Here is a 67,383-nt window from a genome sequence, read left to right as displayed (position 1 = left end):
CCAATATATTGCACCCTAATAAGCTTATCTGGCTCAGAGAACAGAACAGCCACTAGAGGGACTTAGAGGCCAGAAAATGGTGGCACATACACCTTTTTTTTTCTTCTTTTCTTTCTGTTTTCTTTTTGGTCTGGAAAGTGACAGAGGAGAAAAGAATGTGGCCTCACAGGGCAGAGCTGGTATGTCCTAACCTGAGGCCTGTTTTCAGTTCTGCCCTCCCCCTTTCTTTTCCCCTCACATTAGGTGACATAGCAACATCACAGATCTAGGCATCCTTGCCAGCCAGGGCTGGGAGCCCGGGGACCCATGCTTTGAGAGGAATGTGGAGGAGAGGCAACTAGATTCCTGGCTCAAGAGCACAGAGACCCTATACCCCAGGGCTGGAGAAGAACCTGAGATGTGCATTTTGGTTTCCTCAAGCCTGCAGAGAGACTCTAGCTGAATAGCCAAGGCCAGGCCCAGGAGGGCGCCCTGTACCCACACAGAAGTCTCACAGGCTGGGCAGAAGGCTCTGCTTCTGTTTGAGGGTGCCCAAGCCTGGCAGCTGCTCACACACAAAGCAGCAAACATGTCACCAAGCTCCAGGACACTTCTCAACTAGGCACATACACCTTTAATCCTCACATTCTGGAGGCAGAGATCCATCCAAATCTCTATGAGTTCAATGTCACACTGGAAACAGCCAGGCGTGGTGACACATGCCTTTAATCCCAGGAAGTGATGGCAGCAAGCAAAAAGGTACAAAAGGCATGAAAAACAGGGATGAGAGTCTGTTATGCTTTTAGGGTTTTGAGCAGCAGTGCAGCTGAGATCCATATGGATGAGGACTCAGAGGCTTGCAGTCTGAGGAAACAGGATCAGCTGAAGAATTGGTGAGGTGAGGTGGCTGTGGCTTATTCTGCTTCTCTGATCATCCAGCGTTCAACCCCAATACCTGGCTTCAGGTCTGATTTTATTTTATTTTTTTAAGATTTATTTATTTATTATGTATACAATGTTCTGTCTGCACATATCCCTGCAAGCCAGAAGAGGGCACCAGATCTCATTATAGATGGCTGTGAGCCACCATGTGGTTGCTGGGAGTTGAACTCAGGATCTTAGGAAGAACAAGCAGTTCTTCCCTCTCTCTAGCCCCCAGGTTTGATTTTATTAATAAGCCCTTTTAAGATTCATGCAACACAGGAGGTTAAAAAACACTTTACTTTTTTATGTTCTTTCTTTTCACTTTTGAAATATTTACTTTAAAGTTGGAAATGCATGCCAACTTTCATATTTACCAATATTCATAACTTTTTTCTTACTAAGAGGAATGAATACTTAAGTATCATTTGAAAAAGATAAATGGTTACTTACTTAACTACATAATCTTTAAGAAATATGCATTATACTTTTCCGGCATATATAAACAGATATAACGATTATTCTTTTTCTCTACAGTATATATTTTTTGGTATAGGAGCTGGAATGGAGGACAATGTAAAGAGTGGGAAAGAAAATTAAGGGGTATTTGAGGGATAGTATGAGTATGGAAATTTAATACACTAAAAAGTCCCATACACACACACACACACACACACACACACACACACACACACACACACGCATATGTAGGTGATCTAAAGGTAGTTGTCATATAAAGGGAAGTGAGTCCCAACTGACCATCTCTTGTCCCAAATGAAGATTGCAGAATAGGATTGGGCTATATCTAATTGGATTCTTGGTCCAAGTGGTGCTCTGGGAATCCCCAAACAATCCAGGCAATGGCCAAGACAAGTTTCTTCTTACACTGATAACAAGGTCTCATTCCTGAAGACAATATCTATACAACTCATGGAGCATTAAGATGACAAACTGGGCGACAGTGGTGGTGCATGTCTTTAATCCCAGCACTCAGGAGGCAGAGGCAGGAGTATCTCTGTGAGTTTGAGGCCAGCCTTGTCTACAGAGTGAGTTTTAGGAAAGGCACAAAGCTGTACAGAAAAACCCTGTCTCAGAAAACCAAAAAAAAAAAAAGATGTTAAACTGGTGGCTATGAAGAATATTTACCCTTACTTTCTAGCATCTTTTGTACAGAAACTTACTCTGCATTCTGCCAAAAGAGAAATGTAAACAAGTTAGCCATATACCCTATATCAGTAATGGTTTACTGCCTGTAAGATATATTAGGGTAATGAAGGCTCAATGCTTGTGGGAGTCACCATCTTTTAAGAGATTTGACTTAAAGCCCACTCCCCAATATAAAATCGATATCCAACACTGACTGGGTGACCAAGAACCTGAGATTAGATTGCCTAGGGATCTATAGTAAAAGCAAATAATAATGGCTTAATAAAAATATGTATTTTGTCTTTTATTATACAATATATAGTATTAATTAGATAAAATAAAAAATAATCATACAAAATTTTCTATAATTTTTTTACATTATATATAGGTATTTATAGATATGAAGAATATATATATATAGTGATAAAATAGCTCTTAGTGATACTCTGTTATACTCATAGACAGGGCCTTATTCAGCTATCATTAAAGAAGCTTCATCCTCCTGCAGACTGGAAAAAATATCAATATGATCCCTTTATATTAGGCAAAGACTGAGAGACACTGTAACACTCAGCCCCAAATGGATTGTCTCCCTCAAATTCCACCCCTCAGAGCTCAGGTAACCACATGTATGAGAAGGAAGAAAGCAAGTAATACCCAGTGAGGATTGAGGAGAAAAAATTATATCTGTAAATATACATGAACAAAGCTCATATGAACTCACAGCTACTAAACCAGTATACACAGGGCTTGCACAGGTCTGCTTCAGGTCTCCTTGCTTGTGTTGTAGCTTACATTGAGTGTTTTTATTAGATTTCTAAGTTTGGAAACTAGTGGATTTCTGATTTTTGTGCCATCTCTGGGGCACTTTTTCTTTTTAGTTTGTCTTCTTCAACTTTGATGTGACAGTTTTGTTTAATCTCATTATGTTTTATATTGTTTTATTTAAAGGGATGGATGAGGGAATGAATGAACGAATGAATGAGTGAATTAATTAATTAATGAATGAAAACCTTTCCAGTAACATAAACATTAAACTTTGAACTCCTTTTTAACTTATTGTGATTGGGAAATGCAATTTTCTTCTATGGAGTGACAGTATGTATATCAACAACCATAGGGTAGGCCTCATGCTCAGGAGTTGTTGGTCAATATTATGGACTCCACAGTTCTTTGTGATGGTGATTTTTATTTGGTTATAGTTTGGTGGTGCTTTACTCTTTGTTAGTGTTTTATTTTCTTCTCTTGGTGGGATATTTTATTTGTGCTGAAATGTGGTGATATTTTATTTGTATGTTAATAAATAAAGTTTGCCTGGAGATCAGAGGAAATAACAAGCCATTAACACAAGTCAGGCAGGGGTAGCACATGCCCTTAGTCTGATAACTTGGCAGACAGGGTCTCTCTGTGTTCGAGGACACACTAGTTTTAGGGAAAAGCGGCTGGCTAAAGAAACCCACCCTGACCCTGAAGCCCAGAATTAGGAAAAGATGGCTCAAAAAAGGCCAGTGAAAGAAACACAATTTGGCTCAGATCAGAACCATCTCTGCCCCTGGCCAACTGACTTGTGAAACCAACCAATCACAGAGTAGGATAGTAGAATCCTGGCCCCAGAGCACAGGACCAGGGAAAAAAACAGCCTGCATTTGGGACCTGAGCCAGAGAAATGAACATTTTATCCCTAAACCCAGAACCAAGGAAATGTGCCCTGATGCTGAAACTAGTGACAAAATAAAACTCTTGAACCCTAGAATCAGAGTCAGTGAAAGAAATGTGTCCTGGCCTTAGAGACAGTGTCAGAAAACCAAGAAAGGACAGTGAAAGAAATATAATTTGGCCCTGAAATCAGGGCCATCTCTCTCCCTAGCCCACAAAACTGCCCATTCCTGGGCTGAAAAAAACTAACCAATCACAAGTTGACCCCGCCCCCAGGACTTCCAATATAAACCACCCTCCCTGGTAAGTTGTGAGCTGTTCTCTCCACCCTGGTAGAGGCAGCTACTCTCCTGGACTTCCTTCCCAAATAAATGTCTTTCTCAAAAGAATTTTGAGTGTGAAGACCTTCATTCACTGGTGCACAGAAGAACCTTTCTGTGATGTCCCATAGTGGATTGAGCAAGGGGGAGCTGAACAGAAGATCAGTACTGAGACATCCCTCAGTGGACAGGGCAAGAGAGAGCTGAAAAGTAATACTTTTCTCCTGAGAAGCAGAGCTCTGCTAGGAAGCTCTTAAGTGGGGGCTGAGCAAAGCTCAGCTGTAGTGGCTCTTTAGAAGAGGAGCAGGATTGCTATATTCTGCTGGGAAACCATCCCCCATCACACCAGGTGTACTCTAACTTTCCCCAAAACAGTCAGGGTAACTTGACTTTCCTGAATAGTCAGGATACCATTCCTTGCTGAAGCAATTCCAGGCCTGACTTTCCTGAGAAGTCAGAAAACTTCCCGCCAGAGCTAAATTGCCTCCTAGCAGTTCCAGCTACCAGAGCTGTGCTAAACAGCTCCAGGTGTCTGGGACACCTTCAGGGCAGAGCTGTTGTTCTGAGCAGCTCGAGGTGTCTGGGATACCTGGCAGTTCAGCCATCAGACCTGTCCTAAGAAGCTCAAGGTGTTGCCTGACTCCCATGTAGTAAGGACATCTTTCCCAAAGTTGCAAAACTCATGTTTTGGTGCCAAAATCCAGGACCAAACCCAGAGTTGTTGCAACCAGTTTACTTACAATAGGAAACAGCCAAGCATAGTGACACATGCCTTTAATCACAATACCAACCATAGAGATGTAGAGGTCTGTACAGACATGCAGTGACAAGGAAGTGGGTAGCAGGGCTAAGAACCAAAGACAGGGCAGAACAGCAAGGCAATAGAGGCATGGGTAGACAGGAAGTAGCTCACTTTTGGTAGTTTCAGAGATGGTGAGGTAAGGTAGTTGGTGATTATCACAATTTCCTTGATCTCTAAGGCTTCCACCCCTATGTTTGGCTCTGTGTTTTATATTTTATTAGACTGTTTAGAAATTTGTCTACAATTGGTGGCAAGAATTCATTAAATAACCATTGGTGGCCTTAAAGGTAATGGGTTATAAGCCCCTGGCTTGTTTGGAGCTTACAAGACCCCAGGTTTGGCCAGAGCTACAAGCAATCCAGGTTACATATAGCCAGAGTTAAACTCAACTGTAGGTGCAAGCAGCCTTAGCTACAAGCATCCAAACAGCTTATGGGGATACAGAAACCCTGGCTCAGGCCCTGAACAGCTCAGGCCCTGCACAGCTCAGGCCAGAACACATGACTGGACTTTCTTAAGCTTTTTTTTCTCCTGGTGGCTAGTAGGCTCTGTCTCTCTGTCTCTGTCTCTCTGTCTCTCTCTTTTTTTCCCTCTCTCTCTTGATTCACATTTTAGACTGCTACCACACTAGATTGCTGCTTTGAAATTTCCTTGGACTTATACTGTTCTACACAGACTTGGTAAGTCAATTAAGATAACTTAAAGGGAGAAAATGCTTGAAGGAGAATTTTTTTCTGCATTAAAAAAGGGGAAATACTTTTTACAATGGAAGGAATTGGTCTTTGTTTGATAATACATTAGACAGTCTAAAAATGGAACAATTGAATGAGAGGATAATTAATGTTGATTGGATGTATGTAACATCAATTATGAATATTATTTGTTTAATTATCCTTATTTTAGTATTAAAAAGGTTGGTCAATTTAAGTGCCAAGTTAAAAGCTTTAGAAAAACCTGTTAAAATGAATTATAGAGAAATTCAGAACCAGACAAATGAATTGAAAGGTGAAATTATTTTAGGATTGAATTATATGGATACAGAGAGACAGCCTGTTTTCAAACAAACAAACTTAATTTATCTGATAGCCTTACATGAACTACCTGCTCAAGACCATGTACTTGCTAATTGGACACCAGTTAAAATATTAGATTTAAGGAGGTTTAAGGAAGTCATAGTATCATGTGGCATGCATTCTCTATTTGTAAAGCAAATGTTAAACTTGTGGTCAACTTGTAGTAGAATTATTCCTCAGGACTGGAAAGGTTTGGAAACATCTGTCCTGGAGTCTGGACTACAATTATAGTGGCAAACATGGCTTAAGTAAGAGGCTAAGAAAATAGAACACCAATGGAGAACTAGAGGTGTGAAAATTTCCCAGCAACAGCGTCTTGGTGAATGTCAATACTCTGATATACAAAGACAATGTTTATATGATAACCAAACCTTAATTCTATGCCCCATGGCAGCCATGAATGCATGGAACAGAAATGAGGAATTAGGAAAAAAGTTTGAATCATTCACAAAAGTTATACAGGGACCCAGAGAAACCTTTAAGGTTTGCTTACAAAGGCTGTCTTCAGCAGTAAATGGAATGATACCAAATTCACAAGCTAGACAGGTAACAACTGAATCTTTGGTTTTTGAGAATGTGAATGCAGCATGTAAAGGAATAATCTTGCCATTAAAGGCAAGGTCAGTAAGTACCCTTGGGGGATTGGATCAAGGACACAATTAACATTGAGTCTCATGACTATGATGATATGTGGATAGAAGAGTTAATTTCAAAAGATTTGAGTTAAAATGTCAGATGTTTTGGTTATGGTAAACAAGGCCATTTGAAAAGGAACTATAAACAGGGCATTCCTAGAAAGGATGCTTATTCAGGGAACAATGACAACACAATGCCCCTCCCTTCTGGATTATGCAGAAGGTGTTGTAAAGGTAAACAATGGACCAACTAATATAGATATAAAATACAAGCCATTAACACAAATCAGGAAAGGGTAGCACACATCCTTAATCTGAACACTTGGCTGGCAGTGTCTCTGTGTGGTCAAAGACAAACTAGGGAACAACCAAGCATGGTGACACATGCCTTTAATCTAAGTAGCAAGCAGAGAGATTTGGAGGTCTGTATAGACAGGCAGTGACAAGGAAGTGAAGTAGCTCTGCTAAGAATCAATGAGAGGGTAGAACAGTAAGGTAATAAAGGCATGGGTAGACAGGAAGTAGCTCAATTTTGGAAGTTGCAGAGCTGATGAGGTAAGGTAGCTGGTGACTATTCCTACTTTCCTGAAATCTAAGGCTTTCACCCCTATATTTGGCTCCATGATGTTTATTTTATAAGACTATTTAGAAATTTGTCTACATCTTGGGTTTTGGGTGTTTTCTCTTACTGATCTTGTTTGTTTTCTGAGATGGAATATTAATTTGGAGGATAGGGAGAAGGAGAAAGTCTGGAAGAACTTGTGAGAGTTGAAGAATATGAATGACATATATTTGAATTAAAATATCTTTACATTATAAAAATATATCAATGAATTAAAATAACATGAAAAACTTTCACTATGCTCAATATTACTCTTTTTTTCTTTCATCTCTATGTCTTTGTATGTCTGTCTGTCTGTCTCTCTCCCCCTCTCTCTCTCTCTCTCTCTTTCTCTCTCTCTCTCTCTCCTTCTGTGTGTGTCTCTCTCTCCATTCATTTGCATTACATCTAACAAAAGATATTGGTGACAAGTACTTCTCTGACACTGCAATGATGTTTGAGTTCTCAGACTATAAACATATTAAGTAAATTCTCATCTTTAATGTTTATATCTGCAGTTCAAGCATTTCATTATTGCAGAAGAATTTTGCAAATACATCAGTGCATGGATCCAAAGAAAGAAAGGTATGTCCAGCAGAAAACAACTGTTAGGTATTTGCTTTATCTACTTCTGTCTTTATGAGAGTTTATGGGGTATGTAACTTATAAAAACACACAGTACTATTTATTTCTTTGTTTTAGAGAGGTCTTAGACCATCATATGAATGAACAAATAGTAGTAGGTCTGGTGAGTGAACTAATAAGAACTTATAATATCCACTACTTACACAGTAGAGGATGAGGGTACAAGAAATGCGTTGTGTTATTCTGGATTCTATAAAGTAAGACAACATAGAGAATGAGTACATATATGTGTATATTTATAGGATTTATGAGATAAGTTTCCATGTTCTGTTCTAGGCTGGTCAGGAATGGAAATAGATATCTCACACTGGAGAGACTGAAAATACAGTAGTTCAATTCAAGAGACTAGATGTCTCAGCAGTCCAAATCTGGTGTTGTAGTCCGTAAAGATTCCTGGAAAGATGCTGATTGTCATTTTGTCTTGAAATTATAAAGATTCTGGAACTAATATCAGTGAACTAATTCCAGAGCAGCAGTAAAGATTGACTTGGTAGATGAGTGAGGACATGTCTCTGAAAATTGTATTTTTTTTTGTCCTATACACTTTGTGTGGTCTGTTATCAGAAAATGATGCCCATGTCTATGGTAGGTCCTTCTGCTTTGAGTAATCTCATTAAGAAAATATGTTACAGGCTTTCCTAATAGCTTGTTAGATTATTTCTGAAGCAATACAGTTGTAAACAGAGCTTAACCAATCAAAATCCATCCTACATTAACATGGCACACAAAAAATCTCTTTCTGTCATGTTTTATTCCTTATGAAAACAATAACCAGGTCACATGTTTCAACTAATATGATACAACAATCATAAATACAACGTCAAATTGATTATACACTTAAAAGTAGACGGTGATGTCCCTTGAGGAATACTTAGTCTTTTTACCCCATAACTTTAGTAACCATGAATAAATATATCAATCACTCTCTTCACCCATAAGAAATATTGAATTAAATTGTAAATACTGATATATATGCTTGTTTATACACAAAAATTTGTTTTTAACCAAAAAAATCCTTATTTCCATAGCTGTTCATGTAAACTTAGCTGTTGTTACTGAAATTACGCTACTACTTCTTGTTATTTATTTCCCCACACAATAGCCAAGCAACTTTGAAGGTCTTGATAATTTCCCTGAATGTGTGATCTCTAACTTCATTCTGAAATTCATGGACTCTGTATCATCCTACATGGATTAGTTCTAGTTTCGGATTCTCACTAGCATTAATCACAGGACATAGTAATACAGACCAAAGTCCTAAAGATTCTGCTGTAATCCAGACATAACCTTCTACTCCTTCATTGTAGAAAAACAACCAAGTTTTCCTTCACTAGTGGGGACTAATCACATCTCCTAGCTCTGTTATTCTTTAGTAACACATTCACATCAGAGCATTGAAAGCTCAAGTTGGCCAGGGTGAAATATCAGGTTCTAATTGGAAGAAATATTTATTGTGTCTTCATATAGTAGTTCTCCAGCTCCTGAAAGCACTTTTCTAGGAGAGCAAACCATAAAGTCACTGCAGCAGTAAGCATTTTTTCCCCTGGGTCATGAGAGGTAATGTTGAGTGGAAATATTCCAATTTCCACACTAGAATTCCTTGACTCATAACTGATGGCTAAGAAAGACAGGTACAATATACTGCATCCTGATTCAAGGAATTTACCACCTTCTGGAAAGTGCTGTCACAGTACTTTATGAAAACACCAAATAAATGATATCTTACCTTGGAAAAGCTATGTTACCACTATACCATGCTTGTTGATAAAGGATGGTAGAGGACATATTAGATTAGTGGTTTCCATGAATATGGGCCTAATGTTGTAATTCTCTTCCTGTGAAGACAGTTTCTTTGTAACAAATAATGCTCTGTTAGTGTCCTAGTCCCTCCACTGAAAGATGTGTCTTGTTGCTGAAGGTGACTGGTTTAGTCTCCATATCCTGTATTGCTAAGAGACTTGGCTAGGGTCACCCTCATCTATTCCTGGGAGATTCCAGGGCTCTAGGTTTCTAGCTTATTGAAGAAATGCCCCCAGATTCTAATTATCTCTCCAACATGGGACTGACCTTAACTCTGTATATATATATATATATGTTACAGTGGTATAACTTAGTCTTCTTGTGTGAATCCTAACAGTGAGATGAGGGGCTGTGTCTGACTCTGTTACCTGGTTCCTCCTTCTGATTGCCTCTTCTATTATTGATAGAAGAGGGAGTGCCCAGTCTTACTGAAACTGTATATACCATGGCTGACTGATATCCATGGGAGGCTCCTATGTATCTGGAGAGAAACAGGGAAGGAGATGTGGATGGGTCTGCTGGGTGAATAGGGACAAGAGGAGGCCTTGTGAATAGGGGAGGGAGGGAAAACTGATTGGGATTTAAAAAGAAAAATGAAACAAATAAACACACACACACACACACACACACACACACACACATAAATACACACAAAGAAACAATGCTGTCTGTAATGCCATGATGATGTGTAAGATAATAATGCACTCAATGTTAGCTTTGACATGTGCATTATGCTCTGGATAAGCAAAGACATAACAAGTATAAGTAACTAGTCCATTAAAGTGAAAGCATTTTGCTTTCTTGTTTTTAATTTTCTTCCTTTTATTCAAAACAGATTGTTTTCTCATACAATATCCTGATCAATTTTCCTTCCCTCTACTCATACCAGTCCCTCCTACTCTTCCATCATATCGAGATCCACTTGATTTCTGTCTCTCATTTAAAAAGAATGAGCTTCTAATGTAACAACAAAATATAAAATAAGATATAATATGCTGAAACAAAAACCAGCGTATCATAGGATCTAAGTGACAAAGTCCAAATAGTGTTGTGCATAATTAGCAATCCCTTAGAAGACATTCACACAACATCTGGATATCCTGTTTGGTTAATTCAGTTCTTCCTGCTTTCTTTCTTCCTGATGTGAAGCACAAGTGATGGAGGAATTTACTAATTTCACTGCCAACTGGATTATTTTGATGTTTCAGTTTGTCTTCTAATGCACAAGACATAAAAAGAAATAATAATGTTTATCAATCTTCAGACAATTGTCTGTGGGTTTTTTAATCACTCCACTCTTCTATCCTTTCTTTAGGGAACTTATTAATGTGTTGGAGCATCCACACTTTTATACAACAGACTTTCACTGTGTTGAATTATCCTGTGAAGTAGGAAATAGAACACTGCTCATAACAGCTTTGTCAGGAGCCAAGTAGCCTAACTGATTCTCATGGGAAAAAGCTGTGTACCTAGCCTTCCGTTAACAGTTTCAATAGCAACCATTTTTCAACAAGACCACAGTATGTACCTTTTGATCAACTCCCTAAAACATAATGGTTTGCTGTATGGTCCGTTGATCAGGCCCTGGAACAAAGAGACCTTTTCCTGAACCCTACCTTACCCTAACTTCCTCCTAGTAACTTTCCATACCCCTATCTACTTCTCCTAGCCCCTAGCATATATAAACCTGATTCCCCTTGCAATAAACGAGACCTTGACGTGACTCAGACTGACTTTGTCTTCTTTTATGCGCCTGGTCTCCTTTCTCTCTCGCCCCCATTGATCTTTCAGGAGGTGCCTCCTCGGGTCTCATCAAATAACCTGGCCCGCGGGATGGGGCAAGTGGCGCCTGAACGTGGGGCTCAAGGCACGGTGACCTGCCGGAGGACGGCTAACAGAAGGGGGCCCGTAGAGGATCAGGGTAGAGACGCCCGGACCGAATCACTCGTGCAAGGCGGGAGAGTCTTGAGATAAGTGTGTCGTCCCATCGATCATGGGCAAAAATTTATCTAAAGAGGCTATTTTTCTAAAGGAGATGAAAGGAAATCTTAGGGAGAGAGGAATAAGAGTTAAAAAAAAAAGGATTTAATAAAATTCTTCCAATATGTGGAGGAGAAATGCCCCCGGTTATTGATTAATGGACCAGGAATTCACCCTTTGACTTGGAACAAGGTTGGAAAAGATATTAACAAATTAATCAGAGATGGTAAAATGTCCCAATGCCTTTTTTAGTTTTTATGGTGTGATTAGAGATGTTCTAAAGAAAACAGAGGGAGATGGGCATCTTTCACATTTACTAGCCCTTGCAGAGGATTTTCTCTCAAACTCCCCCTGCCTGACACCCAAGGGTCCAGAGGTTTATTGACATCTACCAGTAAGAGCGCTCTCTGTCTTGTCTGTGTCTCTCTGTCTTGTTACTTTTGTTTTGTACTTTGCAGGCTTGATTTGTACTTTGCAGGCTCACTGGGACAGACGTGTCCGGACAGTGAACCTGGCGGCGAAGGGAGACGTCCCAGAGCCCTAAGGCCACCTCAGAGGTGACCATTTGCTTTAGGAACATCTTTGGGTATCTTCCCCCATGGTGGGAGAAAGTGCCACTTTGTATTTTGTCCCGGGAAATTGTCAGAGCCATTTTGTGGGGGTTTTTTTTTTTTGTATGTTTTGTTGTGATCATTGTTACTTTACTCTCTCCTTCTCTTCCAAGAAAAAAAGGTGCATGTCTGACTGACAGGGATGTGGAAGCCCCTGATGTCTGTTTGATTAAGGACAGAGATCCTCCAGTCTGGATGTTTTTGATGTGATTGAGCCTGGAGGGTTACCCCCCCACCCAGAGCACATCAGGCTGTCATTGTTCTTGGAGCTTTGTTGGTTGTTTTGTTGGGGCAAAATTTTTTCATGTGCCCTTGGTCTTGTGTGTAATGTATTAACTGTTCTCATTGTTGACTTGACTGTGACGGACACTATGGGACAGTTCCCTTCTTCTCCACTAGACCTTTGCCTAGCCCACTGGAAGGATGTGTGAGCCACAATAGAGGGAACTGGGTCCCCCACCCCCACTCCCCAATTGAACTGAGATAAACAGGTAGCTCCTGCCAGGTGGAGCTTGCATACTGCAAGAGGGCCTTGCTGGCTGTGAATGAGGCTGTCTTCTCAGTGCTGATGTTCCGGTTCTTGGATTGTCTGTGTAAATGTTATTTGTTTCTGTCTACTAACCTCCCTTATTTTCCTAAAGGAAGAGGAGGAAAGAGAGGCATAACAAAGGCCACCTCCGTCCCTCCCTAGCTCTCTTGCTATCAGGACTGCAGCCAGCTGGCTGCTCTCAGAGGGTGGGGGTGCGTGCTCTCCTTACAGGCGGGCAAAGACAGGAGCTCTGGACAGGGCAATGGGGACTGCCTGCAATTGACAAAAACTGTGTGAACACTGAACAGAGAATCTGACTTTAGTCAGAGGAGTTAACAAAAACTTTTTTTTCAGGAACACTGGCAGCCAAGGACATGCTCTATGCCCACTGCTCCCCTTCCCTTCCTTTACTGTGATAACTTTAAGGTCTCTTCTGCTGGCCAGCAGCTTCTCTTGTTAACCCTTCTCTGTCCTGATATTGCTTAAAAAGAAATGTTAAATTACCAGTTTAAGATACTGAGAAAATTATGCTTTTGTTTCCACAGGAAAAATAAAAATTTACATGGGTTTTTGTCATTTGAGTTCAATGGGTTACAAATACTTGCCATCGTTTAAGAGAATTGGTTTCATATTATTGTTGGTTAAGATAAAAAAATGTTTTAAAAAAATATGTAAAACGCAAGTTATTAAAATACCTAAAAGCAAGGTATAAAGGTCTGAGGATAAAAAGGCTTAAATAATGATTTAAAAAAAAATGACTTGAGATATATAAAAAAAAATGAAACATGTTTCAGATTTCTTTGTCTTGCTATTCTGCTGTTACATTGAGACTCCAAAGGGTCATAGTTGTAAAAATGTCTGTCTACTCTACAAGTATGAATGAAAAATGTCGCCACATGTATGTTTGGTTTTGAATGTCTGAGTTTGCATGTCCTTTATGTTAAGGAATACAAGTTAATACTAGTCATCTGGCTATTCAGATACTAGTTTAAAGCATAAACTGTTCTATTTTAATAAAAAAAACTGAGAGGTATATTTAACTAATATATCTATAAGAGAACAAATTGGCCTGGTTATTGTTACCAAACTTAGAGATATTTTCAAGATTGGGCCTAGATTTGTTTGACTCAGATACATTTAATAGATAATGGTCCTCAAACCTGTCAAAGATCTGATGAATATGGCATTTACATTATTTGATTAAAAAGCTTGCTATAGCAAACAGAGACTCCAAGCTCCCCAGCTCCTAGCAATGACTCCCAAGGAATGGCCAATTCCCCTACGCTATGTCAAAAGTATGTAGCTCAGTCTATAGATCCAATGAGGGTCCAGTACCCCGAACTTTATATTATACATTATATAGATGATTTGTTAATAGCAGGGGAATCTGAAAAAAAAAAAACAACACAAAATGTAGCTCAAAAGATAATTACCACACTTCAGGACCGAGGATTTCATATAGCTCCAGAGAAGATACAAACCCAATACCCCTTCCTGTTTTTAGGGTTCGAGTTACACCCTGACCTCCTCTACACACAAAAAATCCAGATTAAAAAAGATACACTTCGTTGTCTCAATGATTTTCAAAAGCTTTTAGGGGATATCAATTGGCTGCGACCCTATTTAAAAATAACCAAGGGAGAAGTACGCCCCCTTGAGGATATCCTCAAAGGAGATTCTGACCCTCAATCTCCTAGATACCATACGGTGGAGGCAGAGAGGGTATTACAAAAGGTTGAAACGGCCATCACTCAACAACATACGGGATATTTTGACCCGACCCTCCCATTGTATTTGATCATTTTTTCTACAGATTTTGCCCCTACAGGCCTGCTCTGGCAAGAGCCCGTACCCTTACTGTGGGTACATCTTCCTGTTACTAAAGAAAAATCCTTCCCACCTATCCTTCCCTGGTTTGCCAAGCAATAATGTTGGGAATAAAAGCCTCCACTCGATACTTTGGGCATGACCCTGATATTATTGTTATACCATATGATAAAGAGCAACTTGAATGGTTATGTACCCGTAGTCCTGACTGGGCTATCCTTGTCTGCATCTATGAAGGAAAACTTGACACACAGATGCCCAGTAACAAACTCCTACAATTCTTCTCCTTCACTTCCTTTGTTTTTCTTAAAAACACCAGAATGGAGCCCATCCCGGACTCCCCTGTGCTTTTTATAGATGGGTCAAGTAATGGTAAAGCTGCTTATGTCCTCAATGGCCAAAAGAACGTTATGACAACTCCTTTCAAGTCAGCTCAGCTGGTGGAGCTATATGCTGCCCTTGCTGTCTTTAAAAATTTTGAAGATTGCTCCTTTAATTTGTATTCAGACAGTAGATATGTGGTAGGGGCTTTACAGGCTTTAGAAATGGTTCCAATAATCCAACCCATTACTCCCACCTTCCAAATGTTTTCTGAATTACAAAAATTAATCCGACAGAGGTCGCTACCCTTTTATGTTGGCCATATTCGTGCCCACACAGGCCTACCTGGACTCCTAGCTCAGGGGAATGAACTTGCTGATTCTGCTACACATTCTATCTTGGTTTCTCACTTGGAACATGATCAGGTAGCAGCCGCTCGTGAGGCACACCGCCTTCATCACCTCAATGCTCAAACTCTGAGACTAAGGTTCTCAATTACTAGAGAACAAGCTAGAGAAATTGTAAAAAGCTGTAAAAATTGCCTGATGCTCTTACCTGAACCTCATTATGGAGTAAACCCCAGAGGACTTATACCTGGACAAATATGGCAGATGGATGTCACCCATGTTCCTTCTTTTGGCAAATTAAAGTTTATACATGTTACTGTAGATACCTTCAGTGGATTTATTTGTGCCTCCGCTCATAGCGGAGAAGCCACCAAAGATGTTATCAATCATATGTTACATGTCTTTACAGTGTTGGGTCAGCCAAAATGTATAAAAACTGATAATGGTCCAGGATAAACTAGTAGCAAATTTAGACAATTTTGTTTACAATTAGGAATTAAACACATCACTGGAATATCCTATAACCCTCAAGGCCAGAGTATCGTGGAGAGAGCTCACCAAACTTTAAAAAATACTCTTAATAAACTTAGCTCACAAGAGATACTATTTCCCCTTAAGGGAAACCACAAAGCTTTGCTTTCTCATGCCCTATTTGTAATAAATTTTCTGACATTGGATGTTTTTGGAAAATCTGCAGCTGAGCGACACTGGCACCCAGAAACCAAACAAGGATATGCACAGGCCCTTTGGAAGGATCCAATAACTGGAAAATGGGGTGGTCCTGATCCAGTTATAATCTGGGGAAAGGGGTCTGCATGTATTTATGACTCCAAGGAAAATGGGGCTCGTTGGCTACCAGAAAGACTGATTAAGCCTTACTCTGCACAGATTGTTTCCCTAGACTAAGAAAAAATAAATAAATAAAATAAAATAATAACTGTTATGTCCAGGACACAACCTTGAGACAAAAATTCTCTCTTTTTCTTTCAGAAATGCCTCCGACTTGGAAAATAAAGGGAGCCATGGACATCTCAATGACAGGACCTGTTCATCGCGGGCCTTAGAAAATCAACCCCTGTTTCATCGTTTGCTTACTACTCTTCCCCCTTCCCCTCTCCTGCATCTCCAAGGAAAGCCCCCATGCTATTAAAAAGCTTACCTGGCAAATTTTCACAGTTACGGGGGAGGAGGTCTGGAGGGTTACTGCAAACCATGCTCCCTATTCCTGGTGGCCGTCACTCACTCCTGACTTCTGTCAGCTGGCTGCAGGATTGGATTCTTGGGATATACCTACTATTGGCCAACACCAGTTAAATGGTACAGGAGGCCAAATGATTCCAAACTGCCATCAATTTCCTTGCAGTCCTAAAACCACTTGGTCAAGCCCTTGTGGGACATTCCATGATAATGACCCTGCCATGATGACTGCCCAGGCTGTGTTAGTCCTACAGCTCGTTGTAGGTTAGCACAATCTGACTTTTTTGTCTGCCCTAAGGATGGCAGAAGCCGAGCTACTGCTGCCAGATGTGGGGGATTTGAGACCTTCTTTTGTGCTCGATGGGGTTGTGAAACTACAGGGGCAGCTTACTGGGAACCAACTTCATCTTGGGACCTTATTTCAGTTACAAGGGGATACAGTAAACCTAGCACGGATAGACATTTTTGCTTTAGCTCCTATACTGGGAAAGCCCATAATCCCGGGCTATCATTACCTTTAAACATAACCTTCACCCCTCAGGGTAGGGCAAATCGAGAATGGCCCTCAGGAAAAACATGGGGACTCCGCTGGTATCTTGATGGCACAGATAAAGGAGTCATTTTCAAGATCTTGCTAACAATAGAAAACCTGTACCCAAAGCCAGTAGGAACCAACGTAGTTCTCTCTGACCAAAAAGTTCCCTCCAATCATGAAAAGGTGCCATCACCTCCTCCCCCCTCACCTCATCCTCGTCCATTTCCCTACCATACAAACACCGTGAGTACAGACTCCAGTAATGGAACTCTCCTTACTCCTTTTGGAGGAACAGGAGATAGATTGTTTAATTTGGTCCAGGGAGCTTATCTGGCCCTAAATGCCACAAATCCAAACCAAACCTTGGGTTGCTGGCTCTGCCTTACCTCCAGTCCCCCTTATTATGAAGGAATCGCCTTTCAGTCTGCTGCCAATAACCTTACTTCCCCGAGCAATAGGTGTCAGACTAAGCCACATAAACTAACACTCCCTGAAGTCTCTGGACAAGGTTCTTGTTTGGGCAAGATTCCATCGACCCATAGTCACCTCTGTAAACAAACTCTGACACCTTATAAAGGGAGCTATTATCTCGAAGCACCCAACGGGTCCTACTGGGCCTGTAACACAGGATTGACCCCTTACGTATCTGCTCAGATATTTGATGATTCCCATGAATTTTGTGTGATGGTCCAGTTATGGCCTCGTGTAACTTATCATCAAGAAAGCTCAGTGATGGAATTCTTTGAGCAGAGAGGCAGATACACTCGAGAACCTGTGTCTATGACTATTGCCCTATTGTTAGGTATTGGGGGCATTGCTGCAGGAATTGGTACAGGAACTACTGCCCTCGTGCAGAACCACCACCTTATGCAGTTACAAATGGCTATGACTACTGACCTAGAGGCCATAGAAAGATCCATTTCTGCTCTGGAGAAATCTTTAACCTCACTCTCTGAGGTTGTGTTACAAAACAGAAGAGGTCTGGATTTACTATTTTTAAAGGAGGGGGGATTATGTGCAGCCTTGAAAGAAGAATGCTGCTTTTATGTCGATCACACTGGGGTAGTTAGAGAATCAATGGATAAACTAAGAGAAAGATTAGCACAAAGAAAACGTGATTTTGAAAATCAAAACGATTGGTTTGGGGGTTGGCTAAAGGGGTCCCCTTGGCTTTCTACTCTGATTCCCACCCTCCTGGCCCCCTTGATCATTTTCCTTCTCCTCCTCACCTTTGGTCCTTGGGCTTTTCAACAACTAACACAATTCATCAAAAATCAGATTGATTCGGCCCTATCAAAAACTGTTTCAGTACACTACCATTGGATAGAAACTCATGAGGAAACTATCGGAACAGGTGAAAGGCTCAGGTTCAGTGGCCTATGAACCTAAAAAACCCCTTACAACTAAAAGCTAGAGGGTACTCAATGACGGGAATAGTATGGGGCCTGTGCTGGGAGAACAACGTACAGAGGTCGCCAGAGACCGGCTCAACATGGCGCGTTGCCAGCCACAGGATGCACTCCATATAGCCTAAGACATGGGCCCTCCAGATTTATGACTAAAGTCTGCTTTGGCCATTTTATAGAAAGAAGGGGGAATTGTCAGGAGCCAAGTAGCCTAACTGATTCTCATGGGAAAAAGCTGTGTACCTAACCTTCCGTTAACAGTTTCAATGCAACCATTTTTCAATAAGACCACAGTATGTACGTTTTGATCAACTCCCTGAAACATAATGGTTTGCTGTATGGTCCATTTATCAGGCCCTGGAACAAAGAGACCTTTTCCTGAACCCTACCTTACCCTAACTTCCTCCTAGTAACTTTCCATACCCCTATCTACTTCACCTAGCCCCTAGCATATATAAGTCTGACTCCCCTTGCAATAAATGAGACCTTGACGTGACTCAGACTGACTTTGTCTTCTTTTATGCGCCTGGTCTCCTTTCTCTCTCGCCCCCATTGATCTTTCAGGAGGTGCCTCCTTGGGTCTCATCAAATAACCTGGCCTGCGGGACAGGTCAGTGGAGGACATATTAACCTAGTGGTTTCCATGAATATGGGCCTGATGTTGTAAATCTCTTCCTGTGAAGAGAGTTCCTTTGTAAGAAATAATGCTCCATTAGTGTCCTAGCCCTTCCACTGAAAGATGTGTCTTGTTACTGGAGATGACTGGTTTAGTCTCCATATCCTGTACTGCTAAGAGACTTGGCTAGGGTCACCCTCATCTATTCCTGGGAGTTTCCAGTGCTCTAGATTTCTAGCTCATCACAGAGTTGTCCTCAGATTCCAATTATCTAAGTACTCTCCTATATGTGACTGACCTAATCCCTGTTGCATATATGTTACAGTGGTATAGCTTAGTCTTCTTGTGTGAATCCTAACAGTGAGATAAGGGGCTGTGTCTGACTCTGTTACCTCATTCCTCCTTCTGATTGCTTCTTCTAGCATTGATAGAGGAGGAAGTGCCCAGTCTTACTGAAAATTTATATATACCATGGCTAACTGATATCCATGGGAGGCCCACATGTCTCTGGAGAGAAACAGGGAAGGAGAACTGGATGTGTCTTTTGTGTGAATAGGGATGAGAGGAGGACTCGTGAAAAGGGGAGGGAGCTGAAACTGATTGTGATTAAAAAAGAAACACACACACACACACACACACACACACACACACACACACACACAAAGAAACAATGCTGTCTGGAATACCATGATGGTGTGTAAGATACTCAATAAGGCACTCAGTGTTAGTGTTGACATGTGCATTATGCTCTGGATAAGCAAATTCATAACAAGAATATGTATGTAGTCCATTAAGGTGAAAACATTTTGCTTTCTTCTTTCAAATTTTCTTCCTTTTATTAAAAACAGATACTTTTCTCATACAATATATCCTGATCAATTTTCCTTCCCTCTACTCATACCACTCCCTCCCACTCTTCGATCATATTGAGATCCACTTGATTTCTGTCTCTCATTTAAAAAGAATGAGCTTCTAAGAGGTAACAACAAAATATAAAATGAGATATAATATGCTAAAACAAAAAACAAAATATCATAGAATCTAAGTGACAAAGTTCAAATAGGGTTGTGCATAAACAGCAATCCCTTAGAAGACATTCACACAGCATCTAGATATCCTGTTTTTGTAATTCACTTCCTCCTGCTTTCTGTGTTCCTGAAACACAAGTGATGAAGGGATTTACTAATTTCACTGCCAACTGTACTATTTTGATGTTTAAGTTTGTCTTCTAATGCACATGACTGAAAAAGAAATAATAATGTTTATCAATCCTCAGACAATTGTCTGTGGGTTTTTATTCACAACACTCTTCCATCCTTTCTTTAGGGAACTTATCAATGTGTTGGAGCACCAACCCATTTATACAACATTATACAAAAGACTTTCTCTGTGTTAACTTATCCTGTGAACTAGAAAATAGAACTCTGCTCATAATAACTTCATTTGGTTTATTAGGTGAAGGGTACATTTAGAGGCTATTAAGTTATTATGCTTTATAGAGAAAAGAGAAGGATTTCCTATCATCCTCATGTTCTCAGAACAGGGTAAATAGCTGGTCAACTCACTGAACTAGGTACAGGTATTTATCAGAACAACACATCTACCCAATTATTTACTGAGGATTAACTAGGACAGCAGAGGTACAGTAGTTCAAATCATAGAATCTAAACAAGAAACTTCATGTCTCAGTTAGTTGGTCAATTTGGAACTGAATAATTTAATAAGATCATTAACTTTCTCAAAGTGAGAAATAAGCAGATTTTACTGGATGTGAACATTATATTAATATTCATGTATAGATGTATCATAGAAGCAAAGAATCTCTGAGACACAGACACTAAGCAAGGTAGAATCTACTGACTTCTTTTGGTTTGGAAAATCATGATGTCTCAATCATTTTGCTGGGTTCCCTCCATCATGGGATTTTGGCCCTTTCTCTACTCACTACACTTGGAATGCCATCCTCTAATGTCAACTGTTAACACCAATTTCAGTTGTTTTCATATGAAAAGTTTATTGCTTCATTCTTGTGACCAAATAATCCAAAGAGGAGTTCATCCCTGAGCTCTTACTGCCTGTTGTTTTAGCTGAAATCATGGTGCCTAAGGGTGCAGAAGAAAATCTATAAACATATTTTCCAGCTTGTTTTTCACCTGAATACAGGGCCTCAGATGCATAGCCCAAGGGAAGAAAGAGTTCCAGAATTCTCAGTGGCAGTGGAGGAGGTATAAGAAAGTGCTCAGAGTGTGACAGCTCTCTGCGTTACTGTGACAGCCTCACCCATCAACAAAGTTAGAAGCGCAGAGGGTCACAAACACTTGAGCTAAGTATAAACCTGCAGGACCCTGTGAGATCTGGATCCATCAGACTTATGTCTGAGCAGACATGTGTGTTGGTGGGATGTTTTCTTTTGGTTATTATTATCAGGATCTTGTTAAATCACAGTCATGCATATGCCTATAGCTCCACTGAGTGTTATTTCAGAATCAAAGAAGATTTTCACCATGAAGGAGATGTAACCATTGGTGTATTTTTCCCAGTTCATACTATGTACACAGTCAACAAAGTTTCACATCCTTATCTGCCAAACATTTACACCGACTTTCGCATACAGTAAGTGTTGTTGTTCATTTATGCTGTTTCAGATTTCATGTTACAAATGACCCAGGTGATATGTGTATTCAAGCTCCTATGCTTCTTATTTTTATCATGAAAAACCCTCTGCTAATCCAAAATTCCTTATTTAATTGTATGTTATTCTTCATTTATTTCCTATTCTCAAAGATGATACAATAAGTTGCCTGTTTTTTTATTGATCTTTGTTTCAAAATATGACAATTGAAATATTGGATCTTCCTTGGCCATGCCTTTACAGTCACATGTTTCTCATATTAGGTCTTCAGAGGGAGGATAGTTTTATCAAAGTTTACCTGGCTCTTCAGAACAGTCTAGAAGTCTATATGTACTCATGTAAAAAAAGGTGATGCCACCAAAAGTTGTTACTATGGAGGGATGTGATGGTAGAGTAAGAAGTTTGCATATGCTAGATACCACTGATTTAGCAGTAAGGATGTCAGATTTAGAAGTTGGCAATAGTTTCTTCTTGTCAAAACAGCTATGCCTGTCTTCAAAATTTTTTAGTTAAATTAATTATTTACTAACATTTTACTACCAGAAGCATTTTTCTCTTTTGCATGTCTTTCCATGCATTTCTAACAAGTTTTTAATCTCATTTTCATGGATGTGGTCATAAGAAACATTGACAAGATTGTGGCCACTTAGGGTTGTTTCTTACTAAGTCAGAAATAAAGTTAAGTTTGTGGTAGGGAAATGTTTTTGTTACTACAAAAGAGTAATATGTGTGTGTTTCTCATTTTCCATTACTCCCTCAAAATCTTCCGTTGTACAATACCTTTCCTAATTTTTTTGTACATGTTGAGGAACAAGAAATGTATGTATCTCAAAGCTAAAACTATTTTATAAGGCTTCTGATTACTTTCTTTATTATGCTGAGAGAGTACATATATGTTTTCAAAGAGGGAATATGTCTGCTCTCTAAGTTTCTTTGTCTTTTTCATGCATATAATTTTTACATGCCTAGAAATGGTCATCTTAATTATCAAGATTACAAAGCATCTTAGCTGTGGGCAGGAATCTTTCTTCACTACTTTGGTTTTTGTGTGGTCTAAATTTTTAAATAGATTTTACTTTAGGGCTATTATAACTATTCAGATGATATGATATGCAAACATAAAATCATATATTAATTTCCAGATTAATGTAAGTTTTCTTTTGAGGCAACATGACTTAGTCTAATGGACTGCACATGATACAGACTTTACAAGACATTTTTACCTAAATGTTTGTGTGTGTCCATGGACCCTCATGCCTCAAGTCTCACATGCAGCTGAAAGATCATCTGTGGAAGGACAACTTAACCTTCCACCATGTGTGTGTCGACATCAAATTCATCCCATACTCAGTGCTAGGTTTTTTGCCCTAGGTGAAATATTTTTTTTCCATATGACAAATCCTGTTATACATGGTGCCTGTTATCCTTCCAAATTAAAATTGTTACTGTCTCTAGAAATTAATGAGATGAAGAACATGTCTATCCCATTGTCTTTAAATTTTGGTTCACTAGATATGTCAAAGTAGATTACCCGAAATCTTCAAACATTTCTTATGTTAATAATGTGACAAAAATCCATTTATCACATGAATATTATCTTTTACAATTTGGATGTTAATAGTTTTTCCTCCTCTACTATAAATATATGCCCTTTTGTGAGCAGTTTCACACATCAAAATCGAAAAGCATTTCCTTGCAGCTTATTCTAAAATACATTGCAGTGGTGTAGATGTAACCGACCGTCTTATTAAATAAGAAACACAGAGCCGATTCAGAGAAGAAAGCCAAGAGGTCAGAGCTAAGAGCCTCACCCTTCCTGCTTCAGTGATCGATCCTCTTCAGCCAAGAGAGCTCTCCAAAAGGGAGCTACTTCCTGTGTGTTTGTCTTTATAGCCTTTCTGCTCTGCCTTCTCATTGGTTGTAAACCCAAACACATGACTGCCCTCGTCACTACCTGTTTGTAGAGACTTCCAGGTCTTCTATGGTTGGTATTGAGATTAAAGGTGTGTGTCTCCAATGCTGGCTGTATCCTTGAACACAGAGATCTACCTAGCTCTGTCTACCAAGTGCTGGGACTAAAGGCGTTCGCTACCACCTCCACAATCTTGCTATGGCTCTAATAGCTCTGACCCCCAGGCAACTTCATTTATTAACATACAATTAAAATCACATTTCAGTACAAATAAAATGCCACCATACAGTGGGATTCTTGTTTTAAAATTTTTTATTGCTTCATTTGTTTTTGAAATTGTAATGTAATTGGAGTATTTCTCTTTTCCTTCCTTACTTCCAATCTTTGTCAGATAACTCTTCTTCCTCCCTTCCAAATTTATTGACTGTTTAAAAAATCATTAATATGCCGGGCGGTGGTGGCGCACGCCTTTAATCCCAGCACTCGGGAGGCAGAGCCAGGCGGATCTCTGTGAGTTCGAGGCCAGCCTGGTCTCCAAAGCGAGTTCCAGGAAAGGCGCAAAGCTACACAGAGAAACCCTGTCTCAAAAAACCAAAAAAAAATCATTAATATATAAACATAAGGGTGCACATATATATACATGTTCCTAACTACAAACAGATCAGTCTACATTAATGTACTTCTATGCATAGTTTTGAGGATGACCATTTGATATTGGATATTTGATGGCTTTGCTTTTCCCTGTAGAAGACTATTTCTCTGACTTTTGATTTCCTTAGTTGCCTCCAGTCCTTTGTCTAGAAATAAGACCCTATGATCTTTCTCCCAGCCACTTTAGTATATCTATTATTGTATTCTTAATTCATATCTTGTTCAGGCAGTCATGTTCATGAAACTTTCAGGATAAGACATTGATCATAAAATGTAAAAATTTTCATACAAATAACCTAACTTGGAATGGCCAAGATTTATCAACATTGCTTTTTAATGATAACAATAAATGCTTGCATTATCTTTTTAAGACAAATAGTTAAGAATAACACCATATATATATATATATATATATATATATATATATATATATATATATATATATATATAATATTGTATTTTTGTGGAATTGAAAAAAGCAATAAAGAGATATAACTATAAATTTAATTTCATGGAGCATAACTCAGACAGTAATGTCAGCTTTCATGTTTCCTCACAATCTGTCTTCCTTTTGTGTATTACCAGTGAAAATATCTCGATGCGTATCTATATCATGATTCTGAGCTCTTCCCTCCATTGCTGCCTGTGGCCTAATAATCAATCTCTTCTTTCCATGAATTGAAGCTCTGTGGCCTTTTCTCTTCATATGGGCACAGTGAATTTTGAATGCTCTCTACATCTTTGTATGGAGGTCTATGTGGACTGCATTAATTTATTAGAAAGCCTTTCTTTGGTGTCCATTCTGTTGTATCCCCTGTGCTTTGTTTATCCTCACTTTGTACTTTTCATTAGCATGGAGATCTTATTTGCTAGCTCCTCTTTTCTTAGGGTGTTTCACAAAGAATGTGTAATCTGCCATGGTATTTTACAAGACAGCAAGAAACTCACATACAGCTAATCAGATACACACCAGTATACCTGGTGTAAGAATGTTTTTGGGTTCTCACAGAAGTGAATACTGATGGCTGTCATTGTTATTACTATGGGAATTCTTTTATTACTTACCTCAATGTGTCACTTGTAGAAATATATGTGTCTATCTATCACTGTATTCACATTCAGTAATAATTTGGACCATTTTAGACTGATTTTGTCTAATAAATTAATAAATATTAATTTATCCAATGTCACTCTCATACCTAATGTAATTGAGTTAATAAATAATGACATCTATGATTTCCAGTTGAAATTAGGCAATGCAGGGACAATAATTCCTACAACCCATTCTCTGATTTCTCAACCTTTCAATATGTCTGTCCATCTTCTACAGCAATCATCCTGTGACAATATTGTACATCATAGGTTACTAAAATATATTTATGAAGAGAAAGAATCTTGTATTTTTATTTCTCACCATTTTTGCCAATTTTTATGTTTTTCATGTTGGTCAAGATTTTTAAAAATTAATGTCCATGAAATATATTAAAATCCAAAACCAATTTTAACTAGTACATAAGAGATAGGATTGAACTTTCTTGTGTATAACAATAGTGAATATACAGATCACAACATTTACATACTGGAGTATGTCATAACTTTCATTGGTTTTGAACGCAGCTGAGTGCTCATTCTCAAAATCCTAATTTCACTTTATTTTTTCTATTTCTTTTTTTTGAGTTCTGGTCAGATCCTCACTATGCTTCTGTGATATCTTGGGCTCCCTTTCTCTTTCTCTGAAGTCATTTTCCCTGCAATGTGGCTTCTCCATCTCTGTCTGACCTCCATGTTTGATGAACTCAAGTACTTAAGCATGGCTGTCTTTCTTCACTCTCCCATTGTCCTCTTCCAAGAAACTGGTATGATGTACTCCAGACCTATCTCAGTGCATTTTCATTTTAAAAATCTAATAATAAAGCATTCAAGCAGCAAAAAACCCACATTTTAGTATCATATATGAACTTGACATAATTTTTGATGTTCTATATATTGAAAAAACAGAGATCTAAAAAATACTGATCAGATTTTGTGATTAAATTTTTTATCCCCTTATCATTGCTTAGTGGTGGGAGGCTTTGAGTATCTCTGCTGTCTTTACATGGAAAATACAACAGCGATTATGAATATAATATGCTCATAAAAATACATACATGTAAGAAATTCTCAAAATGCATGCATTCTATTTGTGTACATACATACACACACACACACACACACACACACACACACACACACACACACACACACATTCAAATCTTTCCATTAGGAACGATAACTTGGTTTCCACAATTTCTTGGTTTCCACTATGAAGGACTTTTGTGCCCATTTCCCTTCCAGTACATGTCTTTCTTTACTTATCATTTTGGTGTATCTGGCTGCTTTTTTGATGTTTAAATGCTTTCATGAATTAATTAAGAGCTTAAGTACAGTGTGTTGTGATTATATTCACTCCTCCCCCCACTCCTTCCATATGTGCTCCTTTATACTAACCCTCCTTTTCACCCAATTTGACATTTCTTCTTTTTCCCCAAAGAATCCTGTCTATGTTTTGGTATTACTCATAAAACTGGAGCCTTCTCTTGACTATGGTAAACCTACTGGAGTTCAAAGCTTTGATAATAACTGACTATCACAAAATGTATCAAGGACAAAATCTCCACGGCTAGTGGTGTGATTTCACACAAAACTCTCTTCTCTATGCTTGAGGTTTTTTTTCTAGCATAACCTTTTGCAGCTCTGGTGCCCTGATACTATGCATTTGTATCTACAATTACTCTGTTCTTTCTGGAAAATAATTTTCTTTTAATTATCTACATCCTCTGGAAGGACACTGAGATTTTTGCGCCTGAGAATAATGTGTGTTCCTCTTCTGAAGCTGAGCATTATCCAGTGCCCCATTCTCTCCAAAATGATCAGTTAGAGGTCTCTGTTAATTTACACCTACCAGCAGAGGTTTCTGTGACAAAAATGGATCAATGTTCCAATCTATGGTTTGAAAAATAAATTATTAGGAATCATGATAATTCTACATCTGTTTAGCATAATAATATTTTTTATCTCTCCTTGGGCTTATGGTTTCTTTTGTGTTCCAAATAACCATGCTATGAATGAATTTCTTCTCATGGAACATGCCCTCAATCCAAACAGAAAATTATTTGAATATTCATGTAACATTTCTTTTCCTATTGCATCAGAGGGCATGTCTTATTAGGTCAGTTATTTTTGCATCTTGCAGGGCATATAACTGGATAATGTTAACTAATTTTTATTTCTGGTTTGATGTATACAATTTAGTGTTTAGGGTATTCACCAGAGAAGAATTTTGGAACATGATTTAAGCCCATAGAAAACCTTTCTTATCTAGCCTGCAACTATACTGGGTGATCAGAATCCCAGGGTAGCATGGAGACTTTCTCAGGATGAGCTTTAAAGTACAAAAAAAAAACATGTTCTGTGTTAAAATACATCAGTTAACAAGAACAGTTAGCTAGAATTCAAATTACAGAAGCAAAAACAAGTTTAATACATTTAGAGTCTTTCTGAAAACTATGTGTGTTGTTTTCATTTTTATCAGGTGGTGCTCTCCATTTGCTGAGCTTTACAAGCTGAATGGCACTTCCACCATCCAGTCAGATGTGCTAAGCTCTGGAGGCCTACTAAGGACTGGGGCACTGCTACATTCACCACTGTTCTCAGGGAATGAGCCAAATCATGACTATTTATTTTATGATCCAATCAGAATGAGAGTTAGATGCCCAACCAGTGCTGATAGCAGAGTAGTTTGCCAGGGGGAGTAAACATTTTCACAATCATGCCAAGAACTTCTCTAATTGTTCCTGATCAGTTAATAAAGAGAAACGAGGTTTTTCCCAAATCCATACATACTTTCCTGTATTTCATGAGAATTCTAAGCCTCTCCAATTTTGTAGAAACATTTCTGCAAAGAAATCTGTTTTTTTTTAAATTCAGAAACAGGAACTTTTAATGCCTCTAAGTTCTGATCAACATATCTACTTAGTTTGGAAACAGTTAGATGAGCCATTGAGTCAAAACATTTGCATGTGTCCACCAAGTAGTCCCAGAGGCCCAGTAAAACTGCATATACAAATTATATATAAATCATCCCATTAGGCTGAATATCAGCTACCCAATAGGGTAAAGTGTGTAGGTTAAAAATTTGGGATATTAGATTTCTTTGTACCTTGTAAGTGTCCTAATGTTATTTAAGGCTACTCCCAGTCACTGTAAGTATGTCAGTCAATGGGCTGACAGTCTGTTTAATTCATATCCCTATGTAGTATGAGGGCATGGTCTAAGCATAACCAGCAATTCTGGCTGATTTTGGATGGGAGTGATATAACTCTATCCTTAAGGTCCCACCTGAAGAATAGAGTCTTATTTCTCAGGTTATTCCTAACTCCCAAAAACCTGAATAATTTTAAATCAAACTTTTTAGGACTCTCCGGTTTTACAATGGAAACTGCCTTGATGCTGGCAACTAGGGGACAAAGCCACAGAGAATGCATGTAATCATAAACTCTGTATTACTCTCTGAAAAGATAAACTCTCACGTCCTTCATTTCTCCAGGACAGCAAAACACTTAAAGTAGGCATCAGCAAGTAAAGATCAAGATTAGATAAAGGCTGCTGGTCTGTAGTCACATCAGATAATACCTTCCATTTATCTGTCATCCTCAATCTCCAGTCCAGTCCTGAGAGCACTGAAGCTTGGACTGTGACCCTGTGTTCGTACCTATAGTGAAAAACACAAGGTTCAGTAAGAGGTATAAGAGCAGGGAGTGCAAGAACCTGGGGACAAATGACACCTTATTATTAACAGGTCCATAGTTCAGAGACATTCCATTTGAGAATAGCATCTATGGCTTCCACTTTCTTTATCTTGGTGTGGTGGGTCTATGATGTAAGAGCACCTACATTCACCACCATATGAATAGAGAGAATGAAATTGTAGGGTCCTTAACTGATTAGCTCCATTGTCCCTTTGGCTATTCACTTGACACAGAGGATATCACTGTACTTAAGCAAGGTGAAATTGGTGGTGGACTCAGAAGATGACTGAGTATCTAGTACCTCAGATAATTCAGTGAATACCCTGTGTGGAGAACTGGAATGCCTTTAGTGACTTGATAAGGGAATGATTAAAGTGTTTTGTCAACTGCTTGTCTCTGAGCCTTGGAAGCAGGTAGGGAATTCTTCCAAATATAATCTCATGGGTAGTTAATCCCTCCCTATATGGGAAACAGTAAACTGAGGAACAGTAAAGGCAGAAGCCTATCCACCTTTTTCTGGATGCTAATGAGAATTTTGTTGGAGTTTCATTTGATGTCCTGTTCATTCTTTCTGCCAGTTCAGAACTCTGAGGTCTAGATACACAGTGAAGTTTCTGCTCTATGTCTAAAGCCATAGCTATTATTTAAGAGGGTTTGAGATATGATAATCAGGATATTGTTGGACCCTATTGCTAGAAGGCAGTCAAACTGGAACACTCATTTATGCCTGATCTTTTTAGCTATTTGAGTACTTTTAGCAAATGTGGGGAACACTTTTAACCACTGAAAAACGGTATCTTTAAGAAAGTTGCAAGTATTTTTTCCTTCCCCAGCAAGCCAGATCTTGTTTGAAATCAGTTTTTCCAACGTTTGACGGGGTGTTGTTCTTTCATTTGGATCCCTTCCTGGGTAAGGACTCTCTGTTTTCAATTTACTTTAACACAATCCTGGAATATCGCTGAGATAAACCATGGTAGTGAGTCGCATATAGGTATAACAAACATTGGTCTGAACAAACCTCTGGTAAAGGTTTGTTACCAGAATCCAGCTAGTTATTTCTGAGAGAATGAACTTTTCCTCTGGTACCTTCCAGAAAACAGATAGGTGATGAAGGAATGTCTTTCTGTATACTACAAATATGTGTTGTTCTGATTGGTTGACAAATAAAGCCATTTGGTTTATGGCAAAGCAGCTTAGAGGCAGTGGGAAATTCAAAGAGAGAAATAGGAAGAAGGCAGAGAGAGACACCAGCGAGTCACTGAAGGAGCAACATTTAATGGGACGCGGGTAAAGCCACAGAATATATGATTATGCATAGATTAATAGTTATGGGCTAATTTAAGATATAAGAGCTAGTTAGCAAAAACCTTGAGCAATGGCCATGCAGTTATAATTAATATAAACCTCTGTGTGTTTACTTGGGGGATGCAAGTGGGAGAGATTTGTCCCAACTGCCATCAGGCCAGGACATAGGAAATCTCCTAGCTACATATAGTTTTTTACTGACCATTTTTCTTTGCCCTGCAGTCTCAGGTAGCACTGTTTGTGGTATGTGTCATCAGAACATCAATAAGTTTTAGTGTCAGCTGTCAGACAGTGAGTTAAACTGTGTGCCCATGGAGGACAACAATTTCTAGGGGAATCCACATAGTCTGTAGGAGGGCCTAGATTTTTTAATGTCCTTTTTTTCCAGCAGTAAGAAACCATCTTTCTCTATAGATCACACAGTTGACATACCCACTTGTAAAATCATATCAACTGATGGACCATGTATATTTTAGTGGAGTTTCCTTTTCCCCATATGAGATACTGAGCTAGAACAATCAGTTCCTCTTCCTGGGATGAGGTTCCTGGTTTAAGCACAAATAATTTTATTAAAAGTACATATTGCATCTCCAACATTCCTGGTTTCATCATTGATCTGTTGACAGTCTTGTCTGAGTACCTGTAGGTCATTGTGAGGCATTTACCCAACCACCCCCACAGTTCCCCAGAGTTTTCTTGAGTGTGAGCAGCAGGAAATATTAGATATAAGGATTTATTGCAGAGAATATCGTGGAGATAAACAGATAGAAAATAAAGGATAGCCTCGAGAGGGCCTGGAACCTATTCCAAAGGGCCCCGACTGTTTCTGCCCCAGGGTTTTTATAGAGACGCCAAGGGGTGGAGCAAAAGACCTCCTCCCCCAGCACAGCCAAGTGCAGACCATCTCAGACACCTGCACTCAGGCCCGTGGTCCTAATCATCCTCTATGCAGACATGCTGGGTAAAGCCACGAGGAAACCGAGAACGGGCTCCCACAGGTCATTACCAGGCAAGAGGGATAGCTGGATTGATGACAAACTGAACTCAAGTTTGGGCCAGGAGTAGAGTCTTGTACTAGGTCAAACAGTCATTAAACAGTTGATGAATTTTTTTCCTCAGTATGGTTATAGGGTCCAATCATTTGGATTGATGTATCACAGGGAATTTCCATGGTCCCAACATTTGGGTAAAACGCCTTTGTCTTTTGTGTCATGCTTTGGCAATGAAAAGGCTTTGGGGCATCTGGAAGTTCTAGGGCTTGAGCCAAAATCAGATATAAGTTTAAAGCCTTGAATGTCTTTCATTTAGTCTCAGACAAGATTAGGGTCTTAGTTCTCCTACTTGGTGCTTATGTATAGGCATTGCAGTTTCCACAAACACTGAAATACCTAGCTATACCCAGGAATTCTGGGATCTGTGCTTTAGTCTTTGTAGTTGGAATCTGCAGTTCTGTGTGGCCTGTAATTTCCTCAGGTATGTTTTTATTCAATCTCTGCAGTTATAATTTTAAAATACACCAGTTGGTTCTGGCCCTGGTATTTGCCATTGAGGAGATCAACAGGAACCCTCATCTTTTACCAAACATATCTCTGGGATTTGACTTCTATAATGTCCCATACAGTGAGAAAAACATTCTTATGAATGTTCTTTTTTGGCTCACAGGCCTGAGTAACCTTCGCAGTCTTCACTGTAATTATAACTGTTTAAAGGAGAGAAAGACAACTGCTGTAATAACAGGACCATCGTGGGTAAAATCTGCCCATATTGGGACACTGCTTCAGCTCTACAAATTTCCACAGGTGAGGAGTTGTATGGGATAAAAAATGCAGATCTCCTTTGCTGACATTTCAGGTGTGTCCATAGGTAAAAAGTTATAATTGGATTAGTTAGATATCAATGACAATTATCCAGACAATTGGAGATGGATCTCTATTTCAGTCACTGGGAAAAGAAAGGGGAGGTTGCAGTACAAAGAGGATTAATAAAAATAGAAAATAGGCCAGTAATTTTCTAAAATCTCTCATAGAAATTTGTTTTCAAATCAGGGTGAATCCATCATTTTGCTACCATTTCCACCTGTTTCTGCAGAACAAGGATTGTGCATAATGCCATTGTTCTTTCTCTTGTTTCCATTTTTTTTCTCTTCAGCTCACTGTTGGTCCTTTTGAGCCTATCTTCAGTGACCGAAGTCAGTTTACTTCTCTCTACCAGATGGCCCTCAAAGGAACAACTCTGTCTCTTGCCATGGTCTCTTTGATGCTTCATTTTGGCTGGACCTGGATTGGACTGCTTGTGCCAGATGATCACAGAGGGACTCAGTTTCTAGAAGATATAGGAGAAAAGATGGAGAAAAATCAAGTCTGCATAGCTTTTGTTGAAAGGATCCAAAGCACCTGGAATTCATTTTCATATAAATACTGGAAAAGTCTTGGCATCATCCAGGAAACATTGGCCAATATTATCATCATTTATGGTGACAATGATTTGTTACAAGGTTTAATGACAAATCTAGGGCAACAAATTTTGACAAGAAAAGTCTGGGTCATGACCTCTGAGTGGGATGTTACTAATATTGCTGATTATTTCTTGCTGGATTCATTCCATGGAAGTCTCATTTTTTCACAACACCATGCGCAGGTGGCTGAATTTAAAAATTTTATCCAAACAGTTAATCCTTATAAATACTCAGAAGACAATTACCTTCCTAAATTGTGGTTTTTGTTCTTCAAGTGCTCATTTTCAGAGCTTGATTGTCATCTTTTGGAGAACTGCCAACCCAATGCTTCCTTGGAATTACTGCCTAGACATATGATTGACATGGTAATGAGTGAAGACAGCTACAATACATACAAGGCTGTCTATACTGTGGCCCATAGTCTCCATGAGATGAGTCTTCAGCAAGTACAAATGCAACCATTTGGAAATGGGGAAAGAATGGTGTTCTTCCCCTGGCAGGTAATATTCCTTCCATTGTATTAGAGCATCAACAATGTGAAATTTTGACAGTCTTCAGAGGCACCAAACTAGGTATTACATATTTCAGAATTTTACATAGAGTATATGTATGTATACATTCATATACACGTGTGTGTGTGTATTTGTGTGTGTGTATGTTTGTGTGTCCATCCACAGGAGATTCTTCATGTGTTATCCTATCTTCCATGTCAGTGCAGATTTTTCTGTTCATGTTGCTGTGGAATAAGGTGCTAGTGGCACAGAGGAAATGATTTTAATGAATATAAAAATTGTGTCACAAATAGCTGCACAATTTTTTTTCATTGTAATGATTATACCAGAAACCTAAGAATTTTCTTAGTGAAACAATGAAATCATTATCCCAAGTTGTTAGTACATAAATGATTTCTTTTAACTACTATTTAGTCGTAAGTACCCACATTTTACTCAATTAACTTTGGGATGAACCCTGTGTGTAAATGGGTATAGCTCTTTTAAATAAATTGAGATTTGCTTCAATCAGTACTCACCGATTCCATTCTTAAGTTTGTATAGAAGATGTTCTTGAGGCTGAGTGTTCCCCAGTTGTAGAATTGTATCCCATTTACATAGGTCACCATTGCTGACCTTCAATGATACCTACATTATTATCATATCCTACAACACAGATTATGAACATGGAGAGTTACTCTATAATCCATTAGTGGTCAAACTTTCAGACCTACATTAAAACATGTTCTTGCATCACTTTCAGCTTCATCCTTTCTTGAGGAATGTCCACATGGGAGCCAATATGGCTTTAGAATGGAAACAGAAGTTAGATGATGATAAGTATGATATTCTCAACTTTTGGAATTTTCCAAAGGGTCTTGGACTTAAAGTGAAAGTAGGAAATTTTTTTCCCAATGCTCCACAGAGTCAACAGTTAACTTTATCTGAGAAGATGATACGATGGCCAGAAAGATATTCAGAGGTGGGTTATATATTATCTCAATGCATTAAACTTATCATAATAATACAAATATATCCTCCAGTAAAACAACTTCTACTTTTGAAATTAAATCCCAGTACTATAAAATTCCCAGTAGTCAAAGACAAAAAAATAACTACTAAAAGACAGTGCTTTATAATCCCCTGATTATTTAAAAAAGGACTTTTTAAGCTTTAAATGTCTGCTAATATTCAGCAGTGCATGGGTTAAATTTTGTCAATTTGAAACAAATTAAGTACACCTGAGAAGTGGTATATGCAATCCTCATAATATCTCACAGGACACTCTGATGTAGAAAATCTCTACATTCACAACAGAAAGCTGAATAAGTTATATTTTCTTGCTAATATCAAACACCATCACCAGAAGTGACTTTTGGAAAAAAGAGTTTATCTGACTTATGGTTCTGGAGTTTCGAGTGTCCTTTATACTCAGGAGGCATGCCAGTGTGTCACATTAGTGGAGAGATGGGTAGGAAGCTGAAAATAAAATGTCTCAGTCCACACACTGGAGGCAGAGAGTGAATACTGAAATTAGGTGAGGATCATAAATTTTCAAAATCTCCAACCACTGAAATAATTCTGCCAATAAGTCTACAACGCTTAAAGTTGAAATAACTCTCAAGATAGCACTACCATTGAGGAAATATAGAGTCACATATCTGAGTTTATAATTGCCACTTTTCATTCAAACCAATACACAATGTCTCTATTAGAATTCCTTCACTGTATCTAAAATTTGAGTAGTTCATCTTGATTCTATACTTAAAATTACAGAAGATAAACAGTTATCATTTCTTTTATGCACCCCTTGAATTGAAATACTATAGCGTGCATGTATTTATGTTAATACTTTTTCTGCTACTGAAGATACATACATACCTAATGTAACTTAAGCAAGTGTTTCTTTTGGATGACAGTATGAGCCTTCAGCCCTTATCTTTGGAAATTTATTGCTCTAGGAGCATGAGGTTCCTGATGACATCATATTCTCAGTCAATAGAAAAAAAGTGAATACAATGAATCACCTTTTTCTCATTCTTAATTCTGAGAAAACAGCCTACAGAATGATGATGCTCACTCTTAGAGAAAATCCTTTAAACTTTTCTTTAGAAACACTCACAGGGATGTCCAACAATTTGTTTACATGGTGAATATGAGTCCTGTTAAGTTGACATGCAAGACTTACAATCATGGTGGAACTAAAAGTTTCTCAATGCATTAGAAACCAAGGTCAGAGACAAGATCCATCTGGAAGGACCACATGACCTTTTATGTCATGTCTTCTATGACCTCTGTACATCAAAATTGTCCCTATCTCATTATGATCCAAACTGTCTAATAATGGGATAATCCTCAGACCAATTTTGTATAGATCACAGATGCTAAATTCCTTTTCTACTTTTATAGGAATAAAACTTGCAAATTAATTATGTGATACTAAAAATATTATTGAGACTTTCTTTCCTTTTTGGTGACAGGGTTTCTCTGTGTAGCTTTGTGCCTTTCCTGAAACTCACTTGGTGACCAGGCTGGCCTCGAACTCACAGAGATTTGCCTGGCTCTGCCTCCCGAGTGCTGGGATTAAAGGTGTGTGCCACCACCGCCCAGCTTGAGACTTTCAATAAACCATGAGAATTTGCTAACTTGGCTCCAATTTTTCTCAGACTCCTCATTCTGTGTGCAGTGAGAGCTGTGGGCCTGGATTCAGGAAAATTATCCGAGAGGGCAAGGCTGTTTGCTGCTATGATTGCACTCCTTGTGCAGACAATGAGATTTCCAATGACACAGGTAAGAATAAATCTTCCAGGAATGGTTCCACATTTCTATAGGATTCTGCATTATCTTAAAACCTGAAAAATATCTAGAGAAAAGTCAGAAAAATGTATTCCTTCTCTTATTTAGGATATGAAATGTTTATCACCATGTCTTGAAATAGTGCAGAGTAGGCACAGAAATTTATAATTGATTTACATTTATGATCAACTTCATCTATTGTTTCCTGTAGGAAACCCCTTTTCTCTGTACTAATCAATATGCTTTATTTCCCCACATAATTTAACACATAATAATAAATTACACAAATTGAATATTTTCCTAACAGTATTTTAATAATGATTAGAACTCACATAAATGAAGGATAGGTTATTTTAATAATGATTCTTCCCACCAAGAACAGAAAATTAGCAATTTGTGTTTAATATCCCCACTATATAATTATTGACTGTAGAGCATAACTAACATTTCAATTTTCCTTAATGAATAGGATTATGTCCATTTTTATGCTCCAATTCTGAGAAACCATATATAAAACAATATCCTCAAAGCAGTTCAAACGGTCTGTTACTGAGAGTTGTACCAAGACCTAAGAGCTGCAATGGAATATAAAATCTCCATTTAGAAGAAGAGGTCCTGAACATATTCACAGCATATTTCATTGGGAAGACAAATCTTTAAAAGCTCGTATTTCCATACATAATACTAAATTTGTGACCGGGTTTATTTCAATTTTGAAATTTTGAAATGTTTTCTACTCTTTGAGAATTTCATACTATGTATTTGGATCATATTCATACCCTCCCAAATCTTCCACTTTCCTACCTAACTTCTTTTCTCTCTTGTTAAAAAAAATTAAGAAGAACTCATTGAATTCAGTTTCTGCTACCCAAATACTCTTTGGAGTGCAATCACGGATGGAATATGGACTAATTCCTCCTGCCACATTCCTAAAGTTTAAAGTGTCTTTCCATTATAACAGCTATGAGGTCAAATAACTTCTCAGTTAAGTGTAGTATTTTATGCCAACTCTCAATACATAATGATATTTGGTCTGCCCTGAGCTTTCACATGTTATATGCATGGTATCAAACCTCAAATTTATATATTCAACTGCCCAGCTGTGTCTGCAAGTTTCTATTACCTTGAAGTATTTCAGGACTTCTGATTTTTACATTCTTTCTGCAACTTCTTTCATGGATTTCCCACACTGAGATGTAAAAGACTGTGCCCTCAAGCTGTTATTCAAAAAAACCCCAAATTTTTAGTGAATATGCATGCACAAATTCACACACACACACACACACACACACACACACACACACACACACACTCACATTGTCATTTTTCTTCCATGTATCATTTGCCTTTAGTAAGGAATGTAGTTATATATGTTAGTCCTCCATTAAAACTTAGAAAACTAAAACAAAATGCACACCTCCATATAAATGAGAAGGAAATAACAGAGACTGAGGTTATATCTTGAAAGTAGGTCCTCAGAACAGATATAACAATGTGTCACGATAGCTGAAGGAAACATTATTTACAAGGTATATAGAAATAAGTTTTATTCTACTAAAGTGAGTTCAATAATATGTTAATAATATTTGTCAACAAAATAAAATTGAAAATCTGGTGATTAGTTTCTTTTTAAAATCATACAAAAAATGACAATGGAAAACTGGCGTGCATAAATCACTGTTCTTGTACTTCAAATACTATAACACTGTTTTATTTCATACCATAAAACTGTCTCAATAGTTCTGACCTTTCCCCAGTTTGAATGACGACTATTCACTAGTGCACTAGTCAAGCTTGTAGCAATGTAGTAATGCCTATTCACTAAAGCTTCCACAGAGAAGAGTCAATATTAGAAAACAGGAAGCATTTTATAATGATAAGAAAATTGAGACCCTATGTTTAAGAAGAGTACTTTTAGGAAAATAATTTCAAGAGCATACTCCTTCTTTTGCACTATTCAAATTAATAATGTGGTATGACTTATGATGTGGTTTCAGAAATAAAGTATGTTTATGTATTGTAATTCAGTATTCAAACAACTTCCAAAAGTGATACACCAATAGCACAAGAACCCTGAAAGTATATAAGAGAGAAAACTGTACGGTGTATTTAATTTACATCACTATAAAGAAGATGGGTTGTATAAGAAGCTACTAGTAATTGCCGGGCGGTGGTGGCACATGCCTTTAATCCCAGCACTCGGGAGGCAGAGCCAGGCGGATCTCTGTGAGTTCGAGGCCAGCCTGGACTACCAAGTGAGTTCCAGGAAAGGCGCAAAGCTACACAGAGAAACCCTGTCTCAAAAAACCAAAAAAAAAAAAAAAAAAAAAAAAGAAGCTACTAGTAATTGATAACTATGACCAAAAGAGGAACATCACTTTTTCTTTAAGGTTGTGGACTCTGATGTGGACTCTGAAATGCTACCCATATTCCAGTTGTTGCCCCCATGTATGTAAATACTAGCATCACTGAATAGACTCAGTGAGTATTAAAATATAAAAAGAAGAGATAAGAGAGCACATTAAGTTGGAAAATAAAAGTGGGAGAAGTTGAAGAATGGAGCAAGAGGAAAGAGGGCTGAGTTGTATCAACACACTTTATAAGTTCACATAAATAATAACTGAAATATCAGATAAGGAAGTTGGGTGGTATAAATATGAAAATGTTCACTACAGAGTTTGTGTTTCTTTGTCCCTGATAAAACAGGAAAGTGATATAGATAGTAGTTCTGTCCAAAAGTACAGAAAAATGGCTTAGAATAAAAGGGATAACTTCAGCTTGGATTAAATCTCACCTCATTTCTGATCAGATATGGAAAAGTGCATGAAGTGTCCAGAGAGTCATTATGCAGAGACAGAGAAGAAACACTGCCTCCAGAAAGCTGTGAGTTTTCTTAACCATGAGGACCCCTTGGGGATGTCTCTCACAACCATAGCTCTGTGCTTCTCTGTACTCACAACTGTGGTTCTTGGAATCTTTGTGAAGCACAGAGACACTCCAATTGTCAAAGCTAATAATAGGACCCTTAGTTACACACTTCTTATCACACTCACTGTCTGTTTCCTATGTTCATTGCTCTTCATTGGCCATCCCAACAACGCAACCTGTATCCTGCAGCAGATCATATTTGGAGGTGCTTTCACTGTGGCTCTTGCCACTGTGTTGGCCAAAGCTATCACTGTGGTTATTGCCTTCAAGGTTACTTTTCCAAGGAGAGTGGTGAGGTGGTTAATAATATCAAAGGCTCCGAACTTCATCATCCCCATATGTGCTCTGATCCACCTTGTCTTCTCTGGAATCTGGCTAGGGACCTCTCCTCCCTTCCTTGACCAAGACTATCATGCTGAACATGGACATATCATCCTTGTGTGTAACAAAGGCTCAGATTTTGCCTTCCTTGGAATACTGGGATATCTCTGCTCCTTGGCACTTGGGAGTTTTACAATGGCTTTCATGTCACGCAATCTGCCAGACACATTCAATGAAGCCAAGTTCCTGTCATTCAGCATGCTGGTGTTCTTCTGTGTGTGGATCACATTCCTCCCTGTCTACCACAGCACCAAGGGGAAGGTCATGGTGGCTATGGAAGTCTTCTCTATCTTGGGTTCTAGTGCAGCCCTCCTTGGCTTCATTTTTGTCCCTAAGTGCTATATTATCTTAATAAGGCCAGATAAGAACTCAGTTCATCATATCAGGAACAGGCCACATTCTAGAAGGAATAACCCTGTCAAAACCTAGTTTAAAACTCAACATAGTAATCATATTAAACATGATTTCAAAGATGAAGTCCAGTTGATCTCTTCTGAAAATATGTGTTATGCAGTTAGAGTAAGGGTTTGATCCTTTGTGCTTTTACATGGTCGTCTGATTATAGGAAAATTTCTGTCTACAGTCATCCAATTGTATTAGAGCCTCTTTGTACTGGAGCTATTGGAGTTATCCACACTTGAAATCCAGTTTGCATTTTCATAAGAGCAGGACCTCAGTATGTATCTGGGCTTGTCTGAAACCTCCTATAATATAGATTGCTAAATTCATGTTATTTATTTAAATTGCTTGAAAGCATCAAGTATATTCTCTTTTCCAATTTACTCATCACGTTTTAAATTTTGAAAGTTTATCCTAGTAAAATTTTATCTTGTCTTTCAGTAACAGTGGTAAAATATGTAGATCAAAATTTTATTTTATATTCAAATTTTAATATAACAGATTTTTACAAGAACATCCACCTTGTAAAGTCTCAAGGCTCTTCACTAAATTATTATGCTTTCATTCATGTTTATGTAATTATACTGAAGAATATGGGATTTTCAAAAGGTAAATATAATCTTCTTGAACATAATATTTCATCAGTCATTGAATAATATGTTGCATGCTAAGTTAGAATGTAGACTTACTTCGAATTATATTTTATTACCCAATGTCAAATGTCAGTCAACCAGAACAAGTAACTAGGTCTAACTACATGTATCCCTTATTTGCCCTCATATGATGTATGTCACATTTCCACCTGTTTTAAGTCTAGCTAACTACCCCGCCCAGTTCCCTTTTAATATGGGAATTTCACATCATTTATCTGAATGCTTCTTCTAATTAACTGCTTTTCCTTGAATTAGTATATACTCTTCATTTAAAATCATGAATAGGTTACAACGTGCCACTTTCTTATTACATATTTCTCCAGAATTCATCACCACTTCATACAAATACATACAATATATGAAGTAAAATATTTTCTATTTCCACATCATTAAATAAACACAAAATTGTATAAAATTGTTAGACTTTTACTACTGTGAGTTTTGTCCAAGCTGTGGTGACTTTTTGCTTTTACGTGTATATACCAGGCTAAGGAGGTTTCACAAATGCTACTGTTAGCTGTAATTGAATATAATTACTGTTGTCAAGAGGGAAACCAACCCTAGTTATGGAAAACAAAGCAACACCCAAGAACTATTAAAGTCTTGCATCTCAGAGGAGAAGCTACAATTGCCATTTTACTAAATTAGCATAGTCCCGAAACATTCTAAATATTTGTTCTCATATACAATTAAGTCTATTCTTCAGATCTCTTTAAGGATATGTCATATTGAAAGAGATGCATAAAATTATACATGGCCACAAGCAATCAAATTGAATAATTGTATATCCCAGTTCCCATTGATACATTTGCAGTAAATACTTCCCTAAGGTTCAGGTTTCATTGATGAAGATGGGACAGAAAGAATCTAAGTGCCTGAGGACCTGCGAGTTTGCTGTGAGATTATGTCTCTTAGGAATGTTATACATTATCCATAAAGACACATAATGTCTGATCAGCATGACTTCATAAATATGAGCTGAATTAGGAACACAGCAATAGGCATGCATATGTGAATGGCAAACCTCATTAGACCTCAACAATACAAGGATTATAGGGAACAAAGTAAAGCTGACAGAGGAAGAAAATTCTTCCACGAGGCAGAGCACACTAAATGATTTGTAAGACCAAAATGGTATTCATATACAATTTAGGATTGTATATTTATATGTATTCATGTACATGAATCATATAGTACATAATTTATGTGTTATAATTGAAATTATATGTACATGTTGTATGTTATATAAGGTATAATTTTTATATAGGAATTATAATACATTTATATCCCTAATATGTACTCACAGATATTTGAATGTATATATGTAATAACAACTAAAAAAAAAGTCCATGAGTTTGTAATAGAGAAAGAATAGGTATTCAGGATCATTTAGTTAGAGAGAAGTGAAGGGAAAAATGATGTAATTTTACTATAATATGAAAAATAACAATGCAGTTCTATTAATTGGCATTTAAAGTTGGTTTATATCGTCTATATTTTTAATGTTGTTCTTTATCCTTCCATTCACATCAAACTTTTTTTTTTAAAGAGTTGTCCTCTACAGCTGTTGATCCCGCATGGAACCAGAGAAGACCTTTTGCATATGGGAGATGATGGTGTAGCTGGGTCTGTTTCAGGGGACCCTGGCAGTATGATCAGGATCTATCCCTGGTGCAGGAACTGGCATTCTGAATCCCATTGCCTGTGGTAGGACATCCTGTTCATCCTTGATGTGGCCAGGAACAGCTTGGTCCTGCCTCATCTAAATGCACCAGACTTAGCTGTCCTCACATGGGAGAACTTACATTGTTAGAGGAGAGGATGAACTTACCCTGTTGGAGGTGGGTTGGGGAGGCGGGAGACAGGGGCAGAGCAGAAGGAGGGTAGAGAGTTGGTTCTGTGGATGATATGAAAAAATGTATAAAAAAAAGAGAGAAAGAGTACACCAAATATGTTAGCCAAGGGAATGTGTGTTAAGGCTAGCCCCCTCCAAAGAATAAAGATGAATGAGAAAAGGTGAATCTTGACAATAAAATCAATAGAGAGTAAAAAAAAAGTTGTCCTTTAATAAAAACAATGGAATAAATTAATTCATTCTTTAATGGCAATGAATGCATGGAGATAACTCTTCTTACTCTCAGCTTTAATCTAATAGTAAAAAATGAGACTTAAGGCTGGGCAACGGTGGCACATGCTTTTAATCCCAGCACTTGGGGGGCAGAGCCAGGCAGATCTCTGTGAGTTCCAGGCCAGCCTGGGCTACCAAGTGAGTTCCAGGAAAGGTGCAAAGCTACACAGAGAAACCCTGTCTTGAAAACCAAAAACAAACAAACAAAAAAAAAGAGACTAAAATTTCTCATATTATAGATATTTTTCTGTTTTAATAACATGTTGAAAATAATAATTTATTCATTTTAACTATGGGACAGGTGAGCTTAATATTCTACTAACATCCTATACTGACTAACAAATTGAGTAAAAAACAAGGTGCATTTTTCTGATGCTTCCAAGATATACACTTCACAATCAAGGTCAGTCATTTCATACTTTAAAAAGATTATAAAATATTACAAGGAAATGAATCTAAGATGAAAGCAGGCATAGCTATTTTTATATTATATGATAAAATAAATTTCAAACCCAAACTAAACAGAATAGGTTGAGAAGGATATTACATAATAATCAAAGGGAAAAAACAGTGAAAACATATAACAATTCAAGCATGTATGCACCAAACACCAGGCACAAATTTTGTAAAAGGAACAGTACTGCTGCTAAAATCACATATTGATCCGAACACAGTGATACTAGGTGACTTCAATACCCTAATCACACAAATAAACTGGTCTTCCAGACATAATCTAAACAAAGAAACACTGGAGTTAGATAACATCATGAATCAAATAGACATGACAGACATCTATGGAATATAATAAACAAACACTAAAGAATATTCCTTTTTCCAAGAATTCACAAAGCTTCCTCCAAAATTGACCACAAATAAGGAATAAACAAGTCTCCACAGATACGGAAATTAAAATAATACCTGGACTATGTCCCACTACTATGAATTAAACCTGGATAACAACAATGCCAACAGGAAATACACAAACTCATGGAAGTTGAACAACTCACTACTGAATGAACAGTGGGTCAAGACAGAAACCAAGAATGAAAATGAAAACACAGCATATCCAAACAATGAGACACAATGAAGGCAGTTCTAAGAGGCAAGTTCAAAGCACTGAATGCCTACATAAAAATACTGGAGTGATTTCTTATTAATAACTTCATTACACACTTGAAATCTCTAGAAGAACAATACTTGAAAATGGTAGATAAAAAGAAATAAGAGGAGTACAAATCAGGGCTGTGAAAATCAAGGATGAAATCAATGAGATAGAAACAAATAGCAACAGCATAATCCAAATGAAGAATAAAAGAAATGAAAGGTTGTTTCCTCAAAAAAATCAAGAAGATAACAAAGCCTTAGCCCAATTATTCAATAAAACGAGAGAGAATGTCTAAATTAATGAAGCTAGATATGAAAGAGATGACATTACAACAGATCCTGAGGAAATTGAGAGAAACATAAGGACATACTTGTGGGAGCCACACTGACTCCAGTTTGTGGTTTGATTCCATCTTGACTTAAGGTCAGATGGTTGAAGTTCCTTAAGGCTGAATAACAGGATGTTTGGACAAAGGTGTGGTTACCAGATGTTTTGATAACAAGGAGATGTTTATGCTTGTTTGTTCCTTGAACCATGGTGAGGAGGTCTTTTTCCCTTCTTGCTTTGTGTATAAAAAATGCTTTGCAAAATAAATTTGGTGCTACTGCTGTATTCATTTATAGACCTCCCAATTCTATCTTGTGTCTCTTTTCTTTTTTTTAATCAACACTCCCCATTTTAGGTACTGTTGGACTGGTCAGTCGGTCCATACATGTGGTGCCCAAACAGGGTTCTGAAAATGGGGGCTTCATGAAGGTCATTCAGGTGAATGGAGCACTCAGATATTATTGTGGTGGAAGTGCCGTGAGTAACTTGGGAGTGGAATTGTAAACATGGGGCAGGGTAATAGTAGACAGCTGTTTATACATTTGCTTAAAGATATTTTAAAAGTCAGAGGAGCTAAAGTAGGGCAGCAGCCAGTAAAGAAATTTTTAGTTTGTAGAGCAAGTGTGCCTTTGGGTTCCAAAGCATGAGACCTTGGACTCAGACACATGGAGGATAATTGTAGTCAAAATCCATCAGCTTTATAATGAGCCTGGGCCTGGGAAGGTCACAATGGATGCACTTATTCTGTGGGCATCAATCAGGGACACTTTTAATTTGTGCCAAGAACAGCAGAAGATATTTCCCACTGAAATGGTGAAAAGTGAAACAAAACACTCCATGAGACCAGAGGAGCCACTAGACACAGACTCCTCTACAAAACTGTTTGATGTTGATAGATCATTTCAATCCTGGTGATGAAGCTGAGCTTCAGGAAGAAGCCAGTAAATAGCATAATCAGGAGTTTTCACCTGCTCTGCTTCTGACCATGAATATTAAGAAGCACAAATTTTGTAATGAAACTAAGGAGAAGTTGAAGGGCTTGAGAGATTTAGTAGTTTCCCTTTCACAAAATTGGAGACTATGCAGGTCTCCTCTGCTTGGAAGAGCACTCCTCTTTCTACTCTAGGGGCTAGATTAGATCTACCTCAGGGGTCGTCTATCAGTGTAGAAAATTTGCCTATAATTGCTATGGTGCAAAGTCCTCCTGGAACATGGCAAACCCTCACCCTTAGTCATGCATCTCCCCTGCAAGCTAGTGTTAGAGAAGCGGCTGGCAGAGGGAAGGATGTGCAAGGATTCCACAAGTTCCCAGGGATTGGGGGCCTTGCCTCCCAGAGATTGGAAACAGATTTCCAAAGCTTGCCTGTCCCGAGAGGATTACCTGTTGTGGATCAAGAGAGGGAAGCATTGGGCTAATAAATGTAAATCAAAGAAGGATACCCAATCCTCTGTGTTATATAAGTGATAATTTTGCTTACCCATAAAAATAAAGGAGTTTTGCTTGCCACATCTATACAGCTTCAGCAGAGTCTTGTTCATGCGAGGTTGCTATATGCCACAGGAAAGTACAAAGACAGCTGCCTTTTCAGTATTTGGGACATATATTGTATTCTAAAGAAATTAGTCCTCAGAAAATGGAAATTAGGAAACATAGCTTGCAAACTTTGAATGGTTTTCAAAAATTATTGGAGATATTCAATGGCTATGGCCCTATTTGAAGTTGTCTGTGGGAGATCTGGAGTCCCTCAGTGAGATTCTTATAGGAAATAGTGATCCTAATTTCCCTAGTTATCATATAGATGTTGCTGGACAAGTACTGGCTCAGGTGGAGCATGCCATTCAACATCAGCAAGTATGCTATGTTGCCTATGCAAAACCATGGGGAATCTATGTGCTTCCTACATGACATACTCCAACAGCTGTGTTATTGCAAATTGGGCTGTTACTGTGTTTGAATCTAGCTGTTTTACCAGCCTGATTGTTGAACTCTTGTTTAACACAGCTTGTTTAACACAGAAAACCTGGATAGATTCTAAGTGATATTTTGGTAGAGAACCAAGTGTGATCAACATTCCTTTTACTAAACAACAAGCTTATTGTTTATTTTAATATAATGATTTTTGGGCAATTGCTTTTGCTCAGTTTTGGGGCCAAATTGATCAGCATTTTCCAGCTGATTGATTGTTTCAATTTGCCCAAATGCATTCATTTATATTTCCTAAAGTTGTGATAAAAGATCCCATAAAAGATGCTATGCTGGTTTTACTGATGGTTCCTTCAAGGGAAGAGGTGCTTATGTCATTAATGGTAATCATTATGCAGTACAAAGAGCTCCAGCTTCAGCTCAGGTAGCAGAATTTTGAACTGTGTCTATGGTTTTCCAGTTTGTGTTTTTTTTTTTGTAAATAGCTCATTCAATTTGTATACTGATAGTCATTATATTTTTGAGCCCTTCAATTTATAGAGACTGTTTCCTGTATCAGGACTACTAATGGTCGAGTTAGGAGGTTATTTCAGCAAATTCAAGATGCCATTTATCAAAGAAAGTTGTCATGCTTTGTGGTTCATATTAGGGTCATTACAAACTTCTTGCCCCTCTACCTGATATATAAACATCAGCTGATAGATTTAACACAGATGGCCACCTTGTCCCAGGTAGAATTGGCTTAACAGTCACATGTCCTTCATTATCAGAATAGCAAAGTTTAAGGAAACAGTTTGGCCTTACTAGGAAGTTGTTAGTCAAATTGTTAAACAATGTGATGTGTGTCCACATTATTTGACTGTGCCTTCCTTAGGGGTAAATCCTTGAGTCCGACTTCCCAGTCATTTATGGCAAATGGATGTTACTCATGTTGCAGAATTTGGCAAATTAAAATATGTGCATTTGACAGTCAATACCTATTCAGGTTTTTGAGGGCTATTGGGCAAATTGGGGAAGCTACCAAATACAGGATAGCTCATTTCTTAAAATGTTTTTCATATATTCGGGTTCCTAAAATTATAAAAACAGACAATGGTTTGCAATATATTAGTAAAGCATTTCAGCAATTTTGTTTCCAATGGAAAATTCAGCATTCCTTATAATCCTAAAGGACAAAGTATTGTTGAATGAGCCCATTGGAGTCTCACGATCCATCTTCAAAAAATAAAAAAGGGGACTTGATAGACATGCTACACTCAGTCTCCATATGATGCATTCAGTTATTCCATCTTTTTTTAAATATTTTGAAAGTGGATGCCCATGAGCAATCTGCCACATATAGATTTTGGCATGATGGCTCTAGAACAACTTATGCTGAGGTGAAATGGAAGGACCTTTGCACTGGGTTATGGAAGGGACACAACCTTTTTTTGATATGGGGTCGAGGGCATGTTTGCATTTTTTCGCAGGAAGAAAATAAGGCTGGATGGGTGCCTCAGCATTTGGTGTGGTGTAAAGAAGAGAGGAATGCCAGTCCAGATGATATTGTGGTTGCTGATGCTTTCCCAGAGGGGTTGGAGTGAGATTTACTGAACACATGTTCTGATCCTCCAATATTTCATCCTCTAGTCTGGAAAAGGAAGGTGATTATGGTTATGGTTAATTATTCTCAGCTTCTTGATAGACAAGCTACACAATTTTCCAACCTCTGTGAGTATTAATTATTCTGGATCCAGCTGAGAAATACCTATCTGTTTTTCAAAAATAAACCTGTGACTGGGTGTTTGGCCATTGATCCACACTATATCTTGGGACAAGGAGGTCACTTTTGCCATTATACTCTTTATCTTTTGTTGCCAAAAAGAAATAGAAGGCCTGAAAACAAGTGCCTCAGAGATTTTCCCTCTGTGGGAAAGAGACTTGTTGGAGCAATCCAAAACCATTATGAAAGCGACGTGTGGCTGAAGCCCCTCTTCAGTATAGTATCACTGGATTTCAGAGATATGTGCTAGACTGGTCAGAAAACCAAATTAGGAGGTACTGAAGAGGCCCTCCAAAATGATGAGGAGGAGTGGGGTGAGAGTTTTGCTGTTGGTATTTGGTACTCAGGGACTGGAGCAACCCAAAGTTATCTTTGGAAGCTGGAGGCAGTGATGCATTGGATTTTAGGAGAGGGAAAATAAGACGTTCAGAATTATGGAGTTTCTCTTACCAAACTCAAAACAAAAACACATTTTCTTGTCTCTTGAATAGATCAGTATTAGCTTGTGTTTATGCAACCTCTTTTTAATGTAAATTATGAAAATTGTAATTAACCAATTGTGTGTCCATTTTTAATAATCATACTAGAATTATGGTGTCAACCCATTATTGTTTGTAACCTCTTCTTTTCACAATGAAAGTGTTACTGGTTGGAAAAATGTTAGAGGTCACCTGAGAGGAATTTGGTGTGATGCTATTGAGTCCTTAGATCTAATGTGGTTAAAAAGGAAAAGTTGGATTTTGATGCAGCTAAAACTGCTAAAGACATCCTTGACCAATTTAAAAAGGTCATCAAATCTTAGTCATTCTTTACTCCCTATTAGAGTGTATTGCAGCCATAGGAACATGTGTATTGCTAGGCATAGTTTACTTATTATTATCAAGTTATTTGTGAACACTTGGTGGAAAGTTGGTTCAGAGCTACATGGAGTTAAGCTCTACATCCTCCCTTGAAATTTTCTAGAGGCTGGTAGTTGAAGATAAATAAGTCCTTTTTATCATTTTTCTACCTAAGCAGTGGATGAATGATGGAATTCATGAGACTAAGATGGATAAGACTGGTTAGTTGAAGAAGGCAATCTAATACAGGAACAGTCACCTGAGGGAGTCAGGCACCCTTAGAAAATAAAGGGGGGAATTATGAGACCCCAAAGGGACTCCAGGTTGTGGCTTGATTCCATCTTGACTTAAGTTCAGAGAGTTCAAGTTTAGCTTTGCTCCTCAAGGCTGAATAACAGGTTCTTTGCCAAAGAACTGGTTACTAGACATCTTGCTCATCAAGGCCAAGGAATAGGGTGTTTGGTCAAAGGTGTGGTTACTAAATGTTTTGATAATTAAGGAGGTGTTTATGCTTGTTTGTTCCTTGAACCATAAGAAGGTAAGAAGGTCTCTCCTTCCCCCACCTTGTTTTGAGTATAAAAAGTCTATGGTAAATAAATTTGGGGCTGTTGCAGTATTCACTGAGAGCCCTCCTGATTCTATCCTCTGTCTTCTGTCTTTTTCTTTCTTAATCCTCACTCCTCTATTTAGGTACTCCTGGACAAGTCTTCTGGTCTCTACAATATGCTCCACATAGCTGCATACTTACTGTCTTCACAGGTGAGATGATAATTGGAGGGAAACACATGGAATCACACAGCCATATCTCAGGCCTTGGCTGCCTCCCTATAGCATATGTCCCAGATAAAGAGATTTTGGTAGTGGGATCAGTAACTCAGAAAAGATCTATTGTTGTATGCTTCATGTAGCATTGTGCAAGTAGAGTTTGTAGGTGGAAGTTTCTCTCTTCCTGCCTGGCCCTGCAGTTGGGATGAATTTCTCCCACCCATGGTCCTGCAGCTTCTTATAAAATAATCACTCAGGCTTATTTTAATTACAATCTTATGGCCTATGGCTTTAGCTTATATTAGCTAGCTCTTTCAACTTAACTCAACCCATTCCTATTAATCCACATGTGGCTTCATGCCTTTGTGGAATTACTTATTCTCTCACATCTTGCTTCTCCTGGCAGCAGCTCACAGCTCTACCCTGACCTGACTTTTCTTCCCTATTTTACTTGGATTTCCCACCTGGTTCCATTCTGCCCTGCCATAGGTCAATGCAGATGTATTTATTAACAAATGGGAGCAACAAATATTCACAGCATAGAGAAAGACATCCCACAGCACTTCCCATTTTCTGTTTAATCAAGAAGGAGAGTTTTAACTTTAACAATAAAGTTTTATATAACAAAAGTTATCAAGCAAGAGTTACTGTATCTAATCGATTTGTATTTGGTAAAATTAAAGAAAATATTCAATCATCTATCCTATATTTGTGAATCTTAAGTTTTATATCTAATTTACCTTTTATCATAACTAAGGAAAAACTATAATTATAACTATCTAGTCCAACTCCATCAAAGACTCTAGAAAGATATAATATTACCTAAGGAAACAGGAAGTTCGTTGTAAGCAACTTCCAAATTTCTAGAAATGACAGAGACATCTGGCTGACTTTTAATTCATACAATGTTCATTCTTAATGTTGGGGTGTCTATCTTCAGCCTATAGGCCTATAGTTTCTCAGTCACTGCTCCCTGTTTCCTGAACACTGTCAGGCAGTCTCCTCTGCAAAGCAAGAACCTGGAGAACCACCTTGCCTTGTTTTTGCAAATTTTAGTGTTCATTTTCCTATGGGTCCTGAATGTCCAGTTTATACAACGTACTGTCAAGCAATCCAGGCAAGAGTGGTTTTTGTTTGTTTGTTTGTTTTTTTTCCCAAATGGCTATAAAGAAAGCAAGCTCCATGTGTAGTTTCTTCAATGCCCATCATCTTCTCTGAAGTAGATTGGTGCTGCCAGGAGCAGACATGTCTCAATGTCCAAAAAAGTCTCTGTTCTTAAAACACCTCAAATGCCATATTTTGCAGGTCTTTGAAGTGTTTGAAGATTACCTACCCACTCGAAATATATATTTGTATATCTAACAAAACTTAACTAACATGACGATAAATTTGAGTATTAGCTGGGTGGTGGTGGAACATGCCTTTAATCCCAGGACTCGGGAGACAGAACCAGGTGGATCTCTGTGAGTTTGAGGCTACCCTAGTCTATAGAGTGAGATCCAGGGCAGGCACCAAAACTATACATGGAAACCCATCTTGAAAAACCAAAAAAAAAGACTATTAATTTGTATTTCTTTATTTTTACTTATTTATTTCTTTATTTATTTTGGTTTTTTGAGACAGAATTTCTCTGTGTAGCTTTGTGGCTTTCCTGGATCTCACTCTATAGACCAGACTGGTCTTGAACTCACAGAGATCCGCCTGCCTCTGCCTCCCCAGTGCTGGAATTAAAGGCACACTCTGCCACAGCTTCCACCACCACCAGCATATTTCTTAACTATATATTACATTTTTAAATGAGGTTCATAAACATAATACCTTCAACAGGAATAAAATATATATACAGTGTAACAAAATTAACTTTAAATTTGTATCAATAAACCAAAATCCATAGCAATGTAAAACATTTCAAACAAATTGTTACTCTTTAAAAGTAGGTTCAATAATCTATCCTTTTATCCTATCATATCTATATCCCCTTTTCTTTTTAGAAATAGATTGTATTTATACTCAACCACCTTTACATAAAAGTAAACATTTATAGTTTTTGGTTTTGAGCCTAGCCTTTAAAGGCTGAGCCATCTCTCCAGTGCATACATTTAATCCCAGCACTCGGGAGGCAGAGGCAGGCGGATCTTTGTGAGTTCAAGGCCAGCTTGATCTACAGAGCAAGATCCAGGAAAGGCACAAAGCTACACAGAGAAACCCTGTCTCGAAAAACCAAAAAATAAATAAATAAAATAAACATTTATAAACAATGTTTGGAAATTTGGGCATAGCTTCTAATACTACTTCCTGTTGGTTGGGCGTTCTGGCAATATTATGGGGATTCTGAGAAAATTAAGAATTATAGTTAAAATATGGCTGTAGTAGTGTTTAAGGCTTTGTCGACTTTTCAGGGAGTCTTGGTTGATCAACCCATATTAGCCTAGAAGAAATCCACAGGTTCTAATCTTCTGTGGAAACAAATCATAACCTCTTTTCCAAAGCAACATATTCCTAGACACAAATTTTAAAGTCAAGATACCTTTAAAATATACATATTGTTTTAACTGAGGAGCCTTTATACTCAAATATCTCTCTCCAGTTAAAAATACCAAAGACAACACAGTCTAGACTGGCTGTGTAATTTCTACCTTTGTGTGGCTTAATTTTTTATATTACTTTATTCTCCTTTTTAGGGACTTTACTATAAGTGTGTGTGTGTGTGTGTGTGTGTGTGTGTGTGTGTGTGTGTGTGTGTGTGTATGTGTGTGTGTAGGGCCCTGCCCCAACCCCCGTTTTTGTTAGCTGTTGCCTTGCTTGCTGACCTTGATCAGATGTCCTCCCTATGCTGATTCCCTGCTGGTTTCCACCCTCCTGAATGCTTAAGGAAGTTCCTTATTTGTGTATCCTGCATATTGGGTGTTAACAGTTTAGATGCAAGAATGTAGAACATCTGTAGCAAACTTCTGCCCTCTGGGGTTCTCCCACTGAGCTGTAGGCCTGTTGTAGCTAGAGTTTTCCTGCCTGACGCACAGTCAGGACAAATCTCTCTCACCTGCCAGTCCCACAGCCATCAGACCCAACCAAGTAAACACAGAGACTTATATTGGTTACAAACTGTATGGCCGTGGCAGGCTTCTTGCTAACTGTTCTTATAGCTTAAATTCATCCATTTCCATTAATCTATACCTTGCCACATGGCTCGTGGCTTACCGGCATCTTTACATGCTGTTTCTCATCATGGCGGCTGGCAGTGTCTCTCCGACTCAGCCTTCCACTTCCCAGCTCTATTCTCCTCCTTGTCCCCCCTATACTTCCTGCCTGGCCACGGGCCAATCAGTGATTTATTTATTGACCAATCAGCAACACATTTGACATACAGACCATCCCACAGCAGCCTGTATTTAAGATTTCTTCCCTTTTTCAATAAACGGAATTTGGCGTTCAGCATTCTGCTGAGGGGAATGTCCTGCTGTCTTTTGTCTCTTTTTTTTTGATCCATAGTCCCTTGCTCTGACAAGGTGATCAGGTGGTGATAGTGAGGGCGTTATCGCTACACACATATATATATATATATATATATATATATATATATATATATATATATATATATATATAGTCATTAGTTTGTAGTCATGTTTACTAGGGCAGCTACATCCTGTTTTCACTGGTTTTTATGTGTTCTTTGCTGACTTAGAAGACTATGTGAATGAGTAAATGCACAAAAGGACTCTACCTTCTGTTCTGTAAGGCTTGTAACTTAATACTGGTCTAAGCCCTAAGTTCTGGCAAGTATGTGAATGAAATGAGATCTGAAAAACTGTATCTAAACAGTATTCTTAAACAGATTGTAGGAATGCCCAAAAAAACACAACAGAGACGAAATCCCATATGTAAAAGCAAGGAGTCTTCATTTTCAAGCTCCGAGCTTGGTCTCTGTCTGTCCAATGCAGCAGTGAGAGCAGAGTCCTGAGCTCGGGCAGGGTAGAGTTTTTCTTTTTTTGTTTGTTTGTTTTTTGTTTGTTTTTTCTCATAACAGAGGTTGGGGTGTGGGGATTTCCAGGGTTCAGGACCCTGATTGACTGATATTTGTCTAGGCCTATCAGTCAAACACTAATAGGTACGTGTTATATTCAGGGACATCTGGCCATCTTATCTAACCTTATCTAATGTTAGGAATATTTGAGATATCAGGAACTTCCCCTTAGAAGTAGGCCCTCTCTGGGTGAGGTCAGTTTATGGTTTTTCCTATGTCTGTGTGTTACCTGCCAGTAAGCCTGTCACAGAAGCTGTGTCTGGGCCTCTAAGTCTTTCATGGCAACTGTGTGGCCAAGCTGTTTTGAGATCCCCATAGCTTCATGTCACAAATATATCAGATTGTGTGCACAGCTTGTGTTATAAAAACAAGTTTTTTTAAATGATAATAATGTGACCAGTTCAGCTATGTATTGGTTCTTAAGGTCATCTTATGAAATAATGTGTTTTTTCCTTCAACCATACATTAACTAGTATTTGGTTGGTATCTGATCAATGAGTAAATCATGTGATTGCTTCAGGTGTGTTGTTCCTTATACAGATATATCATGTTGCAGATCTCTGACGTAATGGGTCTTTCAAGGTTTGTAATCCTTCACCAAAATACCTCAGCATTCACTGTTACTTGATACTGACCCATACTATTCACATTCTTAAACAAATACAAACCTCCAAGAGAAGAAATAATAAAATTCTTGCTGTGAAGGAGACAATAAGGGATTACAAAACCAGTAATTAATATGCCACTTCTGTGTTTGGAAAACACAGTAAGTAACTATTCTTTATGGAACTTCTGGAATGGCTGTATATTAAATCCATCACCATCCAATCAGTTCCATCTTCCAACTACCCTCAAACAAGCTGATTTTCAAAAATACTAAAGTATAGTGATGTAATTCAGTTTCCTGCATCTTCAGGGTTAACCTTTTAAGTGTACCTGCCCATAGAATTCAAAGACATGTTGCATGTTGTTCCTCTTACATTGATGAGATCTCTATACTGCAAATCTATTCTTAACATCTCAGTGAACCTCTTGATTTTAATTCCATTTAAGACTAAGTTGAAGGGCAAATGTTGGGATTTAGGTAACCTGGTGCAAGTAACCCATGACTCTCTCCCCAGTCAGAGTCCAGAAGTCTAAGACAATCAAAAGAGTACAGGTAAATGACCTCACCAGAATATCAAGTGAGTTTGTAAATGACATAAAGACAAGATCACATCAATCAGAATAAATCCAGAGAAACATGATTCACCAACAGATCACTGAGGTTGTAGACCCCAAAACCCTAGATTACCTACAAGGATAGGATCCCACAATCACACTGCTCTGATTTAATATAAGTGATAATGACACCTGGTTTTCAAAGTGATGAAAGTTGTTTTAAAACCCTTCTGTTGCTCATCCCTCCACAGGTATCCTCCTCCGAATTGTCAGGTTCCTAAGAGCTCTTCTTGCAGTGTCCCTATGCACACAGTGAAGAGGATCCAGTCATCCTGGGCAGAAACTGGATCTAGTGCTTGGAGGCTGATTTCCCTTTAACCAAGCACATTAGGGAACAGGAATTATATCCTCCCTGCAAGGCCAGCTTATGAGCTTATGTTGAGTTGGATTCCTTCTTAAAGACAGCTAAAATACCTTAAGGTTAACATTAGCCTTAGCATTATCCACTCCCAAGACCTCCAGTCACATATGTATAATCTTATATTTTGTTTAAAGAATTGTCTACCTTTTATAACAAAAATACCCATCTAATATACACATTCAATCAGAGAATGTTGCAAAAAGTTCAGGGGTGCATTGTAGACTCTTTTCATGTTGTACTGTACAGCTATAAACCTAAAACTTATGTAAATATCAATATATATTGATGTATAGAAATCAATTATTTCAATTATACAATTAATAAGAACTTTGAGGCCAATACAGGGCAGTATGTATACACTGCCATGACAGTAGGGTTATTTATCAGTCCTCCTCCATCCCTAAGAAAATTATATGCTCAGCTGTTTGGAACTGATTTTGGGCCTCTGTGCATATGTGACAATTGTGTAGCTTGGTCTATTTCTGTGACTCCTGGCAATGGGAGTGTGGGTTGTCCCAGTGCTTTGTCTGGCTATTAATAACCTATTCCTCAGGCTAGACTGCCACAAGCAATGAATGCAAGGGAAGGTGTTTGGTCTTATGGTAACTTGATATACCATGATTTTCTTGTGCTCATGAGAGGCCTGCATCTTTCTGAGTAAATATGGAGGAAGAGTGAATGGAGGCAGGGTTCAGGGAAAGTGGAAAGTGAGTGATATGAGTGGAGGGAGGGAAGACTGCCATCATGATGGAAAATTAATAAATTAATTAAGTAAAATAAATAAATAAATAAATTCTTAGAAACAAAAAATACATGCTCAGTTATCAATTAGCCATTCAATGTGTCCTCTGACCAATGGCAATGCTGGGCAAACTTCCCAAGTTTCATCATGTGTTACTTCTTCTTTATAACTATTAAGCTATTGCATTTGACTTAAGCTGTTTTTAATTATAATTTATTTGTGATTTTTACATAATTATGAATAAATTATTATGTATGTACCAATCTGGGATTTGGACCTTTTTTTGAATATTATTTTTTTATTTTCCCTAATTAAGATTTATTTATGCCAGTACCAAGCTGTTTTTATTACTGTAGCTCTATAGTACATCTTGAGGTCAGGAATTGTGATGCCTCCAGAGGTTCTTTTATTGTACAGGATTCTTTTGGCTATCCTGGGTTTTTTGTTTTTCCATATGAAGTTGAGTATTGTTCTTTCCAGGTCTGTGAAGAATTGTGTTGGTATTTTGTTGGGGATTGCACTGAATCTGTAGATTGCTTTTGGTAAGATTGCCATTTTTACTATGTTAATCCTGCCTATCCATGAGCATGGGAGATCTTTCCACTTTCTGATATCTTCTTCAATTTCTTTCTTCAGGGACTTAAAGTGCTTGTCATATAGGTCCTTCACTTCCTTAGTTAGTGTTACTCCAAGGTATTTTATATCAATTGTGGCTATTGTAAAGGGTGATGTATCTCTGATTTCCTTCTCTGCCTGGTTGTCAATTGTATATAGGAGGGCTACTGATTTTTTTTGTATTCTGCTATATTACTGAAGGTGTTTATAAGCTGTATGAGTTCCTTGGTTGAATCTTTGAGGTCACTCAAGTATACTATCATGTCATCGGCAAATAGGGAAAGCTTGACTTGTTCGTTTCCAATTTGCATCCCCTTAATCTTCTTATGTTGTCTTATTGCTCTGGCTAGAACTTCAAGTACTATATTGAATAAGTATGGGGAGAGCAGACAGCCTTGCCTTGTTCCTGATTTTAGTGGAATCGATTTGAGTTTCTCTCCATTTAATTTGATGTTAGCTGCTGGCTTGCTGTAAATTGCCTTTATTATGTTTAGGAATGTTCCCTGTATTCCCGATTGTTCCAAGACCTTTATCATGAAGGGGTTTTGGATTTTGTCAAATGCCTTTTCTTCATCTAGTGAGATGATCATGTGGTTTTTTTCTTTGAGTTTGTTTATATGGTGTATTACATTGACGAACTTTCATATTTTGAACCACCCTTGCATCCCTGGGATGAAGCCTACTTGATCATGGTGGATAATGTTTTGATGTGTTCTTGGAGTCTGTTTGCCAGAATTTTATTGAGTATTTTTGCATCAATCTTCATGAGGGAGATTGGTCTGTAGTTCTCTTTCTTTGTTGCATCTTTGTTTGATTTAGGAATCAGGGTAAATGTAGCCTCATAGAAGGAGTTTGGGAATGTTCTTTCAGTTTCTATTGTGTGGAACAATTTAAAGAGTATTGGTATTAACTCTTCTTAGAAGATCTGGTAGAATTCTGCTGTGAAACCTTCTGGTCCTGGGCTTTTTTGGTTGGGAGACTTTTAATGACTGTTTCTATTTCTTTATGGGTTATTGGACTATTTAAGTAGTTTATCTGGTCTTGATTTAACTTAGGTATGTGGTACCTATAGAGAAAATTATCCATTTCTTTTAGGTTTTCCAGTTTTGTGGAGTAGAGGTTTTTGATGTATGACCTGATGATTCTCTGGATTTCCTCATAGGAAGAAGCAAAGTGCTAGAGAGGTCCACAGAAATCCACAATAGACTACTGGCAATGGGAGAGAGAAAGCCAAACTGACCTACTCTGGTGATAGGATGGGACGGCCAAACACCCTAATTGTCGTGCTAGAAATCTCATCCAATGACTGAGGAAATGGGATGCAGATATCTACGACCAGGCCCCAGGTAGAGCTCCAGGAGTCCAATTGTCGAGATAGAGGAGGGTTTGTATGAGTGATAATTGTTGAGACCAAGATTGGAAAAAACACAGGGACATATAGCCAAAAGAATGGAAACACATGAACTATGAACCAATAGCCGAGGAGCCCCCAACTGGATCAGGCCCTCTGGATAAGTGAGACAGTTGATTAGCTTGAACTGTTTGGGAGGCATCCAGGCAGTGGGACCGGGACCTTTCCTCAGTGCATGAGCTGGCTGTTTGGAACCTGGGGCTTATGCAGGGACACTTAGCTCAGCCTGGGAGGAGGGGAGTAGACCTGCCTGAACTGAATCTACCAGGTTGAATTCAATCCCCATGGGAGTCTTGGCCCTGGAGGAGATGGGAATGTGGGTGGGCTGGGGGGAAGGTGGGGGTGGGACAGGAGTGGGGAGGACAAGGGAATCTGTGGCTGATATGTAAAATTAAATTAAATTATAAAATAAAAAATACAAAATAAAAAAGTAAAGATTTATTGATTTATTATGTATACAGTATTCTGCCTGCATGCATCCTTGCAGGCCAGAAGAGGGCACCAGATCTCATTACAGGTGGTTGTAAGCCACCATGTGGTTGCTGGGAACTGGACTCAGGACCTCTAGAAAAACAGTCAGTGCTCTTAACCTTTGAGCCAACTCTCCAGACCCTTGGACCATTTTCAAACAATACACACCTGTCATGAGAAAGGTTCTAGCTCTATTTTCCTCCATGTATGGAGATACCTTAATTTTGCCTATTAATAAATTATAAATTTGGAGTGCTTTACTACAAAAGTATACAATGCTAGATAAAAATGGTGTAATTGTATTAAAATAAGTCTGTGTTGCTCTTTATTTCTATAACTAACCAATGTTTTATTTGAGATATTTATATATCCTGTTTTTCTGTATCTTTGTTGTCAGTTTAAATTCTATCTGATCACATTAATCAAGTATTAATATACAAATTTTTAATTGAACAAAACTTCTATCACTTTTCTTTACCAGTGTAATGTTAGCTGTAGTGGTGGTTTTCTTTTTTTTTCTTTTTTCCCTCTTTTTTTATTCAGATTTTGTATTCATTTTACATACCAACCCCTGATTCCCCTATCCTGCTTCCTCCCACCCCCAAGCCCTCCCTCCCAACCTATCCCTTATTCCCACCTCCTGCAAGGCATGGTCTCCCATGGAGAGTCAGCAGAGCCTCAGTTAAGGCAGGTCCAAGCCCCTCCTCCCTGCACGAAGGTTGCACAAAGTGCAAAGAGTCCTACCATAGGCACTAGGCTACAAAAGTCAGCTCATGCACTAAGGATGAGGCCCATTCACACTGCCTAGGGACCCTCTAAACAGTTCAAGCTGAACAACTGTCTCACTTATCCAGAGGGCCTAGTCCAGTAGCATGGGAGCTCCTCAGCTATTGGTCCACAGTTCATGTGTCTCCACTAGTTTGGCTTGTTGTCTCTGTAATTTTCCAATCATGGTCTCGATATCTCTTGCTCATAGAATCCCTCCTCTCTCTCATTGATTGGACTCCTGGAGTTCTGCCTAAGACCTGGCTGTGGATCTCTGCATCTGCTTCCATCAGTCACTGGATGAGAGTTCTATAATGATAGTTAGTGTATTCAATCATCTGATAATCAGAGTAGGTCAGGTCAGTCAACCCCTGGATCATTGCCAGTAGTCTATGGTGGAGTCATCTTTGTGTATTCCTGGGAACCTCCCTAGTACTCTGTTTCTCCCTACCCCCATGGTGTTTTTATTTATAATGGTATCTCTTTCCTTGTTCTCCTACTCTGTTCCCGTTCCAGCTCAAACCTCCGGCTTCCCTAGACTCTCATTTCCTGGTCCCTTGTCCTCCATTATCCCCCCACAACCCCAGTTTGCTCATGTAGATCTCATCTACTTCTCCATTGCTAGGTGATCCTTGCATCTTTCCTAGGGTCTCCTTACTAACTAGCCTCCCTGGAGCTGTGGATTGCAGTCTGGTTATCATTTGCTTTATATCTAGTATCTACGTATGAGTGAGTACATACTAGATTTGTCCTTCTGAGTCTGGGTTACATCACCCAAGATGATATTTTTTAGTTCCACCCATTTGCCTACAAACCTTATGATGTCATTTTTTTTCTCTGTAGCAGAGATTTTCAATTAATTGATATTAATGGAACAATTGAGTGATTCATTCATAGTAGATTCCTATACACTACTATGTGTCTAAAATTATAAAGCAATTCTTTTAAATAAATCTTTATCGTAAGACCTAACAAGTTATAGAAGCACTTCTATGGGATGGTCTGTACGTCAAGTGTGTTGCTGATTGGTCAATAAATAAATCACTGATTGGCCAGTGGCCAGGCAGGAAGTATAGGCGGGACAAGGAGGAGAATAAAGCTGGGAAGTGGAAGGCTGAGTCAGAGACACTGCCAGCCGCCACGATGAGAATCAGCATGTAAAGATGCCGTTAAGCCAAGAGCCATGTGACAAGATATAGATTTATAGAAATGGATGAATTTAAACTGTAAGAACAGTTAGCAAGAAGCCTACCATGGCCATACAGTTTGTAACCGATATAAGTCTCTATGTTTTCTTGGTTGGGTCTGAGCGGCTGTGGGACTGGCAGGTGAGAGAGATTTGCCCTGACCATGGGCCAGACAGGAAAACTAAAGCTACAAAGCACCGTGAGAGACTAACTATGAATTGGAAGACTTGGTTTCACATGGTGCATCCAGCCTGTGTTTAACAATTTCAGGCACAGTTTTATCCTTAGCAAGCAGGATTTGAAAGAACGATTGCAGGTGAGATGGCCATGGAGGTGATATTCTTTGCATAGACTGTTATTGGAATCCTGGGAAATTCTTCTCTCCTCTACCATTTTCTGTTTCTTCACCACATTGTGTGCAGGTTAAGGTTCACAGACTGAATCTGGCAGCACTTGGTTGCAGCCAACTTGTTAACTCCCATGTGTAGAGGAGTGCCACAGACAATGGCTGCTTGAGACTGGAAAGACTTCCTTGATGATTTTGGGTCCAAACAGCTCTTCTATCTTCACAGAGTAGAGAGGAGGTTCTTTGTTTCATTGTGTTGTGCCAGGACTTTTTAAAAATATTTTAAATTGCCGGGCGGTGGTGGTGCACGCCTTTAATCCCAGCACTCGGGAGGCAGAGGCAGGTGGATCTTTGAGAGTTCGAGGCCAGCCTGGTCTACAGAGCAAGATCCAGGAAAGGCGCAAAGCTACAGAGAAACCCTGTCTCGAAAAACAAAAAAAAAAAAAAAAATTAAATTTAATCTTTCTGTTTTTTAAATGCATTTTTAATTTATCTTTTATTTTTATTTCCTCTCTGTGTCTCTCTCTCAATCTCTCTCTCTCAATCTCTCTCTCTCTCTTTCAGTATCTTGGCCATACAAGTCCTTTGGATAAATAAATATTGTAGCTTCTCGTTTTGTGGGTTTTTTTTTTGAGTCCTGAGTGTGTGAAACAGTGGCTCTTTCTGTGACTATGTGTTTCTTGTTCCTTTTCTTGGGATTTTTTCCATCTCTTTGCTGACTTTGTTTTACTCCATTAATTTTTGGACTCATTTTATTTTATTGTTATCCCTCAGAAGGTTGGTTTTTTTTCTAATGAGACAGAAGGTGTGCATCCAGATGGGAGGGGAGCTAAGGAGAAACTCAGTGGAGTAGAGGTAGGAAAAAGCAAAATGAGAAGATTTAATACAAGTAAAATCTGTAATTTTTAATTTTCAGATGATCCTAAGTTAGGGATTTTTTATTGATTCTATTTCTTCTTCCATGTCTTGAACTGTTTTATTCATCTCCTTCCATTGGTAGGAATGCAGGGATTCCTTCCAATCCAGGGATGCAGGTAGATTAACTCCACATCTTCATCACTGACTTTTTCACTCCACCTCCAACCCTGCTCTCACGCCTAGCTTTGTAACAGATCACCTACTGAGGCCCCCCTTCTCCGATAGACCCGTCTCCAGTGAATCATGTAGACTCTTTCTTCCAACCTCCCTCACCACATGCAATGTTATCTCAATCTGCAGTGCCAACAGGACTCTCCTCAGGCCTGTTCCCTGGAAACTAAGCAGATCTCAGTGGAACACCTTGTCTCCTCCTGCATTTGGTCCCACTCAGAAACCCTCTAAGCTCATCAACATTTCTAAGTGTCATCTCACAATAACTGGAAACATATTTTACCCTGAAGGGTAAGTGACCCAAGTCATAATGATCATAGACAAAGTTCCTACCAGGTAACATCAGACACAATACTCTCCTAACAATGGGAGAAGGCAAAAGAAATTAAAAAATGCAGTGTCCACAACATAAAGACTAGTTCAGATATCAACACCTAGAATTTAATCATACTAAACTTAGATGCCTAGACATCAATTTAAAAATACAACCAATAATAATCAGAACACTATGTCTCCACTAGAGCCCCACAACACTACTGCTGTATCCACTGAGTGGGACAACACAGCTGGGACACATGACAAATATGTTAAAATACCATTTAGCATATAATAGAGGTCTTTAAAGATGAAAAGAATAAATCCCTTAAAGACATCTATGGAAACACAAATAAACAATGGAAGGAAATGTATAAGACCGTTGAAGACAGGAACATGGATATAGAATCAGTAACTAAATCCCTAACTGAAGAAAATCTGGAAATTAAAAATGTAGAAACAGGAATCTCAGATACAAACCTCACAAACAAAATATAAACTGTGGAAAAGAGAATCTTAGGTACTGAGTATAATAGAAGAAATAGATAAGCTTAGTAATGAAAACGTGAAATCTTAAAAACTCCTGGCACAAAGCATTCAGGAAATCTGGAATATTATGGAAAGACCAAATCTAAGAATAATTGGACTAGAAGAAGAAAATCAAATCAAAGGCACAGAAAATATTTAAACAAAATCATACCAGGAGTTTTCCCTAATATAAAGAAGGAAGTGCCTAAAAAGGTACAGGAAACAATCATAATAGTAAATAGACTGGACCAGAAAGACAATTTCCCTTGGTACATAATAAAAATACTGAATGTATAAAACAAAGAAGTTTGTTAGAAGATGAGATGGAAAATGATCAATTAACCAATAAACACATAAAGTCAGAGCCTAACACCTGAGTTCTTTGTGAACTCTCTCTTTTTTTTTTTCTTTCTTTTTTTTTTTTGTTTTTTGAGACTGGGATTCTTTGTGTAGTTTTGGCACTTTCCTGGAACTCACTCTGTAGCCCAGGCTGGCCTTGAACTCACAGAGATCCACCTGCCTCTGCCTCCTTGGAGCTGGGATTAAAGATGTGCACCAAAACCACCCGGCATTTTTTTTTGGCTCTGTGAAGTCTTTAAAAGTCAGAATGTCATGGGCAAACATTATACAGACTCTAAGAGACCTTTGCTGCCAACCCAGACTGCTATATCCAGTAAAATTTACAGTCACCATTGATGAACAAAATAAGATATTTGACGACAAAACTAAATTTTAACCATAACTGTCTATAAATATTGTCCTACAAAAGGCATTAGAGAAATCACATAACCTAAAGAGGTTAATCACACCCTAGGAATCACGGGGAATAAATGATTCCAGACAAGCAAATCAGAAGAGTAAAAACATACACACACACACACACACACACACACACACACACACACACACACACACGACATTGGCACTACCACCACCATCAAAACAACAACAAAATAACAGGAATGAACAATCATTTGTCATTACTGTCTCTCAATCTCCATGATTTCAATTCCACAATAAAATTACCCACCCTGATAGAATGGATGTGAAAACAGAATCCATTCATCTGCTTAGGAGACACACATTTACATCAAGGATAGATATCACCTCAGGTAAAATGATCAGAACTATATATTCCAAGCAAAGGATCTAACAAGCACTCAGGTGTAGCCATTTTAATATCTGATAAAATATACATCAAAACAAAATTGATGAGAAGAAATAGGGAATGTCACTACATACTCATCAAAGAAATACTCCACCTAGAGGACATTGCAATTCTTAACATCTATGCACTAAAATTAAGGATACACTAGTACATAAAAAAAACACTACTATGTCTTAAATGACATATTGACTCTCAAACACTGATAGTGGAAGACTACAATGCCCTACTATCATCAATGGACCAGGCATTAAATTAAGCAGAAAAATGCTGAAGCTTGCTGACATTAAAAAACTGGTTATAAGTGTTATTTTTGGAACCTTTCACTCAAACATGTACAAAAAATACTTCTTCACAGCAACTTATATAAGTTTCTCCAAAACTGACCACATGCCCAGATACGAAGCAAGTATCAACAGATACAAGAAAAATTGAACCAGCACCTTGCATCCTATCTGAGCACCATGGTTATATCTGGAATCAACAACAATAGAAACAGGAGAAAATTTACAAACCCATGGAAAATATAGGACTAACTACTGAGTGAAAAATGGGTTAAGACAGAAGTTAAAGACTTGCTAAACTTGATTGAAAATTTTTACAAAGCATACCATAATTGCAGAGAGTCCATAGCAGTAAATGTCTACATGAAAACAAGTAGAGATAAATTACACTATTAACATAACAGTACACATGAAATATGTAGAAAGTAAGTAGAAATCACACCCAAAATTAGACAGCAAGAAATAATTGAACTCAAGGCTTAAATCAATAAAATAGAAACGAAAACAAATATAAATCCTAGAACCAATGAAACAAGATTTGGTTCTATAAAAAAGAATGATAAGATTGAAATACCCTTGTCCAAATTAATTAAAGTTGGTGAGAAAAAAATCCCAAATTAGCAAACTTAAAAAAGAAAAGGGGACATAACAGCAGACACCAAGGAAGTGCAGAAAATTGTAAGGACATATTTTAAATAGCTGAATTCCACTTAACTTGGATATGTAAAAGACATGGATAATTTTCTCAATGCCTACCACTTACCAAAGTTAAATCAAGATCAGACAAACAACTTAAACAGACTTATAGCTCCTCGTGTAATAGAAGCAGTCATTTGAACTCTCACAACCAAAAAGAAAAAGACAAACACCACAGGATCAGATGGTTTCAGTGCAAAATTTTACCAGAATTTCAAAGAAGACCTAATATAAATACACCTCACATTATTTCTCAAAACGTAAAGAAACATTGTCCAATTCATTGTCCTAACCAAATAAGCACTTAACAAGTAAAAATAATTACAGGCCTATTTCCCTCATGAACGTAGATGAATATTTTCTCACTATATTCCAAACAGATGGATCCAAGTACACATTAAAATGATCATTCACTATTATTAACTATGCCTCATCCAAGAAATGCAAGGATGCTTCAATAGGTGAAAATCAGTAAAAGTAATCCACCATATAAGCAAACTGAAAGAAAAAAATCTACAGGATCATCTCATTGAATGCAGAAATGTCTTTGACAAAATTCAACACCTCTTTATGATAGAATTACTGGAGAAATTTGAGATACAAGAGATATACCTCGGCATAATAAAGGCAGTTTACAGCCAGCTCATCACCAACATGAACTTAATAGAGAAAAAATCATAACAACTCCATGAAAATCTGGAACAAAACAAGGCAACTTACTCTATGTTGAACTTGGATATGATATTTTTGCTTCATCTTACTATGTTTTAAGGTGTCATGTTTGGTTATTTTCTCTTAGAAGCCTGTTCTTGTCTAATGAGAGACAGAAAGGGAATGGATTTAGTGAGGAGGAGAGGTCAGAGAAACTGGAAGGAGTAGTGGGAGGGAGGATTATAATCAGGATATATGGTATGAGAATATATCCTGAATATAATATATAATCTGTAAAAGAAATTTGGGATTTTGTGCCTATCTCCCAGTGCCATGCTAATTTTTTTTTTCACTTAAGTGTTCACAAGTCTTGTGAATACCATCACAATAACTGTAACATCACATGGCCATCTGCCCTGTGGTGTTTGGAAAACAATATTTCCCTCAGTCTATTCACACACTCTAGCTTTTACACTCTTTCTACAGACCTTCACCAAAGATCTCTATGTTTACTGGGGATGAATATATTGTTTGCCCCATTTATGTCTGTGAGCTTCACAGTCTCTTATTGTCTGCAACATGATCAGTTGTAGGTTTCTGTTTGAGTTGTCAACAACTTCAAAAAGGACTTTCTCTGGTGAGGCTTGAGAGATTCAGTAATCTATGGTATATCAATATTTAACTAGGCTTTGTTTTAATAGTGTGTACATTTTGCAGAATATTAGCATTTGTTTCTCCCATAGAGTCTAGGGGAGAATTGTTTCTCCCCTAGAAACAATCTAGCCACAGAAATTTAGTCATTTTTATATTTCCAGTCATGTGTTCCATACTCTGGGATGGACCTTAGATCCAATCAGAAAATGGTTGGTTATAAACATAACTTTCTGTCCATTTACCCCCACAAGGTTTGTTTTTACTGTACCTATCATGGTTCACAGCTGGGTGAATGTGTTGATTGTATTTCTTCTATGAGATGATTCATAGTTTCCCAGCACTCTAAAAATCAAACCAGAGGAGGTGAATCTTTCCAATGAGTAACTTTAGTATGTGATTCAGCATGTGGTGTCTTCAGCAATGGGGTTTTACCATTAAATTATGGCGTATCTAATCCTGTATCTTTCCAATATATATGGTAGATAATAAATGTAAGAAATATATGGTGCTTTACTTTCAGATTATGACACATTTGGCTTAAAATTCTGGTGCCCATTTCTATCTACTTTTTTCCTGCAGTTATTTTTTTTTTACTTCCTTGCAGGCAAATAAATCTTCATCATGTTAGTCTGTGCATCCAGATACATGTATATAAGTTGCATTTTCTTTATTCAGTTATATCTTATTAGGCACCTAAGACATTCTTTGTGTCTTAAACAGTGCCAAAATAAAAATAAATGTGTATCTAGGTGATGTGGTATGTTGATAGAAATACACAGGTGTTCAACAGTCTGTTCAGGTGCATGTGCACTTTTCAGTGGTAGTGCATGCTTGTGTGGAGCACATGTTTTGCCTTCTGTATTTACAAATATGTGGAACTGCCCTTCTCACACTCTCTCTCCTTCTCTGCCCCTCCCTCTCTCTTCCTTTCTCTCTCTCCAATTGCTTTTGTTAATTTTTTATACCCATAAGAATATTCATCATTATCATGACTATAAAATGTCCTAAGTTGTGGACAAGTGTCATGGGCTATTATGTTAGCTTTGGTATGGTTCAAGTTTCTATCTGGACTTGTTTTCATGCTGTTACAGTTCTTTAGATGGTACATAAAATTATTTGTTAGATATGGGGCATGAATAAACATAGGGCTTTTAATTTAGGTTCCTAATTTCTAGGCACACGGTGTGTAGTTGGACATTTTCCTGTGTGCTGCCCAGTCTGCATCACTCAGATCCAAGCAAACACACAGAGGCTTATATTAATTAAAACTACTTGGCCATTTGCTCAGGCTGACTACTGACTAGCTCTTCCACTTAAACTCAGACCTTTTCTGCTAATCTGTCTGTCACTATGTGTTCCATGGCTTTACCCGTGTACCGTTACATGATGCCTCCTGGAGGGTGGGCTTGTGTCTCGCTACTTAGCCTTCCTTTTCCCAGAATTGTCCTTGTCTGCTTATCCCACCTATGCTTCCTGCCTGGCTACTGGCCTATCAGCACTTTATTAAAATAGTGTATGAAAGCATTATTCCACAGTAACAGTGTTTTGGATTGTGATCAGAAACATTGTAAAGTATTTTTAAACTTTCTATCCCATTTTTCTGTGTAGCTTTGGAGCCTGTCCTGGAACTCACTTGTAGACCAGGATGGCCTGGAATTCACATAGATGCACATC

The 67,383-nt window shown here is 38.1% G+C and overlaps 1 protein-coding gene across 1 annotated transcript; it reads left to right on the top strand.

The window, feature by feature from the left end:
- The first annotated feature begins 18,349 nt into the window (after positions 1-18,349).
- LOC128124301 (vomeronasal type-2 receptor 116-like) lies at positions 18,350-39,714 on the top strand. Its single transcript, XM_052760457.1, has 7 exons — positions 18,350-18,420; positions 21,375-21,560; positions 31,733-32,033; positions 32,383-33,189; positions 33,944-34,162; positions 35,847-35,970; positions 38,786-39,714. Exons 1-7 carry the CDS (start codon positions 18,350-18,352, stop codon positions 39,712-39,714), a joined length of 2,637 nt encoding a protein of 878 aa, XP_052616417.1.
- Positions 39,715-67,383: the final 27,669 nt, after the last annotated feature.

The sequence above is a fragment of the Peromyscus californicus genome, unplaced genomic scaffold (assembly GCF_007827085.1).
Source record: "Peromyscus californicus insignis strain IS unplaced genomic scaffold, ASM782708v3 Scaffold_4__1_contigs__length_199733344, whole genome shotgun sequence".
Taxonomy (NCBI): Eukaryota; Metazoa; Chordata; class Mammalia; order Rodentia; family Cricetidae; genus Peromyscus; species Peromyscus californicus.
This window is presented reverse-complemented; position numbering and strand designations above follow the sequence as displayed.

What these genes read in the sequence shown, in the direction of transcription:
- LOC128124301 (XM_052760457.1), top strand. Translation starts at nt 18,350, where the DNA reads ATGACGGGAATAGTATGGGGCCTGTGCTGGGAGAACAACGTACAGAGG. An exon ending in TACACCGACTTTCGCATACA is followed by an intron (nt 21,561 to 31,732) that starts GTAAGTGTTGTT and finishes CAATCTCTGCAG; the next exon opens with TTATAATTTTAAAATACACC. An exon ending in TGGTGTTCTTCCCCTGGCAG is followed by an intron (nt 33,190 to 33,943) that starts GTAATATTCCTT and finishes CATCACTTTCAG; the next exon opens with CTTCATCCTTTCTTGAGGAA.